At 34.4% G+C, this 60,948-nt stretch overlaps 1 protein-coding gene and 2 non-coding genes across 3 annotated transcripts; 2 read left to right on the top strand and 1 right to left on the bottom strand.

Annotated features, from left to right (window-relative positions):
• Nucleotides 1-5,166: 5,166 nt before the first annotated feature.
• LOC120070416 (small nucleolar RNA R71) lies at nucleotides 5,167-5,273 on the top strand. The gene has a single exon (XR_005479908.1). It is a non-coding gene; the product is annotated as a small nucleolar RNA R71 (small nucleolar RNA).
• Nucleotides 5,274-10,131: 4,858 nt separating this feature from the next.
• Nucleotides 10,132-10,216, bottom strand: TRNAM-CAU (transfer RNA methionine (anticodon CAU)). Its single transcript is given in 2 exon segments — nucleotides 10,132-10,167; nucleotides 10,179-10,216. It is a non-coding gene; the product is annotated as a tRNA-Met (tRNA).
• A 21,221-nt stretch (nucleotides 10,217-31,437) lies between these two features.
• On the top strand, nucleotides 31,438-35,927 carry LOC120091197 (putative F-box protein PP2-B12). The gene is made up of 3 exons (XM_039049108.2): nucleotides 31,438-31,893; nucleotides 33,377-33,495; nucleotides 35,347-35,927. Exons 1-3 carry the CDS (start codon nucleotides 31,621-31,623, stop codon nucleotides 35,477-35,479), a joined length of 525 nt encoding a protein of 174 aa, XP_038905036.2. The 5' UTR covers nucleotides 31,438-31,620; the 3' UTR covers nucleotides 35,480-35,927.
• Nucleotides 35,928-60,948: the final 25,021 nt, after the last annotated feature.

Raw genomic sequence — 60,948 nt, 5'->3', positions numbered from 1 at the left:
ATCAAACTTTGACCTAAAAGTCAACATTTTGACTTTTTATGATTTTTTTTTGTGTTGACTAATTTTGACCTCCCGAGCATGAATCCGCAGTCATTTTCTCGAAATTCAAATCACATTTGAATATAAGGTCGGTCAAAGTTTGACTTTTCAAAGTCAAAAGTCAACTCTTTGACTTTTTACATCTTTGACCATTTCCATTAATTCCGAGCTTCCGAGTATGAACGTATTCATATTCTTGATATTTAAATCATATTTAAATATTAAAGCTGTATCTCTAAATTGAAAAACAACTACTATATCACATATACTTGTTGGTTTCTTTCTCTTCACTTAATTCAAACAATTCGAATTATTAACTACTACATCACCTATAGATCATGGGCTCCAACGATCCGAGATTAGTTGGCTAAAACTCTTTTAGACGGAGCTAATCAACATTCGTTAACTAACGAGTCATTCCACTATAGTCCAGTAGTTGCACTCCCCTCACTATAGATATATTTGTGTCCATTTCATATAACCATGATTAGTAAGCTAATCCTTCACAGGTTGTTCGTAATCTCGGTTGGGTCATAAAAACCGTTTTACCCCCAAGACTACATCTTGTTCCTTAAGTTCCACTGATTCTCTAATTAGCAATTGGTTTAAGATCCAACCTATAAACCGAACCTCTCTCGGGCCAAGGAGAGGGTGGGGCCCCTTGTTCAAGACCTGGATTAAGTACTAAAGGAAACAACCTATCTACTATCCCTATAACGGGTAGGAGCGAATTCCGTCTTGCACCCAAAGTTCCCAGCTATCCATCTGTTCTTACCCCTGAAATGGGAGGCTTATTGGGCCAACAATAATGAGCTGCCCTCACCTATGCAGATCTAAGGATAATTTCGAGTGAATAGGAGTTCATAGTTAGTGAAATTATCCAACAAAAGTTTGGATTTTCCCACTAACTTTAGTCAAAGGACAAAATAGTCATTTTGTCAAAATCAAACTTTGACCTAAAAGTCAACATTTTGACTTTTTATGATTTTTTTTTTGTGTTGACTAATTTTGACCTCCCGAGCATGAATCCGCAGTCATTTTCTCGAAATTCAAATCACATTTGAATATAAGGTCGGTCAAAGTTTGACTTTTCAAAGTCAAAAGTCAACTCTTTGACTTTTTACATCTTTGACCATTTCCATTAATTCCGAGCTTCCGAGTATGAACGTATTCATATTCTTGATATTTAAATCATATTTAAATATTAAAGCTGTATCTCTAAATTGAAAAACAACTACTATATCACATATACTTGTTGGTTTCTTTCTCTTCACTTAATTCAAACAATTCGAATTATTAACTACTACATCACCTATAGATCATGGGCTCCAACGATCCGAGATTAGTTGGCTAAAACTCTTTTAGACGGAGCTAATCAACATTCGTTAACTAACGAGTCATTCCACTATAGTCCAGTAGTTGCACTCCCCTCACTATAGATATATTTGTGTCCATTTCATATAACCATGATTAGTAAGCTAATCCTTCACAGGTTGTTCGTAATCTCGGTTGGGTCATAAAAACCGTTTTACCCCCAAGACTACATCTTGTTCCTTAAGTTCCACTGATTCTCTAATTAGCAATTGGTTTAAGATCCAACCTATAAACCGAACCTCTCTCGGGCCAAGGAGAGGGTGGGGCCCCTTGTTCAAGACCTGGATTAAGTACTAAAGGAAACAACCTATCTACTATCCCTATAACGGGTAGGAGCGAATTCCGTCTTGCACCCAAAGTTCCCAGCTATCCATCTGTTCTTACCCCTGAAATGGGAGGCTTATTGGGCCAACAATAATGAGCTGCCCTCACCTATGCAGATCTAAGGATAATTTCGAGTGAATAGGAGTTCATAGTTAGCTCAGGATTAAGATTAAGTTACCTAGGTTATCAATTAACGAAATAGTCAGTTTTATATATAAAACGACATTTAGAACATAAAAAGTGACTATTTCATGGTTCAGTCTTATGCAAACTCATTGCATAGGATGCCCTCACTCACATATCTCTATATGAACGATTCAGGATCACATCGTTTGTACTACTACAAAGTGGCTGCATCCATAGTGTCCCCAGAATAAGGCGCCCAATCTTATCCCTATACTATAGACCATTTTGGTTATATATTTGAATTTAAACCACATTTATGTCACTACATAAAGTTCAAACTACATTAAATAGCCTTAGGACCTTAGTTTATTGGATTCAAGGTTATAGTTTCAATAACAATTTTATCAAAAAATAAAACAGAATATTTTTATTAATTTACAAACTACACGTTTTAGGACGTAAAATCCAACAACATGCGCATGCTATCAAGTAATTTCTTCATGCAATATTATAACTCTTATAATACATGATGCATGAATAATTGCACAACCTAAGGTGGTTTTCAAACGATATGTCAAACACTTTGCCATATAAACCACATACATCACATGTATAATAAACAAATGTTGATGAACTGGGTAAAATTGGCTCAAATCCTCAAAAGTACAAGCTAACTATTACAAAACAAGGAGTCTACGCGACCGGGCAACCAACGCTACGTTTAGATGCCGATCGCAGGGAGTTTGGTACATGATCGTTTGCTCAATTGTTTAGCTATATAGATAGCTAAGCGTAGCTTTGATTGTGTACCAGAGCAAAACAATCATTTGGCACATGATCGTTTGCTCAATCGTTTAACTACGTAGGTAGCTAAGCGTAGCTCTAATCGTTTAACTACACAATCGTTTAGCTACGTGATTGTGTATCAAACTGATTGTGTGCCAGAGGAAAGCAATGCGTCTCCATGATCGTGTGATTGAATAAGCCTTATAAGAACAACCAATGTTGCTCAATCGTTTACCTACGCTTCCAGAGCTAAACGACCGTTTAGCAACGATCGGGTACCTTTTACTATGCGATAAAGCATGAGGTACGTGATCGTATAGTGCGTTACGCACTATACAAGCCTTATACGATCGTCTGACAATGATGCGGTGAAACACGATCGTCTAAAAGATTGCTGAGCAAGCGCCTTCGTATTGTATACCGCGTGATCATGTAGGTAGTAACTATGCATGAGCATGCTAACTACATGATCGTCTAGCGTGCACCTTCTTCTAAACAGTGAGTATTAAATGCTCCTACTACGATAGTCTACCTCCAGCGTCTATACGATCAAGCAACCAACACTACGCGATAGAGTAAATGATTTGCCCCATTTTTTTATCATTAGCTAAATGATCGTTTAGTAAATACTACACGATCGTATAGAAAAAACTACACAATCGTTTAGTCAAATTCCAACGATCGTTTATCTGAGGTTACACGACACGATCAACTCTTGATCTTCTTCCTCGCTGAGAACCGTATGTCCATGCTTCTAAACTTCATCACGAACAACTTGACTAACTCAAACTCTTTGAATTACAGACTTGATTGCATGTTAATTATGAAGGAACTCTTGAACAAGAGCATCCATGAACGCGTTCGGATATTTCCTATTTCATTGTGACTGAATTATCACACACACACTCTAACAAATAGGTATGCATTTTAACACTAATTAACGACATGCCTTAACAATTAAATAACAATAGATTGAGTAAACATACCAGTTGAAAACTATCTTCAATCAGACTCAATCCAGCGGAAGCAACCCTCTACAATCTTTATCGCCCAACAAACAGTCGGCTACTAGCAGCACGATCGTCTACATGAACGGTAGCACACGAACAAGTAGGATCGGGGACGACATCACCACTTAGAGCCCTTGGTATTCTCGGAGTGAGAATTCAAAGAGTGGTCTTTGATGGAATTGGTAGAGAAAGGAGGAAAGGGCGTGTAGAACGACAAGCAAGTGGGAGAGAGCTATCGCATAGCGGGTGCTTGTCGCTTAGAGAAAGGTACATGATCGTGTAGGTTTTACTAAGCGATCGTTAGTAATTAGTAAGCGATCGTTTAGAAAAGATGAACGATTGTTTAGAGAACACGTATGATCGTTTAGTACGCGAGGTGTGCGATTGTTTAGGCAATAAGGCGCTATCGTATAGGCTCTCAGTTAAGCGATTGTTACATTTCCACACCTTGAGCGATTTTTTCGAACTCTTTGCAAAAATGAAAACAATTTTCATTTTATTCTTCAGTTACAATAACCGAAATTAATCTTCCCACTAACGCACGATTTAGGAGAAATATCCGGCCAATTATCACATAACCAACTAATTAATTAATGAATGAATATAACCATATTATATTCTTAACCTATAGTTTAATATCATATATCGACTATAGTAATTTCTCCTCCACTTGATATAAATCATATTTATATCTAATTTTCTCCAAAATAATGTATCTCATACATTTAGTCAATTATATCATATATAACTAACCAGTTCAATTATATCATATATAATCGAACTCCTTTTTGCCAATTTAAACATTTCAATTTAACCCAAAAATTGATTCTCAACTTTATCCAAGCTACCTAGGGGACCTGTGGCTTAAAGCTCCAACGGTATGTAAATAACTGACTAAACTCTTTAGCCATGAGATCCACCATCCGTTAACTATCAAGCATTCCACTAAGGATCAACAGCTTAACTCTTCTTACCACAGATATATTTATGTGTCCATCGGATATAACCAATCATGAGTACGATGACCCTTAACAGATGCTCGTAAGTACAATTGGGCCAATTTACTGTTTTGCCCCTATAGTTACATCTCACTCCTTAAGTACAACTGATTCCTTTAATGAACAATACAACATAATTCAACTATGTCTGAACACCTCTCGGGCCAAGAGAAAGTATGTGGCGCCACATCGTTCAAGCCCTGGAATCAGCCCTTAAGGGAGTTATCTAATCCAACTATGTGTAGCAGTTTTGTCATTGTGGCCACTTGCGTTTGCAATGTTGCGATAGTGTCAGTATCTAATTTCGAAGTATTTCCTCTCCCTGAACTTGACCACGTTCCAAATTTTTTATCTTCTCAATTTTCATGATTTTGAGAGATTCAATCTAGTATAGCTTTAATTTCAGTATATGTTTTCTGCAATAGGCCAACTTCTGCTGTCGAATCGGCCGCAGTTTGTGATGCCTCTATGATGCCATCATAAACATCTCCATTTGCATGCAGTCAGGCAAACCATTATGCGGCCAATTTTTGACCAGCTTCTTAAACCTCTTCCAAGCTTCGCTCAACGTTTCTCGATCTTTCTATTGAAAATTTGTGATTTCTTGCCTCCTCTTGTAATTCTCGGTTGGCGGGAAAAAATTCTTCATAAACTTAGCTACCATTTGTTCCCACGAAGTGACTTTCTCCTGGTTCCAATTCGTATGCTTGTTTTTTAGACTTATCTTTTAATGAGAATGGAAACAAAAATAGTCTGATTTCTTTGACAGTAACGTTTGGAATCACAAATGTATTGTAAATTCTAAGGAAGCTTTTTAGGTGTGCATGTGAATCTTCTCCAAGTATTCCTCCAAACTGCCCTGCTGTTTGGATCATATGAAGAATCATCGATTTCAAACCTGGCTCCTTCAGCTAACGATCACAAAATTCCTGGTGAGAAATCTTTTATATAAGATGATGCATAGTCTCGAATAGGTCTGTTGCGATCGTTTGCTAAAAGTATGGAATTTGCCATTGCTAATGCATTGTTGGCCGTACTCGGTGCTGCTAGGTTGCTGAGTATATTAGGAACTAAGGGGTTAGGATGCTCATCCATTGCTCGAGCCTTGTTTCTTTGACGCCTTTTTTCTGTTGTTTCTTATTCGACGATGGAATGTTTGCTCAATTTTAGGGTTGCATAACAGCTCAGACTTGTGCCTTTGCTCATACGATATGTTGCACTACTTGGACACGAATTCTAATACACCCGAAATCAAGTTGCTGTGAAAATCAAAAGTAAAAAAAAAAAAAAAACACAATTCAAGTTGCTAATGTCCCCGACAATGACGTCAAAAGCTTGTTGCCTTTCTCTAGATTGATGCGATGAAATGTCTTATGTCATGCTTCTTCAATATGAATATCTCTTAATCTAGACGCAATGTTTTCTCTAGTTAAATTCAAGTATAAATCTAGTTTAAGCAAAACTCAGTGTGATTCGAATGTCGACTCAATGACATGCGATTAAAATGTATGGTAAAGTTTTGCTCAATCTTGATGCGGTGTTTTGATTATAAAGTAAGTGATGGAAATGTGTATATCTAACTACTCTATTTAATTTAAGCAATGGGACAGATGAAATGGATGCGATGAAAATTGCAACACAATATTAAGCAGTGTACGATGAAAACGGATAAAAGATGAATAAATGAATAGGGTTGAAAAAGATTCATCGACATTCTCCTAAGCAGTGCATAAGTCAAACGTTCATGCTAGAAACTCATAATTAATGAACTTCACCTTTCGGTTCTGATGCCACACTACCCGATCTCTAGGATGCATGCGATGAGTTTTTATTGCAAAAGATTATCCTTATCTCTAAAGCTACCTCTTTCCTTGTCCAACAGGTTCCACAATTGTTTCCTTTCTCAAGGTGTTAATTGTTTTGTACTTAGATCCATCTCTCGATTAATCTTAGCAATTCAATAAGAATATGTTAGAATAAGACGAACGTCTACTTATGCACGACTTAGTAAAAAAAATGTTAACTACTCCCCCTCAACCCGTGGACAATTTAGCTCATGCTTATGAAGGAGAAAAAAAATGTGTGAATTATGGAATGAATTACATTCATATTAGAAATAGTATTCTTCAAACCTACACTTAATACAAATGTAAAGGAACAGGGAATGCAAGAAATAATTGAAAAATGAAGAAATCAGGTTGTAATTGACAATCTCTTGCTCTTTAAGGCTCTTGGTGATGACTGCTTATTACCGACTGCAATAATTTTGAGGAACTCCTTCTTCCTTCTCGAACATTTGTCAAGTTCTCACTCAAAATTCTCACAAGAGAAGCTTGGAGGAACGATGGTTATGGACGATTAGGACGGAATTTTTTACAGAACTTCCCCTCTCTCGATGGATGAAACTTTCAACTTTTTGGGTGGGCTATTATAGGCGTCACAAGGTAAAGATCATTGTCTCTTTATAATGATGATCTGACACCTCCCATTAAATTCCATGTCCTGCTATGCGTCAGAGGTCCATTAATGGTGCAATGAACCTATCACATCGGCCACCAATTGACATGACTTCCACCGCTAACGCATTTGTCATTTTATTTTTGTCGTGTTGTCTTCATGGCTTGGTGTTATGCGTTACAGAGTTAGTGTCCATACTGATGCAGTTTTGGCCACCCTGCTTTCTTTTGCATTCATCCTACGTTAAAAAATGACATATTTCATACTTTTTTTCAAGGATTGTTGGTTTTGTAATCTCATGATCGTAGAGTATATTTATTCGTGTTGATTCTTTATCAAGTTGACACATTTTCCTATGACTTTTCTTAATTGTTCTCAAGAAAAGAGTACAATAACTTATCTTTCTACAAATTATCATTAACTTTATCATTTCAAAGTAATAGTTTTGTTTATAATATTGTAAATAGTAACTAGAACGATCACTTCTTAGAAAGTCTATGGAATCAAAACAAATATTTGATACCATGGAAACTAAAATAAAGATGAGTTGAAATGGTTAGATTCCTTTAGAGTTGATCTAGTAGGTAGCTATCAACTTTCCCAATCTTAACTAAAGGTGCTATTACAATTAGTGGTCATAAAGTTTTATTTTATTTATTTTAATAATACGACTCGATTCTACCTCAAATTAATGTTCAACACAGCGACCCAACTGATTACCCCAAATAAAAAGTAGGGATATTTGGGGGTGGGGTGGGGCCGAGGATGATTTTCCCATCCCGTCGCCTCTCCATTTCATTCTCTATTCCCTGTGAAATTCTCCATTTAATTTCACAGATTTACAAGTTTCCTCCGGATAATTTGTCTCATTTTGTTTTCTTTTATTTTTAAAAAATAAACTAAACAAAAGTCCACACTCTTGAAAAGATTTAATTAAATAGTTAAATCTCTCACTAATTTTTATATGATTGATTTCATAATGACAATTAGAATTTAAAGAGAAATTACTCAAATTTTCTAGTAGAAAAAAATAATTATCTATCAAATTATCCATGTATAAAATATAAATTTAAATGATCAATTCGAACATATTCATTATCTTGACTATTAAACAATACAACTTGAAATTTAAATATAATAATAAGAACAACAATAATAATAACAACAACATCATAACAATCATTATTATAATAGATTAAAAAAGATGCAAAGTGATCCCTATTTAGCTTAGGAAGATTTTTTTCCGTCCCACTCTATTTTCTAGGGGAAAATGAATTTTTTTGTTATAGGTTAAAATATGAAAAATTTTCACAGATAGAAAAAATGTCAAACTATTTTAAAAAATAGCAAAAAAAAAAAAAAACATTGATAGACGCTGATAACAGTTTACATCACTGATAGATATTGATAGACTTCAATTAGTTTCTATCAAAGAAGATTAAAATTTTGCTATTTTGTGTAAATGTGTTTCTTACTTTTCTATTTTTGAAAATCACCTTTAAAATATCATTTTGGTTCTTATACTTTGGAAATATGTTTAATTTTAGTTTTTGTACTCTTAAACAATATCCCATCTTAGTCCATATACTTTTAATAAATCTAAGATTATTTCTTACGGCTAGTTTTTTTTTTTTTTTTTAAATATATTTTAGTCTATGTACTTTCAATAAGTCTTAATTTAGATCATACAGTTAGTTTATTGATGATTTTCTTATTATATAGGGTAAAAATCTCTTTTGGTTCCTAAACTTTCATTAAAGTAACAATTTAGTCCCTAAATTTTAATTTGTAATGATTTAGTCTCTATCATGAGCTAAGAATTAATGAAATTTTTTACACATATATAGATTGACATATTGATTGAGGACCAAATTTATTTATAAATTATAATCAAAATTGATAATTGATTAAATTAAATTTGGTGAGATTTTGCACGTCAGGAACTACGCTGTAAAAAAAATTAAAAGTATGGAAACCAAGGTATATTTAGAAGATGATTCTAAAATAGTTAAAATCATTATTGTCATTTTGAAAATTGACTATGAAATAAGTTTTTAATATTTTTGAACTAATTTTGATAATATAAAAATTGCATTTAGAAGTATAAAATTTAACATTAAATAAATTTGAATGATTCAAACCATGCTTTATAGCGATTTTAACAATGATAAAAATAGTTTTGACAATTTTAAAATCACTCATAGACATGCACTAAATTGTGGCGGGTAACAACGTAACTTGATTGGAATATTTATAGTACTTTTTGCACATTTGAAAATAATATAAATTCTCGAAAATCTAAGCTTATAATTATAAACCATAGGTTTCCTCAAGGGACTGAGTTAAAATTTGTATGCTTGCTTGAAATCAAAGAGAAGATAGAAGCTAGAAATTTAAGTCCCAAAATCAAGTACGTAGCTTACTATGTGTTCAAGCTTTTGGAAACCACTACTGGAGTCGTGGATTTCAGATGAGACTCGTTTCCTTAGAATTTCATTTTGAAGGGGCAGAGAATAGAGTAATCTTAGACCCTCCGTAAGGATCTCTCTTGTAGTTTATGAAGAAAAATCCGATGGGTGGATGGAGGTTGAAATGGGTGAAACCTTCAATGAATTAGAAGATGATGGTTCAATTGTTTTCTATTTGAAGGAGATTGATAACTTTATAAGCAAAAGTGGGTTAATTTCGGTAGGAATTGAGATTAAACCATAAATTTAGATACTAGGAAGGGAGAGATCTAGATATGCTTTGTATTTGCTTTGTTAAATTACACATTTAATCTATGAAATTGCAAAGTTTACGTTTATTTATTAATTTCATACTTTCATGTTAGTGATATTTGAAAATGTCTAATAAACTTATGAGCTAACAATTTTGTGTCAAATCAAGTATTCTTTTTAAAAAAAATTATAAAAAAAACTTTAAAACTTTTTTTTAAGGATTGGGGAAATGTCGCAACGGGCCTTGAGGTACGTGGCCCATAGGAGCATATGGAAAATGCAATACCAAAAATGAAATGGGGTGAGAGAGGCTCGAACTCTCGACCTCAGGATCACTCTTTCGCTATGAGACCTACGCGCTAGCCAACTGCGCCACCACCCCAAGTTGACTTTAAGGGCATTTTACCTAAACTAAATTGAACATTTTATTTTATGTTCCTTAAGTTTTACCTCCCTTTCTCTCTTTATTAAATTTGTATTCTAACAAATTTATGAAGTCAAGAATTCAATAACTCATTGAAGTCAATAACACGAATTTATGTCAATTGAGCTACGTTTGTTTTGATTTTTTAAAAAGAAAATACAATCACAACCTATAACTATAAGTTATCTTTAATCAAAATAACAAGAACAAAATGTAATTTTTTAAAAAAATTGCTAATTAAATGACACATTTACAAGCATCTTTCTTCAAATCATATTCTGATTTTTTTGGTGTATGATTTTATAAATCATACCTGCATGGGGATTTAGTAACATGTCAGTATTATATCTAGAAAATAAAAGTTTATTCAATCATTAAACACATATTATTGACATCTATCTAAGTTACGCTGCTTTTTCCATTAGCATTTAACTATCAACGCATTAGCCTATTTGATTGATAAGTCCCCAAATGATTCACAATAAATTCTGTTTTGTAATAAAATATAATTCAATAGAGATTACAATTTATCGTATAATTTTTATTTTTGTATGATATAAATAACATCAAACTTCAGCAAACTTCTCAATGTTTTGCAACATTGTAAAACTTACGATAATATACTATAAAAATACATTATAATTAATGATGTCGTGATTACAATTCAAACTTTTGAATTTTCTAGATAAGAATTAGCTTTAGCTAATTGAATTACAATTAGAGTGGTCATATATGACATTGTAGTAACAACATGATGCCCAACAACAAATTACCAATCTCATCCTTATATGTATTTTTTTTAAAAAAAAACGGAATAGTGGGAGATAAATAATTAAAATGAAATTAAGAAAATAATTGCTGAGAGGTTCAAACGGTTGAGCTCACTATCATTGACTAATAAGTTTAAGTTTTGGTTGTACTTATTTGACTAAAAACCTACAATATTTTAAATATTCATAATAATTAGGTAATAACTTAGTCCCTATATTTTTAAATTTATAAGAATTTAGTACCTATTAAGATAAGTTTCTTCAAAATTAAGTATTTAATTTTTATTCTGCAATGACTTATCATTTATAGTTAAAAACACGATTCTCAATTAATTAATTTTAGATCTACCTAACTAAGAAGTTTCATTAAATCTTAATAATATCTTTTATAATAAGGACTAAAGTGTTATAAATTCATGTATTAAATTCACGAAATTTGTAGAGGAAGAAGAAATCATTGAGAAGGGGTGTAAAATATAAATATTTTTACAAAAGTCAGATGATGCGTGAACCTACAATCAAGTTAGGCTTATATAATCAAGTGTTTATATATAGAGAGAGATTAAATAACGTTTAGTCTTGAAATTGAAGTTTTTTTCTAAGAAATTTTTTAATTTTAAATTTCATCCATAATATTTTCCAGAATTTAGAAAGTGCTTAGTCGAGTTTGTTCATAAACTAAATTTTCGACTTTCATGAACTTTTAATTTTGTGTAAAACTTATTATAAAATTTGTTGGAGATTTTTTTAATTGATTTTATATTTTTCTAAGGCAATGGTTTCTGTAGGTGCTTCAAATGAAATTTTAACATCTGTATGTAGCATCAAAATATCTTCTTGCATAATTTTTCCTTATCTGAAAATATCCGGGTATAATATTTTGTCTGGTATTTTTATTTATTGAGGCTCGTCTTATCTTTTCCAAATGGAGATTTGTTTCCTTTCTTAGATTCGATTATTTAAAGAGAATTATGCATACTATTTAGGGTTGCCACATTTGTTTAATTGAGCAAGATGTTTTCTGTACTTTGGCCAAACTATTCTACATCGTGTTCTTAGTTTTTTCTCACTACATTCCACTGTGCAAGTTCTCCATCTATTATGAGCAACATCATTGTGTGAATCGTTCAAAAACGTAAAGATTATTTGTCTTAGGGGGAGTCTAAGGCACAGTTGAAGAGAAGGAATTCTCGGTTTTAGGGGGTGCCTAAGATCAGCTTCAGAGAAGGAGTTCTCTAACATAGGGGGATCGTAAGATTTATCAGTGAAGGGAGTTCGCTGACTTGAGAGGAAGATAACAACGTTGAGAGGAGTCTCACATACGGTTAGAAGTCGAAGTGTTCAACACTAATATTACCAAACTTAGGGGGTGTTGGGTTGTATGTCCTAAAACTCATAGTTTTGTAAACATTAAACATATATGAAGTTTATTTAGACAAGTGTTGTTGATTATTTAATAACTTTAAATTCAATAAACTACGAACTCTTGGCTATTGTCGTGAATACTTGGACTTGTGGAGACATAAACTTGATTAAGTTCGAGTAAAATAGCCTAAACCATCTATAGTACCTAGATTAGGTTGGGTACCTATTTATGTAGATACTATTGAATACGACTCGCTTTATGATTGTTGAAAATGTTCTAAAGTGTCATAAACGATGTGCTTAGTTCGTTCATGTAGATACATGTGAGCAGGGATGTTCTACATGATGAGATTGTGTAAGACAAACCACGAAATAATCACTATTACGTATTAACACCGTTTACTGTTAACATTGATTAATTTCACTTTCTTGATAACCTAGATAACTTGATCTAAATCCTAAGCTTTCTATGAACTCCTGTTTATTTGCAAGTGTCCCTTGATCTACATAGGTGAGGGTAAGCCCTGAAGGATCTCTCAACAAAGAGCATCCCATGAGCGCGTTCAGATCTTTCCAATTTCACCGTGACCGAAATACACCATATACATTCGAACATACAGTTATGCAAATATATTGTGATTAACGACATGCTTTAAACACTAAAATGTAAGGGAACGAGTTCTCATACCATTTGAAGACGATCTTTAAGCTTTGGAACTCAACCCAGCACGAACAACCACAAACAAATGAACGTAGCGTGGACGACACCATCAGAAATGAGCCCTTGGTATTCTTGGAGTGAAAACCTAAAGTGTGGTCTTTGATGAGTTTGGTAGAGGTAGGGGGAAGAACTGATCGTGTAGACGATAAGCAAGTGGGAGAGAATAGGAAGCTATCGCTTAGCTAGATGCATATCGTTTAGAAGAAACTACACGATCGTGAAGGTTTTACTAAACGATCGTTTAGGAAAAGGTAGACGATCGTTTAGAAAACACGACACATTATACGATCGTTTAGGAAAGCTATCTGATCGTTTAGGAATTAGCGTGCGATCATTTAGGCGCTGAGCAGCTATTGTATAGGCTCTCGACTTATGCGATCGTTTATGTTTCCACACCAACGCAAAACTTACCGAACTTTTTTTGAACTTTTCAAAATGAAACAAAATTTCATTTTTATTCTTAGATTACATAATCGACATGGTTTTTCCCACTAACACGTGTCCGAGAGAGTTTTTAGGTTAATTATCATATAATTAACCCAATTAAATTATTAATAAATATAATGATATTATATTTTTACCCTATAGTTTGATATCACATATCTACTATAGTAATTTCTCCTCTACTTGATATAAATCATATTTATATCTAATTTCCTCCAAAATAATGTATCTCGTACATTTAGTCAATTATATCGTATATAATTAACCAGTCCAAGTATATCATATATAATCGAACTCTCTCTTGTCAATTTGAACATTTCAAATTAACCCAAACACTGATTCTCGACTTTATCCAAGCTACACAGGGGACCTAATGAACCTGTGGCTCGAAGCTCCAACGGTTCGTGAATAATTAGCTAAATCTTTAGCCACGAGATCCATCATCCGTTAACTGTCAGATATTTCATTAAAGACCAACAGTTGAACTCTTCTTACCACATATATATTTTTGTGTCCATCGGATATAACCAATCATGAGTACGATGACCCTTCACAGATGCTCATAAGTATAGCTGGGCCAAATTACCATTTTACCCCTGTAGTTATATCTCACTCCTTAAGTACCATTGATTCCTCTAATGAACAATACAACATAGTTCAAATATGTGTGAACATCTCTCGGGCCAAGAGAATGTGTTTAGCGCCACATCGTTTAAGTCTCGGAATCAACCCTTAAGGGAGTTATCTATCTACTTACCCCTGCCTCAGGGAAGGAGTGAATTCCATTTTATGTAGCTGAGTTCCCAACTCCCAAATCAAATGAATCCCAAAAATAGTAGGTTTGAATCAGTGACCTGACCATTCACACCTATACAAATCAAAGGACCGCCCTCAATGGAAGGAGTTCCCAACTCACTCAGGATTAAGGTCATGTTACCTATGGTCATCCTAGTGAAGTGAAGCCTCTGTCATGAACGGTATTATATAACGAGATGTTAACACTTCGTGGTTAGGTCTTATACAAACTCTATGTATAGGATGCCTTCGCTCGTATGTCCCCAACACAAATGATTAGGATAAGATCATCTGTGACAAGTCACAACACTTGTGACCATTCCACAAAGCGAGCCGCATCTATAGCGTTACTAGGATAAGGTTTCCCTCCTATATCTATATACTACAAACCATTTTGGTTATCACCCAAGACATGATCTACTTGTATGTCATCACATACATGTTTGAGTTACATATAGATAGTCAGGGATTTTAAGTTTATTGGTTTGTGGTAAAGCAAATAAAACGTGCAATTGAGCAAAATACAAGATGTGAAGTAAAAGATCATATATTATACAACACATGCGTTTGTACAGACTGTTTACAAACTACAGGGCACGAGACTTTAGGGCATCAACCCCAACAAGCCCAGCGTCGCTGCTCAATATGTCTCCTATTGCATGGATAAGTTCGGGTAGATAACTAGGGACATAGAATTTGCAAGATGGAATTCACTCATACTCATTTTAGGGATAGTAGAAAGGTTGTTCCCTTAAGGGCTGATCTCGGGTCTTGAACAAGGGGCCTCATCCTCTCGTTGGCCAGAGAGGGAATGGATTTAGTTATTATGTTCCTAAATCAATTGTTCATTAGAGGGACAGTGGTACTTAAGGAGAAAAGATGTAACTCAGGGGTATTTCGGTATTTGACCTAGCTGAGGTTACGAACAACCTGTGAAGGATTAACTAGGTTAAAGAGTTTGACCGGTTAGTCTCGGATCGTTAAAGCCCATGTTCTGTAGGCCTATCGGATCTCCTTGCTAGCTCAATACAGTCAAAATTGAAAAACTAGGTGAAATAAGAATTTGAAATGTTCAAATTCGGGTTTCAGGGAAAATTGTATTTTATATGAGATATAATTTACAATTAATTAATTAATTAATTTTGAGAGCATACTTGATCATTAGTATGAAAGTGTTTTTTAAATTTGATTAATGTGATTAATCAAAGCTAGGTGTCATAAACAATTTAATATGTGATATTAAATTTTTTTATTTTATTTAATTGAAATTGTTTTGATTAAATATTTTTCTAAAATGTGTAAATTGTTCATTTTTTTATTAAAAAATAGTCAGTGGTTGGATTTTTCCAATAACTAAGTGGACTTTGAAGTGACATTTCCCAAGCTTGACACCTAGAGATTACATGCTAGTGGAGTTTGAGATGGAAGACATGCAAAATGAGATTTTGCATGTATTTTCTCTACAAAAGGCTTTCTTTTTTAAATTTACAAAACTAATGCTTCCTTTACTTTTGACTTTTTTCTTCCACCACAAGTTTTCTTTACTCTCATTCTTTCTATAGTGAAATTCCCTTAATTTCACTAACATAACGGTCTCACAGTTGTGTTCTTCAACCGGAGAATATCGGGATTTACCGTTGGTGGTGTCGATCGAGCTCGAGAGAGGAAGATTGTGGTGGAGTCTTCAAATGTTGTATTTTCAATCCTTTTTGCATGCTTATTATTGTTTTTATTACAATTAGAATGGTATCGATTTCATCGCTTCTGCTGTGAATGCATTTTTTAGGTTCCATGGGGGGGAGCCTAAGTACATTTGAGAGAGTGTCTCACATCTAAGGGAGTCTAGGTGATTAATGAGTTGAGCTCTATGTGAGTTGCTGTAGTAGTCGTGTATTGCAGATAAGTACTGCTTTGTAAATTGCTTAACTTCTTAATATTAGTGAATTATCTTTCCCGAGCACATTATCCTCTAGACGTAGGTGGATCTCACCGAACTGTGTTATCAACTTCTTGGTCTCTTTAACTACTTACTTGCTATTGGTATTTTGTTATTACATTTATTGTCAGTGCTTTCCTTTTAACATCTGCATTTATGTGACAAATCACCTCAACGCTTTTTCAATTGGTATCAGAGCGGGTCATCTTTAGCTCAGCTGCTTCAATCATGAACGTAATCAAAGAAGGTGGCTCCACCACTCAACCTCCTATTCTAGATGGAACAAACTACTCGTATTGATCATAAAACTTGGAAAGCAATGGTAACTGGATGGACTTCTCCTCAGATTGAACTCTCGTTCCCTCAGTGCTATCTTTAACGGTCTGGGCAGATATATCTTTCGTCTGATTAATATATGTGTCTCTTCCAATGAAGTTCGAGACATTTTGGCTGTTGCCCATGAGGGAAGATCAAGAGTCGAGATGTCTAGACTTCAATTGTTGATCACTAACTTTAAAACCTTGAAAAGGCATGAAGATGAAACAATTGCTGAATTTAATGTTTGCTTACTTGACATTGGTAATGAATCTTTTGCCTTAGGTGAGAAGATCTCAGAAGAAACTGGTTAGAAAAGTTCTCAGATCTATGCCTAAGAGATTTGCTATGAAAGTAACTGCTATAGAAGAAGCTCAAGATATTGCCAATATGAAACTTGAGGAAATCATGGGATCACTACTTACTTTTGAGATGAATTTTGATAGAAAACTGTTAGGTTTTATGTCCTAAAACTCGCAGTTTGTAAAAGTTAAACATATTCTATTATTAATAAAACATGTCATTTAATAATTCTTCAATAAAGGTATTGAATCTATTAATTGCATTCATAGAGTCAAATCCAATAAACTAAGATCCATGACTATTATACGAATACTTGACCTTTATGTAGAGACATAAAGATGGATCAAATTCGATTAAATAGTCAAAACGGCCTATAGTATATCATTAAGATTTGGTACCTTATTCTGGTAACACTATTGGATGCGACCTACTCTGTAGCTGTTACAAATTGTTGTAAAAATACTACAAACGAAGTGATCCATATTCGTCCATATATTGACATAAGGAGTGGGGGCATCCTATGCAATGAGTTTGCATAAGATCGGACTAAGAAATAAGTCACTCTTACTTTATAACTTTGTTTACTGTTTAAGACTGACTATTTCGCTTACATAATTTAAGTAACTCGATCTTAATCCTGAGCTAACTATGGACTCATGTTTATTCAGGATTACCCTTAGATTTTCATAAGTGAGGGTTGGCTCAACAACGCCGGCTCAATAAGCCACCAATTCCAGAGGTAAGACCGGGTAGATAGCTGGGGACATAGGATGCAAGATAGAATTCATATCTACCCGATTTAGGGATCAGAGAAAGGTTGTTTTCTTAAGTACTGAATCCAGGTCTTGAACAAGAGATCCCACCCTCTCACTGGCTCGAGAGGGATCCAGTTTAGTGATTGGATCATAAACCAATTGTTCATTAGAGGATCAATTGGAACTTAAGGAATAAGACATAATATCGAGGGTAAAACAACACATTGACCCAGTCGATATTATGGACAACCCGTGAAGGGTCGACTTACTAGTTATGGTTTTATCATTTTGACACGAATAATAGTGAGGAGAGTGCAACTATCGAGCTATAATGGTGTGACCCAATAGTTAACGAATACTGATTAATTTGGTCTAAAGAGTTTAGCTAATTAATCTTAATCGTTTGAGCTCATGATCTGTAGGTCCATAAGGTCCCTTTACTAGCTTGTAAAACATGAACACCTTGAATCATTAAATTGAATGAATTTGGAATGATATCAATTTGAATTGTTCAAATTGAATTTCAATTTGAAAATGTTCAAATTTGAAATTAGGTTTTCTGAATTTGAATCAGTTCAAAATCAAATTAGGGTTTGTTTTGATTATATTCGATATAAATAACGTTTAATTTGATGAAATTAAACAAAATTGGAGAGTATATAATATTTAAATGTTGATTTAAATATTAATTACATGAATAAGATTCATGTTTAAAATTAGATGTCTGATTAATTTAATATTGATATTAAATTAAATTAAATTAATTAAATATGTTTAATTAATTAAAATATCAAATTAGTTCCAATTAATTCAATTTGAGATATTTAATTTTGATTTAATCAAATTATGAATCGATTAAATTAGGTTTTAATTAATTCAGAATTAATTAAAATAAATTGGAATTTTGAAATTAAAAGTGGAAAATTAGAGAAAGTGGGTTTATCCCATTTTCTTCTCTAGCATGAGTAGTCTTCATGTTTGATGACAATCCCACTAAATTTAGATAGCAGCGAAAGGCATTGTTGATGTTGCTTGCATGCTGCTGAAGTATAAAACACCTTCAATTTGCTGGGAGGAGGTGAATGGATTGAGAATTAAAGGCAGGAAAAAGGTTTCTGGTTCAGCTTATTCTTCCTCTTCAAACCCACAAAATCACTTATCAAATTCACTAAAATCTAAGTTTCACCACTCAAATTCAAGGCTGAGAATAGTATAGAAGGGGCACGGTTGATTTGGAGCCGAATTGGAGTGAAGAACAACTTGAAATTTGAAGAATTCATCAAAAGGTATTTATCTTGAAACCCATTTATAAAATTGTGTTTTGCATGCTTTAGAACTCAAATTAAATGTAATTAGGGTGTTTACTGATTCTGTTTACTTCTGTTGCATGCTTGTGTATTCCATAAAAAATATGTCAAGAGAAACCAAAGTATTGCCCTCCAATCATCTATAAATGATCAGTTTGAAGGTAAAATTATAGAATCAAAGGAATCTCTTGCATACTTGATATCTTTGCTATATGAACAACTTAACAAGGTTATAAATCACTTTGAAAATAAATCTGAAAATTATATGCCTCGAACATGCTAAAGAAAGAGGACATAAATATTGAAATCCATACAGATCTTAGAATCAGAAGAAGGATTTTGATAACTCAATCAATATTGATCAGAATAAAAGAAAATCCTTCCGCAACAAGGAATGTGAAGGTTATGGTCATTATCAGTTTAAATGTCCAAATTACCTCAAACGGCAAAATAAGAGTTCTGTGTTAATTTTGTCTGATGAAGACTCTAAAGATACAAGTGAATCTGAAGAAGATGTCAGAGCCCTTGTTAGTAACATTTTCGAGGACATTCATAGGGGCAGAAATAAAGAAATGTTATGTAAGGATAGTAGTAATGAAGAAGATGAAGATTCCCAAGTGGGAGCCTTCATCACTTATTATGGCACGTGGAGTACCAAAACGCATGAAAATATTTTTCTTCAGGAATTTGGAGACTATTGCCGCATCACTTGCGGCGCATGCTATTGCTTCTACCTGTTTGGACACATAGTTGACGGCTAACATACTATAACTGTGACCATTCGAAGGTGGGAATGGTCCCATGAAATCAATGCCCCAAACGTCGAACAACTCTAGTTCTAGAATGATGTTCATGGGCATCGCAAGTTTCCATGAAATGTTACTCGTGCGTTGGCATTGGTCACATTTCATTGCGTAGTCTCTGGCATCCTTAAATAATGTTGGCCAATAGTACCCACTTTGTAAGACATTTTTTACAATGTGTTGCCCTCCAAAGTGTCCACTATATGGTGAATCATGACATTGCGATAATATGCGTTGATGAGCAACATCCGATACACATAGTCGCATAATCTGGTCTGACCCCCTCTAATACAGATTCGGCTCATCCCAATAATAATATTTGCATTCATGTTTGAGCCTCTTCTTTTCATGGTCGGTGTACTCTTCAGAAAATTGCTTGCAAACGAGATAATTGACTATGTCAGCGTACCATGGCAATTCTTCAATATGAAACAGCTGCTCATCTGGAAACACCCGCTCACCTTTGACTCATTGTGGTCAATCTCAGGATTTTCCAATCTGGATAAATGATCCGCAACTTGGTTCTCCATCCCCTTGCGGTCAATTATTTCCATATCGAATTCTTGAAGGAGGAGAACCCATCTGTCCACCTCGGCTTCGCGTCCTTCTTTGTCATTAGATATTTTATCACCGAGTGATCAATATGGATGAGTACTTTTGTTCCCAGCAGATATGCTCTAAACTTTTCTAACGCAAATATTACCACAAATAGCTCTTTTTCTGTGGTGGTGTAGTTAGTTTGAGAAGGGTTTAATGTCTTACTTGTATATGTGATGGGATGCAGTATTGTTTTTCTCTTCTGTGCTAGTACTACTCCCATCGCATACCCGCTCGCATCGCACATTATTTCAAAAGGAAGTTCCAATCTGACACGATGAAAACGGGCGCAGTCGTCAGTGTATTCTTTAAAATCATGAATGCGTTGCGGCAATTATCATCAAAGTCAAATTTCCTATCGGCTTCCAACAACGCACTCAGCGGTTGTGCTATTTTTGAGAAATCCTTGACAAAACGTCTGTAAAATCCGACATGCCTCAAGAAACTCGTTATAACCTTTACACTTGTTGGGGGTGGGAGCTTTTCAATTGCTTCTATTTTTTCCTTGTCCACCTCCAACTCGTCTTGAGATACCTTGTGCCCCAGCACAATACCCTCCTTCACCATAAAATGGCATTTTCCTCAATTAAGTACGAGATTCGTCTCATCGCATCTTTTCAATATCTTCTCCAGGTTAGCAAGACAGATTTCATATGTGTGCCCATAGATAGAGAAGTTATCCATGAATATTTCAACAGAGTCCTCAAGATATTCTGAAAATATGGCTATCATGCACCTTTGGAACGTGCTCGGTGCATGACAGAGGCCAAACGACATGCGGCAAAAAGCGGAATTTCCATATGGGTAGGTGAATGTGGTCTTTTACTGATCTTCAAGAGCAATCATAATCTAATTATAACTGGCATACCCATTCAAAAAGCAGTAGAAGTCATTTCTGGCTAGACGATCCAGCATTTGGTCAATGAAAGATAAAGGGAAATGATCTTTCTTCGTTGCCGCATTTAGCTTGCGATAGTCCATGCAAATACGCCATCCGGTGACGATCCTTTGCGGTATCAGCTCATTATTTGCGTTGGTGACTACCGTCATCCCACCTTTTTTGGCACGCATTACACGGGGGTGGCCCACGTGCTGTCTGCTATCGGATAAATGATGCCCGCATCTAACCACTTGATTATTTCCTTCTTAACGACCTCTTTCATCGCAGGGTTGAGTCTGTATTGATGTTCGATCGATCCTTTGTGGCTTTCTTCGAGACGAATTCGATGCATACAATATACGGGGCTAATTCTTCGAATGTCTGCGAGCATCCAGCCAATCGCTCGCCCATACTTTCTCAGAATGCTCAGCAATGCATTCTTCTGGTCTTCATTAAGTTCAGAGGAAATAATTACTGGCAGTTTCTCATTCTGCCCCAAAAAATGCATACTTTAAGTGATTCGGCAGGGTCTTCAACTCTATTATTGGTGGTTCTTTTATGGACGGTTGGGTTGTTTTTCTTTCTTCATTTTTTGTTGGCTCATCTTCTTGGGTTGCGATCATCTCATCTTTGTTGTTTGTTTTTTCTATGATAGCATTACATGCAACAATGGATGTGCTTGCATCCTCATCTTCATTTTCATCGTCAGGCTTCTCTTCTTCATTCAAACTCTAGTCGTCGTCAGATTCATTCAGGTCTTCTTCGTCATAAAACTTCATGGCACGGATGATGTTGAACTTGAGCTTCTGTCCATTCACGCTCAAGGTGATCTCTCCTTTGTGCACATCAATTTGGGCACGACCTGTTGATAAAAATGGTCGTCCGAGTATGATGGGCACATCTTTATCGACTTCGTAATCTAAGATGATGAAGTTGGCTGGTAATATAAATTTGTCGATTGTAACCAGCACGTGCTTCACCTTCCCTTCTGGATGCACCAGAGATCTATCTGCTAGTTGGAGAGTCACGATTGTGAGTGCAAGTTGCCCCACATTCAGCTGCTTAAAAATTGACAGAGGCATCAAGTTGATGCTGGCTCCAAGGTCACACAATGCTTGCCCGATGTACAATCCTCCAATGGAGCAAGGTATAGTAAAGCTCCCAGGATTGCTCATCTTTAGTGGGATTATAGATTTCGAGCTCTACGTCAAAGCCACCATGGAAAACTTAACAGTGCTTCTCTTCTTGGTTACCATATCCTTCAGAAACTTCGCATATGTGATAACGGGCAGAAATGCATGTTATCATAGTGCTAAGTTCTTAAACAATACTGGCTTGCATTGATAAAATATGTTAGATTGCGTCCAAAAAGCATCAAATTCATAATATTGCGGTCGCATGCATTCATCACAAACAGTTGATTTTTGTATTTTTATGCAGAATATGCATTGACGCAAGGCGAAAAGAGCGATTATAAGAAATCAACACACGAGCACAACATTACCGCAAGGCTTTACGGTGATTTGTGTTCGCAAACATATGCTCAAGAAGGATTGTCACAAAGAGCTGATGCAACTTGGTGGGCGCATCTGGGTGAAAGACATAATTAATCACGATGGGACAGAAAACTGATGACAGTCGAATCTGAATTAAGTTGACAGCCGCTAACGATAACAAGTACATTCAGCTTTTCGGTGACAAATATTCGGCGTATCAATCAGGAAATTAAAGTCATCTCATCTGTGCAATAATAAGAGAGAAGCCGCCTTTCACCCGAAGCTCTATAAATACCAAAGGCATCCTTCAGAAAAAGGGTTCGAAAGTTCGGAGAGTTAGATAATTTTTCCTTAGACAGTTTAGTCTTGTTCTTAGATTTTCTTGTATTTTAAAGCAGACGCAAGAGAAGGAGGTTGTGCCGATAGATCGTTCCAGTAAGCTTGAGAGAGCACCGAAAACTTCAAGATCAGAGAGAGGGCCAACTTCTGTGGAAGCAGGAATATCTTTTGAACCGAATAGAGTTGCAGTGTAAAAGCCTTGGACCGCAAGGGATTGCTACCAAGCTCTCTATCTTTATCTTCCATTGTTATTGTGTATTCAAACTCTTTTAAGAAATGGAATTTACTTATCTATATCTGTTCACTCTCTGTTTATTACGCATGAGTAGCTAAATCTGTTAAATGGGTTGAGAAGCATTTAGCTAGCATAATTGGGGATCTTCATTCTATGTTCATCTTGTATTATATATGCTTCATTCGTCTATTAGAGATAATCGGGAGGGTAGTCTAAGGACAGGATCTAGGCTTGGGAAAGTCAGGTTAGAATCTAGGCTCGGAAGAGTCAGATTAGAAAGCATAATCAAGAGATAGAAGCTTAGGAATAAGCACTGTTTGCTATTAACGCATCACATGCATCATAGAGATAGGATATGATTTTGTGCGGTCACCTTGCCCTTGTGGATCTTGCATCTTCGCATAGGGAAAAAGTAGAGACTTAGAAATAAACTCTATAGACACTTTTGCATTCAACACATGCGTCCTAGACTTAGGAGCACCGCATTCGCATTGGAAAATGGCTTGCTGTGCATGGGTGTAGCATGACCGCATAGTCTGATGCATTCCCAAGTAATGCTAGCTAAAGACCTTTTCAACCTGTTCATCTGCATACTCAGTGCATCTATGACACAATTAGACTTTTCTCAAATCCGCCGCATTTGTTTATTTTTCATTATCACATCAACCAAACAAAACAACTATTTGAGTTACCGGTTACCGCAAAGTTTTCTAAAATTACCACCGCAACCTATTTTTCCAAGTCCCTGAGTTCGACCCTGGACTTACCAGGAACTCAGTGGGGTTTACACTTGGATTCCACTGAGAAAACTTAAGTGCTCAATGCATTTTCATCATCGCATTTAATTCACAATTCCACATCACAAAATAACGCATCAAGTTTTTGGCGCCATTGCCAGGGACTTCGGCAAAATAGTGTGCTAACGGTAATTTTTTTGATTTCTTTGCAAACTCTCAAACTCTGGCGAATTATGACCTGGAGATTGAGAGGACGTTCAGAAGGAGATTAAGAGACCGACAACAATAGTCAGATAAAGAAGATATGGCGGAGTAGCCTGGAAACGGAGCACCAAACGAAAACAACGTCATGGCGAATCCAATCCTTCTGGCTAATGATCGCAATAGAACTATTAGAGACAATGCATCACCAAACCTCTATGATTTCTCTCCAGAAATCATGAGGCCTGCCTTTGATGGAAGCAGATTCGAAATGAAACCGGTGATGCTACAGATGATCCAGACTGCAGGACAATTCGAAGGCCAGCGTGGCGAGGACCCATACGCTCACCTTCGTAGCTTTATAGAAATCTGCAACACTTTTGTATTCCCGAACATCTCTGTCGAAGAAGTTTTACTAACCTTGTTTCCATTTTCTCTCTGTGATTAGGCAAGAAAATGGGTGTATTCCTTCGAGCCGGGAGAGATCACTTCATGGGAACAGGTTGTAGAGAAATTTATGAAGAAATATTTTTCACCTACTGAGAATGCTAGACGAAGGAAACTCATCACGAATTTTGAACAAGACATGGACGAATCGCTCAGCGATGCCTGGGCGAGGTTTAAGAGGTTGATCTGGGACTGTCCACACAATGGATTGCCAGACTGCCTTCAAATGGAAATCTTTTATCATGGTTTAAATCCCGCTTTGCAGACTGCTACCAATGTGGTAGTCGCTGGTGGTTTGCTTGACAAAACGTATGATGAGGCTAAGAACATTTTTGATCACATCTCCAAAAATCACGAGGATTGGAGAGATAGTGATCAGAGACTGAAAATCAAGGATAACGACGCAAGTAATGGTGCTATTGCTTCACTATATAATCAGATGACCGCAATGATGAACTTAATTCAGGGAATTGCGATCAACAGCCCAACACCGCAAAATGAGCAAGTAAACGCAATTAGTCAAAACATCGTAAGGTGTGAGACTTGCGATGATGGGCACGCAATGGAAGAATGCCCGCAGAATACACAATCTATTTACTTTGTGAACAATAATCCATTTTCGAATACCTACAACCCCAGGTGGAGAAACCACCTCAATTTAGCATGGAAGAATCAGCAGCAGAATTTCCAATCTGTGGCGCAGAAAGAAGGGCCACCTGGATTCTTCCCGCGCAATAACGGTCAAAGAAGCAATCAAGCAGTAGCTCGCAACCGCTGTAATCCTCTTCCTTAGAGAGCCTGTGGAAGCAGTATATAGAGAAAAACGAAACTGTGCTTCAAAGTCAGGCTATGTCCATCCGCAATCTAGAATTACAGATGGGCCAAATTGCAAGTGAGCTAAAGAATAGACCGCAAGGGGCTCTGCCGAGTTCAACAGAATTTCCACACAACCCGGGGGGATTAGGTAAAGAGCAATGTCAGGTTGTGACATTGCGAAGTGAAAAAAATATGGAGGGAGAAAGAAAAGAGCCTAGCCGGATTACTCCTATTGTGGCAGAACCCGAAATTGCGGTGACCCAAAAAGAAGAAGGAGAAAAAGAAGCAATAGAGCCAGAAGTTGCGTCGAACTCAAAGCCAATAGAGATGGGGACCGTGAGAGTTCAGTTACCACCTTTCCCACAGAGAATTAGAAAGAAAAATAATGAAGAGGTACAGTACCAATGTTTCCTGTCTATGTTAAAACAATTACATATCAATATTCCATTCAGTGAAGCGATTGAGGAGATGCTTGCATACGCCAAGTTTCTGAAGGATATGGTAACCAAGAAGAGAAGCACTGGTAAGTTTGCCATGGTGGCTTTAACACAAAGTTTGAAATCAATAATTCCACTGAAGATGAGCGATCCTGGGAGCTTTACTATACCTTGCTCCATAGAGGACTGTACATCGGACAGACATTGTGTGACCTTGGAGCCAGCATCAATTTGATGCCTCTGTCGATCTTTAAGTAGCTGAATGTAGGCAACTTGCGCCCACAACCGTCACTCTCTAACTGGACGATAAATCTCTGGTGCATCTAGAGGGGAAGGTGAAGGACGTGCTGATCACCATCGACAAATTTATTCTACCAACCGACTTCATCATCTTGGATTACGAGGCCGACAAAGTGCTCATCATCATGGGGCGACCATTTTTATCAATAGGTCGTGCCCAGATCGATGTGCATAAAGGGGAGATCACTTTGAGCATAAACAGACAGAAGCTCAAGTTCAACATCATCTGTGCCATGAAGTTTCCTGACGAAAAAGACCTGCATGACTCAGACGACGACTAGAATTTGATTGAAGAAGAAAAGTTTGATGAAGAAAATGAAGAAGATGATGCAAACGCATCCATTGCTGTATGTAATGCGATCATAACAAAAACAAACAAGGAAGAAGAGATGATCGCAAACCAAGAAGAAGAGCCAACAGAAAAAGAAGAAAGAAAAGCAACGCAACTATCCTTAATAGAACCACCAAAAATGGAATTAAAGACCCTGCCGAATCATTAAAGTATGCATTTTTGGGGCAGAATGAGAAGCTGCCAGTAATAATTTCCTCCGAACTTAACGAAGACTAGGAGAATGCGTTGATGAGCATTCTGAGGAAACATGTGCGAGCAATTGGCTGGACGCTCGCTGACATTCGAAGAATTAGCCCAGCAAACTGTATGCACCGAATTCGTCTCGAAGAAGACCACAAAGCATCGATCGAACATCAATGCAGACTCAACCCTGCGATGAAAGAGGACGTTAAAAAGGAGATCATTAAATGGTTAGATGCGGGCATTATTCATCCTATAGCAGATTGCACGTGGGTCAGCCCCGTGCAATGTGTGCTGAAAAAGGTGGCATGATGGTAGTCTTGAACGAAAATAATGAACTAATACCGCAAAGGACCGTCACCGGGTGGCACATTTGTATGGACTACCACAAGCTAAATGTGGCCACAAAGAAAGATCATTTCCCTCTGCCGTTCATTGACTAAATGTTAGACCGTCTAGCTGGAAATGACTTCTACTGCTTTCTAAATGGCTATGTCGGGTACAACAAGATTATGATTGCTCCAAAAGACCAGGACAAGACAACATTCACCTACCCGTATGGGACTTTTGCTTTTCGTCGCATGTCGTTTGGCCTATGCAATGCGCCAAGCACGTTCCAACGGTGCATGATGGCCATCTTTTCAGACTATCTTGAGGACTCTGTTGAAATCTTCATGGACGACTTTTTTGTCTATGGACACACCTATGAAGTCTGTCTAGCCAACCTGGAGAAGATACTGAAGAGATGCGAAGAGACGAATTTGGTTCTTAACTGGGAAAAATGTTATTTTATGATAAAGGAGGGCATCGTGTTGTGGCATAAGATTTCCTGGGACGAGTTGGAGGTGGATAAAACAAAAATAGAAGCAATTGAAAAACTCCCACCTCCAACAAGCGTGAAGGTTGTACGAAGTTTCTTGGGGAATACTGGATTTTACAGACGTTTTGTTATAGACTATTCGAAAATAGCACGACCACTAAGTGCGTTGTTGGAGGCTGATAGAAAATTTGATTTTGACGACAATTGCCTCAACGCATTTAGAGTTTTGAAGAATGCACTGATTACCGTGCCTGTGTTAATTGCACCTGATTGGACACTTCCTTTTGAATTAATGTGCGATGCAAGCGGGTATGCGATGGGAGCAGATTTGGCACAAAAGAGAAAAACAATCTTACATCCCATTGCATATGTGAGTAAGACATTAAATCCTGCTCAGACCAATTACACCACCACAGCGAAAGAGCTTCTGGCGGTAATTTTTGCATTGGAAAAATTTAGAGCATACCTGCTGGGAACAAAGGTACTCATCCATACTGATCATTCGACAATAAAATATTTAATGATAAAAAAGGATGTAAATCCGAGGTTGATCAGATGGGTTCTCCTCCTTCAAGAATTTGACATAGAAATAATTGATCGAAAGGGGGCGGAGAATAAGTTGCGGATCACTTGTCCAGACTTAAAAACCCCAAGGTTGTTCGCAACGAGTTTATTGCGAAATCGAAAATTAAAGAACACAAAAAAAGGAACATAGAGTATGAAAGATCGACACATAGATATACGTGGTTCATTAACAGCGTGTTAGCTACATCCACGGGTAGAGGGAGAACAATATTATTTGAGAGAATGTTTTCGGAATTACATAAAAAACGATGGCTCTAGGTTAGAGAGTTTATATATCACACTGCTCTAAACCCTCGTACTAGGTTGTTCGAAGCGCCAACAAATAGATTCAAGGCATTTCAACAGAGTCAGAAGTGAGCGCAGTATTCCTAGATGAGCCTTATTCCAGATTGAAGAATTACCGTGGTACGCTGACATAGTCAACTATCTGGTTTGCGAGCAATTTCCTGAAGATTATATCTACCACCAACAGAGGAAGCTCAAACATGAATGCAGATATTATTATTGAGAAGCCGAATCTGTATAAAAAAGGGGCAGACCAGATTCTGCGACTATGCGTACGAAATGCTACTCAACAACGCATATTATCGCAATGTCATGACTCGCCACATGTTGGGCACTTTGGAGGACAGCGCACCGCAGCCAAGGTTTTATAGAGTGGATTCTTTTGGCCAACATTGTTTAAGGACGCAACTGACTACGTGATGAAGTGTGATCGGTGCCAACGCACTGTTAACATTTCATGGAAACATGCAATGCCGATAAACATCATCTATGAGTTGTTCGACGTATGGGGTATTGACTTCATGGACCATTCCCTCCATCGAATGGTAAAAATTATATTTTGTTAGCCGTCGACTATGTATCCAAGTGAGTAGAAGCAGTGGCATGCGCCGCAAGTGATGCGGCGATAGTCTCTTAATTCCTGAAGAAAAATATTTTCACTCGTTTTGGCACTCCACGTGCCATAATAAGTGATGAAAAGTCTCACTTTGTCAATCATACTGTCAAGAAGTTGCTATGCAAATACAACATTCTCCACGAAGTGGCCACCACATACCATTCGCAGACGAATGGTCAAGCCGAGGTGTCCAATCGAGAAATCAAGTTGATACTTGAGAAGGTAATAAGGCCTTCGCGGAAGGATTAGGCAACAAAGCTCGATGATGCGTCGTGGGCATACCAGATTGCATTTAAAACACCCATAGGTATGTCCTCATATAAGTTGGTATTTGGTAAGGCATGTCATTTGCCTCTGGAGCTAGAATACAAACCAATGTGGGCGGTGAAGAAGCTAAACTTTGACTTGGAGAAAGCAGGAGAAGCACGAAAACTTCAACTGGTCGAGTTGGAGGAATGGAGAATGAGCGTATATGAAAATGCAAAGATCTACAAGGAGCGCGCAAAGCGTTGGCACAACAAACACATATGTGGTAAAAATCTCCATGTGGGACAAAATGTCTTGCTCTTCAATTCACGGTTACAACTCTTTCCTGGCAAGTTAAAATCGTGCTGGTCCGGACCCTTCATCATTAAAGAATTATTCCAACATGATGCAGTGGAGTTGATTACTGAAGACGGGAGTTGTACGTTTAAGGTTAATGGGCAGCGAGTTAAGGCATATTGCGGGGGTGATTTTTAGCAAGAAAAGACACTGGAAATTAGACAGAACAACCATCTAACATTGTTATCTTCTCTAAGTTCCAAATTCTTCTTCAATTTGATCCAACGCATGCAAAAATCTGAATGTTACCACAATTACCTACATTGCCTACCTTATCAACTACTAATTGTTGAAATTCAACAAAGGTCATTTGATGATGAAAATTTATTTCAACTTCTTTGTAATTAATGTAATTGTCTCTCTCGTTGAAATGACCGTCATATAAAATTGGAATAATAAGAGTACCTACAAAATGCAGCATATAATAAATCATTTATGCATAATAATTTTTAAAATAACTCATATATCATATATATCTTAATATACAAACAAATATAACAACAAAATCAATATATACCACAGTATATAAAATTGAAACAGTAAGAGTTCCTATAAAATGCAGTACATAAAAAATCATATATGTAGAGCGATTTTTAAAATAACTCATATATCATATATATCTCAACATATAAACAGATATAACAACAAAATCAATATATAACTTAGTATACAGTAAAAAATAATAGAATACACAAACGGTACAAGATGTATATAAACAACTAGTACTTTGTGTCAAAGATAAAAATGAAAAAAATGAAAAAAAAATGCTATATAAACAACTAGTTCTTTGTGTCACACATTGTACTTAAATAGAATATTGCATCTAAAAATAACAATATATACACAACATTTAAACTTTTGCAACTAACCTATTTCAATATTGGGGAAGAACGACCAAAAAATCTATTGAATGTACAAAAGAAACCGAAAAAATAAATGAAAACCAAAGAAAACTAAAAAAATGAAATGCAAACTTAAAAAAAAGAAAAAAAAGAAGAAAGAAATCGCATGAAGAAAATAAAGAAGGATAAGGGGATGAAGAAGATAATGCATGAAGGAAACCAAATGCATGAAGAAAATGGAATTGAAAGCATGAAAAATTAGGGGAAAAAATTGCAAACGCAAAATAACGTGATAACATGAAAAAAATGAAAAAAAAATGAAAAAAAAATGAAAAACATGAAAAATGAAGATGAAGAGCAAGGGGAGGAATAATGCATGAAGAAAACAAAAAAAAAAAAAAAATGCATGAAGAAATCAGGTAATGGAAGGAAAAAAACACAAATCTTTCTATTGCCAAGAAGAGAGGTGAAAAAGAGCAAGAAGTAGAACGGATAAAAAGAGTTTTGTACAAAAAAAAAACAATTAAAAATGTATTTGACGATGAAACATCAATCTATTATTAAGTCAATCTAAAACACGTTAAACAACATAAAAAGTACGAGAAAATGGGATTCACTAATAAAAAATCATAATTACATACCAAACAATGATAAAAAAGATGAAAATGCAAAAAAATAAAATAAAAAAGGTAGTCCAAAAATAACACTAAAAACTTTTATTGAAAACTTTAAAATTAAAGACATTTTTGAAAAATATAGTGGAAAGAAGATTTTTTATGTAAAAATCTTTTGAAATAAAAAAAATGTAATATATTAAAATTTAGATGTAGGGTAGTCCCAAAACATGGAGACTAAATTTGTATGTATATATATATATATATATATATTCAATAAAAAGGAAAGAAAATAAGAAAGAGAGTGGAAATAGAGTAAAACGGACAGCTACCGTCCTCGACTATGGTGGATGGATATTTAAATATTTTTGCGTTTATTCCAACTATTCTTTGGTCAGTTGACTTTGTAAGATAAAAAGCAAAAGAAAAGGGGAGGAAAAAATTAAAAAAGAAAAACAAATCGGAGATGGACATCAACCAGCTACCGGTGGAGTGCATTTCTTCCATTCTGGCGTTCACCTCGCCGAAGGACGCCTGCAGATCCGCCGCCGTGTCGCCGGCTTTCAGATCCGCCGTCGATTCCGACGCTCTGTGGACCAATTTTCTGCCGTCCGATTACCAGCAGATTATTTCTCAGGCTTCGTCTTCATCTTCGTCTTTGTTTCTGAATTCCTTGTCCAAGAAGGCTCTTTACTTCCATCTCTGCGATCATTTGCTTTTCATCGGCTCTGGAAATTCGGTAATTCAATTGTTTCACTTATCCTAAACTAAATTTTGATTTGTTAAATCTCTATTTAATTACTCTACCAAATTCTAATTTCCTTTTTTATTCGAGAAGACTCTGAATATTATTCAATTTTGCATGTCACCAATTTAACATTTTTATAAATCTGTGGGATCTTGTGCTAGAAATAAAATTCAATTACATGAATAATAGACTTCTTAATCTTAACAACGACTTATTAGATGATCTATGTAAAATTTGATAATTTAAAGAATTATGGTACATTTTAAAGTTTAGAAAATAAATTATTGTCCTAATTAAATTTTGATGGACCAGTAATTTAAGCGTGTTTGATTATCATTTTTTGTATTTGGGTTTTAAAAAAATTAATCTACCCTTTTCTTTTCAAAATTCAAGTTTAGTATTAAAAAAATTGATTTTGTTTTTGAAAATTTCTAACAATAATTCAAATGTTACAGAGAAGTTACGAAAATACAAAAATAATTTTTTGGGAAAAATAATTTTTTGGTCCCTAAGTTTTGGGTTTTCTATTTAGTCATCAAGTTTTAAAATAGGAAAATTATTTTAGATAAAAAAATTGCTAAAAATATTTACAAATAATAGCAAAATATCATAGTTTATTTACAAAAGACCACGATAAACTACTATATGTGTCTATCATGACACATATAGACAGCGTGGTTTATCACAAATAGATGGTGATATTTTACTATGATTTTGTGAATATTTTTGTTCATTTTTCTATATTTGAAAATAGCCCTTCAAAATATTACATATTTAGTCCTTAATTTTTGAGTTTGGTTTCAATTTAATATATGGGTTTCAAAATGCTACAATTTTTCCCTTACATTTGAGTTTTGCTTCAATTCGATCCCTATGTTTTGAGATTTATATTTTTAACTTTGATTTTTATCACTAAATACTCATTTTTTGTCTTTAGAGTTAATTTATGTTACTAAATTAAAAATCATTACAAAAATTATAATTAATTAAGTTTCACAATTTTCATCACTTTTAAAATTTTACTTAATAATTATTTTTAATTAATTAATAGAAATTAACATCAGTAATTGAAAGTTAGTATTCAATGAAAATTTGAGGTTAAAAAGAAAAACTCTTAAAACCCAATGATCAAATTGAAACAAAACTTAAAATTTAAAAACTAAATGTATAACATTTTAAAATCTAGGGCTTCAATAAAAATTAAAGCGGAAATCTAGGAAAAAAGTAATATTTCCTAAATTTTTTTTTTCAGAACTAGAAAGCAAAAAATGGAAAAACATTGTTTTTCTTGATTTTGTGTCTTTCCATCAAAATAATAGATTTAGAAGTATAGTATGAAATTAACATAAAATATAATTAGAGCTTTTTGAGATTGATCAAAATATAAATAATTACAACTATTGTGCTATTTTGGATTTATGAAATATTTATTTGAAATTAAATCTGATTGAAAATGGGAATTAATTTGAATCAGAGTTTTGCATTGGAGAAAGAGAGCGGCAAGAAATGTTATATGATAGGAGCAAGAGATTTAGACATTATTTGGGGGAATTCACCCGAATATTGGACATGGAAATCCATCCCTTCATCAAGGTACCCATCTAATTAATTTTCTCTGTTCAATATTTTATACGGTCTCATTCGATATTTTATTTACGTCTCTAAAAATTATGCTTCTTTCTTCCACCATTTTCTTACAGTAATTTTTATTCTTAATAAACATTTGACTGCTTAATATAATTTTAAAAACAATCACACTTTTTTTTTAGCTTTCAAACCGTTTGATTTGAATTTTGAAAATAGTCCCAAAAATTAAACAAGAAAACAAAGACATCGAACGATAGTTAGAAGTGATATTTGTGAGCTTAATTTAAAAAAAAAAAAAACCAAATAACTGCCAAATGAGTTAAAAAAATTTATTTATTTTGATTTATATATTTTTTAATTTTTGTCTATTTTAATTTATGTACTTTAAAAAATGTCGAATTTGGTCTCTTTGTTGTCTTTGTTATCCTTATCTTTTTCAATAACAATTTTAGCACACTTTGGAATATGTTTAATTTTAGTATTTGTATTCTCAAATAGTGTCCAATTTTAATATTTATATTTTCAATAAATCTTAAAAATAGTTCATATTGCTAGGTTATTGTTGGTTTTTTCCAAAAACTTTTTATTATTTAGGTCAAATTTCGCTTTTGGTTTCTTAACTTTTGTCAAAGCAACAATTTAGTCTACAAGTTTTATTTTGTAATGATTTAGTTTATGTCGTGAAAAATACTGTTAAGATTTAACAAAAAAAAATTTACACACTTAGATTGATAAATTAATTAGGGTTAAGTTTGTTTATAAATCGTAAAGATTAAATAATTACATGATAAAAATTGACAATTAAGTTTAACAAAGTTTTTGACGATGAGACTAAAATTGTCACAATTTTTTATAATATAGGGACTAAAGTGTCACAAGCAAAATTTTAAGAACTAAATTATTACAAATTTAAAAATGCATCGACTAAATCATTACAAATCAAAGTTCATGAATTAAATAGTTACTCTATGATAGAAGGAATTTCTCACCTATTATTTATTAACTTTTTAACAACTAATTTTGTAAACATATTCACGTAAAAGTATTTTCTAATATGAAAATTATTGATATTAATTATTTAATTAATTTAAACCTAGGGTCCCACACTTGAGAGATTATTCAAATCGCCTGCCACATTATAGCAAACAGTCTTACGCTATTAAATGTATATGATCGAGAAATAAAGGAAAAATGCCTCAAATCTATATCTATTATCTAACTATTACAAGACATCAGAGCTACTTTGAACTTGATTTCAACTTTTTAACCACTCTCGATTAAAAAAAATTTAACTTTTTCTTTTTTAATATTAACTTTCTAAACATATATTATATTTCCTAACATGAAAATTGTTATTATTATTTAATTAATTTCAATAAAAATTAACTTATATGGGCTACAATTAAAACAAACTTCAAATTATAATTAAGACCAAAATAATATTTTTATCTAGTATAAAATTTTGGTCCAAATACTATTCTGGTCTCTAGACTTTCAAGTTTGTTCATTTTTAGTTTTTACACTTTCAGTTGTCAAATTTTAGTTCTTATACTTTTAATAAATCTCAAATACTAGTTTATTGTTGATATTTTAAATTTTTTTTTTGTTATGTATTAGTTTTTTTTTACTATGAATCTTGAAAAAATATTCACATATTATATTTATTTATATGAAAATTATTATTATTAATTAACTAGTTTTGGTAGAAATTAATTATGAGAGATTAATTTAAAGATTTATTGACAATATATGGACTAAAATTGAATATTGAAAATACAGAGATTAAAATTAAACAAACTTCGAACTATAAAGACTAAAAGGTAGTTCCAACCTAAAATTTTTGCTTTTAAACCACAGGTTTCCTCAAGTGGCTGAGTTAGAAATCGTGTGGTGGCTTGAAATCAAAGGAAAGATAGAAGCTAGAAATTTAAGTTCCAAAACCAAGTACGCAGCTTACTTTGTATTCAATCTTGTGGAAAACCCTTATTGACGTCATGGATTTCAGATAAGACCTGTTTCTTTAGAAGTTCATTTCGAAGGGGCAGAGGTTGAAGAGGAAGGGAAGAAAAGGGTAATTTTGGACCCTCCCCAAGGATCTCTTTTAGTTTATGAAGAAAGATCAGATGGGTGGATGGAAATTGAAATGGGTGAAATCTTCAATGAATTAGGAGATGATGGCTCAATTGTTTTCCATTTGAAAGAGATTGATAACTTCATAAGTAAAGGTGGGTTAATTGTTGAAGGAATTGAGATTAGACCTAAAAATGATTAAGAATTCAATATTGCATGAAAAATTACTTGATGTGATTGCCCTTATTATTGTAATTGAGATACTAGAAAGAGAGAGATCCAAGGACATACTTTGTTTATTTTTTTTTCTTGTATATTTGATGTGCTGAATTACAAGTTTAGTTTATGAAATTTTAAGGTTACGTTTATTTATTGTTATTATACTTTTATATCCCCGATATTTAAAAATGTATAATAAATTTATGAACTATCAATTTTGTCTCAAATATGGATCCATTTTTTTTAATATATTTTTAGATTTACTGAATTTAACAAACATGTCTTTATTAAGTAGTCTGGATTATGTTTTTGAAAATTGTTTCTAAATTATGTGGTCCAACCAATACAAATTCTAAAAGGAACAATGTTATTTTTTCAATATATTCAGATTTTCAATTTGAAATTTTAAAATACATAATTATATTTTAAAAAAAGACATTAATAGTCATCTCATATTCTATAAAATATATATTATATCATATATATAAATTATATGATATTACAAAATAATAATTATACAAAAATTTTAACATATACCAAATTCAGAAATTTATAATTATTAATTAGTTTAATGGCTTATAAATATATTATCACACACAATTTGGTGGCTTAAATTAGAATTTACTATCAAATAGATGTTTGAAAACATAAAATACAATCATATTTTCATTGAAAATCCTTTATTTTCAAATTTATATTTTTTTAATTACCTACCAACTAGACTCTTAATTTTAAAGTTTATAAAAATTGACTAATCTATTAGATATATATCTTTTATATCTAATAGGATCATAAAAGCTTTTAGTTTTGTATCCAGTAGGTCCGGTTTGTCAAAAATCCTAAATAAGTCGAGGATCTATTAGACACAAGTTTGAAAAATTCAAAAATCTATTAGACAAAGAATTGAAAGTTTAAGGATCTATCAGACACTTTATAAAGCTTGATCTACTCGACAAACATTTTTAAGGGTCTATTAGACACTTTATAATGTTTAAAAGGACACAAGAACAAAAAAATTGAAAAAGTTAAAAAATCAATTAGGCATTTTGTTTAAATTCATAGACTAAATATACACAAATTTAAAAGTTAAGAGTCTTAGACTTACAATTTAACATATTTAATACTAGTAGGCTAATAGAATGTTTGAATAATTTTTCATCAAGATGTAAATTATATAGATAAATTTGAAGTTTTAGGGATTGTTTCATTTAAAGTTTTAGCTGCTGAGAATGAATGTTTGGAAATCAAGGATAACTGTATTTGATTGTGCATGTAAAATATTATCAAAATTTTATAAAAAAATTATTATATTTAATTTATGAAATTAAGCACGATAGTCTTATATAATTATGATAGATTAATTAATTGAAAAATAAATATCATTCGTGCTACTATGGGTTTTTGAAATTTTAATTAAAAGTAAGTTTTATGACATAAAATTTGACCTATTCGAAGTTGTTCCACCTAACAATTGCCATAGGATTAGAGAAAATTTGACCTATTCAAGGTTGACTCACATTCAATTAGTGGAAATTATTAAAATATTTTGTAGTTTCAAAACATAATTGTTAAAATATTGGAAATGATTAACCAGTTAAAGAAAGTTAGTTCACAATATTTTAACAATTATGTTTTGAAACTACAAAATATTTTAATAATTTCCACTAATTGAATGTGTGAGTCAACATTGAATAGGTCAAAACTTTTCCAAATTTTTTCCAAAACTTCAATATTTTGGGGTTTTGTTTTAAGAGAAAAATATTTTTTCAAAACTTGAAGCAATTTCAATATTTTTAACCTCTTACAACTCAATACATTTTGGAGTATTTATAATAGTGCAAGTGGAAGATGAAAGAACATTTCTTTTCATCTTCCAAATAATAATGAAAGAATCTATTAAAAAAAATGAAAGATTTATAAGTTATTGAAAGAAAATGAAAGGTTTATGTAATTAAAATATATAATTAAATAAAATTAATTTTTATTTAATTAATATGTACTTTAATTAACAGTCTGTTTTATGTAATTAAAAAATATACATGTAATTAAATAAAATAAAATTTTATTTAATTTATATACTTTAATTTAATATTATAAAAACATTTTTTAAAGGTAAAATATAAATGATTTATTAATAATAATAACATATGCATGTGGGGAAATAGTTTACTTCTACCACCAACACACTTTGGAAAAGAATTATAAATGAAATTCTCAATTATTTAATATGTTATTTAATATGAATCAAATTCATATTAAGTTTGATATTTTCTCTCAAATTATACCTCATATATTTATATATAAATAATTTCCTTTATTGATGTGAACAATTCAAATTAATGCGAATTAATTCAATTCTCATTTTTATCCCAATTGAGCTAACGAGAGGACCTTATGGACTTGTAGTTTGAAACTCCATTGGTACTCAATTAATTAATCAAACTCTTTGATTAAATTAATCAACTTTTATTAACTTTCAATCACCCCACTAAAGACTAACAACTACAGTCTATTGGATATAACCAATCAACGACGCATTGACCTTTTATAAATTGCTCGTAAGTACAGCTGCACCAAAATTACCATTTTACCACTATAGTTGCATCTAACTACTTAAGTACCACAGATCCCTCTAATGAACAATAAGTCATAGGCCAACTATGACCAAACCCCTCAGGCGAGAGTGTGGCGTCATATTGTTCAAGCCCCATAATCAGTTCTTAAAGAAGAAATCTATCTACATTCTCTAGCTTTAGAGAATGAGCAAATTCCTTCTACTGTAGTTGTGTTCTTAGCTCCCTAATCAGATGAATCCCCAAAATGGTAGGCATATTAAGTCGGCAAAACTAACCATTCTCACCCATACAAATCAAAGGACCACCTTAATAGGCAAGAGTTCACAATTCACTTAGGATTCAGGTCAATTCACCTATGGTCGCCCATCCTGATGAAATGCAAGTCTGATCTATCAACGGTGTTATATAGAGAGACTATACATTTCGTGGTCCGATCTTATACAAACTCTTTGTATAGAACACTCCTACTCACATGTCTAGACATGAATGATCAGGATCATATCATTTGTAGTACTTTACAACAATTGTAACAACTATAAAATCGACCGTATTTGTGGTGTTATCTACCTTATCCATCTACTAAAAACCGTTTAGGTTATCACTTAAACATGATCCGCCTGTATGTCCCTACATACATGCTTAAGTTGGATTAGTTTATTGGTTTTTTAGGATAAATATAACTAAATTATAAATAAAATATCTCTTTATTTTATTAGATAAATAAATTATTTATACAACACAATTACAACTACAAGATCCACGAGATTTATAATATTATTGTGACCAACACGACCATTTTGAGCGACTTTTCTCCTCCCCAATTGATAATATTCTTTGTTATTTTTTGTTCGAGTTTTTCCTGCTCGATGATTGAAAACTGGAGGTAGTATATTCATGAAAATCCCTATAGACTTCTAGTTAGCATGGTTCCCAATTGCTTATTATCATTCCAAATTACGGCAAAAAAAAAAAAAAATACAAATTACAGTTATCACTTTACTGTTACACTCATAACATTAATAGAAGACGACATCTATTAGTAATAGACTAGGATATGAGTCTATCAATGACGGATTAATATTACTAGAGTGATATTAGTCTATCAGTGATTATTGTACTGGATTTTCAAGTTGAGGTGTCAAAGATTCATCACTGTCTTCAAAATTCACAGGTACTGTTTGTTGCTCTAGAGTATCTTCTGTCCAATTCCAAGTGTTTAGTTCATCAAATATAACATCTCGGCTAATTACAATTTTACTTGTGATTTGATTGAACAGTTTGTAAGCCTTTGATTGCTCACTAATTCCAAGAAAGATACATTTTTTACCTTTGTCATCTAGCTTCATTTTCTTCTCGTCAAGAATGTGTGCATATGCAATGCACCCAAACACTTTAAAGTGATCAACTGATGGTTTACGCACATCCCAAGCTTCTTGAGGAGTCATATTTTTCATCGAAAAAGTTGGACTTTGATTCAAAACATGAACACCCCAATTTACTGCTTCTGGCTAGAATTTCTTTGGAACTCTCCCATTTGTAATCATACTTCGAACCATGTTGAGGATAGTACGATTTTTCTTTCAGCAACACCATTTTGTTGAGGTGTGTAAGCTACTGTCAACTGGTGCCGAATTCCATGTTGAGCACAAAAGCTTACAAATTCTTGTGACATGTATTCTCCTCCACGATCCGTTCGAAGGGTTTTGATTTTTCTCCCAATTTCATTTTCAACTACTGCTTTAAAGCTCTTGAAATTGAGAATGCTTCAGACTTTTCCTGCAAGAAGTAAACCCAATTTTTTCTGGAAAAATCGTCAATGAAAGAAATAAAATATTTTTTCTTCCCATTTGATACTAGGTTTAATGGGCCACATATGTTCAGAATGAATCAACTCCAGGGATTTACGTGCTCTCCATGAGATCTATCCTTGGCCCACATATGTTTAATGGGCCACAGATTGTCTAGGTTAATGAATCCCTAGGTAGAACATTCAGTGGGAGGTACTTGGGGCATGAGATGCTTCACTTAAACCTTTCACTATTCTCCTTAAGTCCACACTGTGAGATCTATCTTCGGCGTCGCGGCACCTTTGGCGTATCCACCCAACGGATGGTGTTTGGGTAGGTCAATATCAAGGTGGATGGAGAGAATGTTCATAGTAAATGGGAGCGAAAGTGCGACAGCATATCCCTCGATCTCCCTCATTAGGTTGAATAAAGTTACTGTGCATCGCCTCAAGGCACCTTGGGAGTGTCTCCCTAAAGGATGACAATTTTACGTGTTTCTTTATTTGATCTCCTGTAAGAGGATAAGGTAACTTAGTCTCTTGTCCTAATCTATCTTTTCCCTACAGTAAGCACATTAGGGCGGGACTCTAGCACCGAAAACGAGGGGTTACACTTACACAAAATAGTTAAATGTTAACGATTCTGGACCAAAAAATGATGGCAGTTAGGTTCAGTTCCAAGAGTTGGTTCTGCTTAATGGTTGAGAATGTCTCATCCTAGTGAAGGGGCAATTGATCACCCCACCGATGGCGTTTGTCCTTACTCACTAGGGCATCATTGCAAAATAGAAGTCTATTACTTAGGGTACTTGAAACTGTTTTGCAAAAACAAATTGGTTTAAAAGTGGTTTAGCAAAACTAATCAAGATTTGTTCTTATTTTCAGCAACTTTTTCAAATGGAAACAGCCACATTATCGTTGTTAAGCGCCAAAAAATTGAATGGCGATAATTTTTTAACATGGAAACATATGATCACGACGATCCTAATCATCGAGGATCTCATGTTTTCTCTCACGAAGGCTTGTCCTCCTATTCCAACTCTAAATGCCGCTCGAAATGTTCGGAAGGCATACGAGCGATGGACAAGGGTGAATGAGAAAGCCCGAGCCTATATCTTGACAAGTCTTTCTGACGTCTTAGCCAAGAAGCATGAGCCTATGGTCTCAGCTCGTGAGATCATGGAGTCCCTGTAGGGAATGTTTGGACAACCGTCTGAACAGCTTACGTATGAGGCTCTAAGATATATATTCAACTCTAAAATGCAAGAAGGCACCTCTGTTCATGAACATGTGCTAAACATGATGGTCCACTTCAATGTGGCGGAGTTGAATGGGTCTACCATCGATGAGGGCAGCCAGGTTAGCATAATCCTGCATTCTTTGCCGGAGAGCTTCCTGCACTTTGTTAGCAATGTGATTCTTAACAAAGTGAAATATAACCTTAAAACTCCCCTTAACGAGTTGCAGACATACCAATCTTTACTGAAAAGTAAGGAGAGGCAGAAGGGTGAGGCAAATGTTGCTTTATCCTCTAGGAAGTTCCATAGAGGTTCGACCTCAGGAACAAAGTCTGCACCTTTCTCTTCTAACTATGCAAAGGGGAAGAAGGAGAAAGATGGTAAGGGAAAACGGAAGGCACCTGCTAACCCACCACCTGTCGCCCCGAGAAGGCGTCCATCAATTGCTAACGGAAAGTGTTTCCATTGCAATGAAGATGGACATTGGAAGAGGAATTGTCCTCGGTATCTGAAGGAGAAGAAAACAGCCAAGGTTAAGGCCAAGGCAGATAAAGGTAAATATGATTTACTTGTACTCGAAACTTGCTTAGTGGAGAATGATGATTCTTCCTGGATAATTGATTCAGACGCCACTAACCATGTCTGTTCTTCTTTTCAGGGGATTAGATCCTAGCGACAGCTAGAGACTGATGAGATGATGATGCGAGTAGGCACCGGGCACGTCGTCTCAGCTGTGGCAGTGGGAAGGATCCAGTTGACTTTACAGAATAGGTTTCTAAATTTGACTGATGTATATATTGTTCCTGAATTAAAAAGGAACCTTATTTTTGTAAAGTGCCTACTGCAATATAAATACACTATTTCTTTCGAATTGAGTAAAGCGTTTATTCATAAAGATGGTGTCTTTATTTGCACAGCTAATCTGGAATCAAATTTATATGTGCTAAGAACGTTAGCCATTAATTCTCTTCATAATACTGAAATGTTCAGAATTTTCGTAACTCAATTAAAACGTCAACAAATTTCTCCAAAATAAAATGCCTAACTTTGGCATCAACGTTTAGGGCACATCAATCTTAATAGGATTGAGAGATTGGTGAAGAATGGACTTCTAAGTGAGTTAGAAGAAAATTCTTTACTTGTGTGTGAATCTGGCCTTGAAGGTAAGATGACTAAACGACCTTTTACTAGAAAAGGTTTTAAAGCCAAAGAGCCTCATGAGTTAGTACATTCTGACCTTTGTGATCCTATGAATGTGCGAGCCCGGGGTGGCTATGAGTATTTTATCAGTTTTACTGATGATTACTCCAGGTACGGGTATGTTTATCTTTTGCAACGGAAGTCTGAATCTTTTGAAAAGTTCAAAGAGTTCAAGGCTGAAGTTGAAAACGCATTGGATAGACTGATCAAAACACTTTGATCAGATCGAGGTGGAGAGTTTTTGGACTCTGCATTCCAGGACTATTTGATAGAACATGGAAACGTTTCCTAATTCTCAGCGTCGAATACACCTCAGCCGAATGGTATAGCGGAGAGGAGAAATAGGATCTTGTTAGACATGGTTCGTTCGATGATGAGTTATACTTCCTTACCGGACTCATTTTGAGGTTTTGTAGTGGAGACTACGGTATATATACTCAACTGTGTTCCCTTTAAGAGTGTTGCAAGGACACCTCTGGAGTTGTGGAATGGGCGTAAAGCTAGTTTACGTCATTTCCACATTTAGGGTTGCCCTGCATATGTGCTTGAGGCTAATCTCAAGAAGTTGGAACCACGGTCAAGGTTATGCCTCTTTGTAGGCTACCCCAAAGGTACACGAAGGGGTTATTTTTATGTTCCAACAGAAAATAGGGTGTTTGTTTCAACAAACGCTACTTTTCTAGAGGAGGATCATATAAAGAAGCACAGTCCACAAAGCAAAGTCGTGTTATGTGAGCTTTCCAATGAAACTATTGAAACTTCAACAAGAGTTGTTGAAGAGCCTGCTACATCAACAAGGGTTGTTGATGGTAGTTCATCCAGTAGGTCAGTTCCACCTCAAGAGTTGAGGGAACCTCGACATAGTGAGAGGGTTGCGAACTCACTTGTTTGCTATCTGGGTTTCACGAAAATCCTTGCTGTGGTAGCAAATGTCGATGTTGAGGATCCGTTGTCTTATAAGAAGGAAATGGAGGATGTTAACCGGGATGAATGGGTCAAGGCCATGGATCTCGAGATGGAATCGATGTACTTCAACTCAGTATGGGATCTTGTAGATCAGCCTGATGGGGTTCGCCTTATAGGTTGTAAATGGATCTACAAGCGTAAACGGGGTGCTGATGGAAAGGTACAGACCTTCAAGGCTCGACTTGTGGTAAAGGGTTATATCCAGGTAGAGAGAGTCGACTATGAGGAGACTTTCTCACCTGTTGCCATGTTAATTATGAGATCTGGTGTACTTTCTCACCTGATGTACATTGCAGCTTATTATAATTATTATAATTATGAGATCTGGTAAATGGATGTCAAGACGACCTTTCTGAATGGCAATCTGGAGGAGACCATTTATATGGTGCAGCTTGAGGGATTTATAGCCCAAAGTCAAGAGTAAAAGATTTGCAAACTGAATCGGTCCATTTATAGACTGAAACAAGTGTCTCGATCTTGGAACATACGATTTGATGCTGCAATCAAGTCGTATGGCTTTGACCAAAATGTTGATAAACCTTGTGTGTATAAAAAGATCATCAACGCTTCAGTAGTCTTCTTAGTGTTATATGTAGACGATATCCTACTTATTAGGAATGATGTAGATCTAATGACTGTAGTTAAGAACTGGTTAGCGACCCAATTCCAAATGAAAGATTTGGGAAAGGCTCAGTTTGTTCTAAGGATCTAGATTTTTCAGGATCGAAAGAACAAAGTCCTAGCACTGTCTCAGGCATCGTACATTGACAAGATGTTACTCAAGTACTCGATGCAGGACTCCAAAAGAGGCCTACTACCATTGAGGCATGAAGTCACTTTATTTAAGGAAATGTGTCCTAAGACGCCTTAAGAGGTTGAGAAAATGAGACGGGTCCCATATGCGTCTGCCGCTGGCTGTTTGATGTACGCGATGCTCTGTACTCGTCCAGACATCTGCTATGCTGTAGGCATAGTCAGTAGGTATCAGTCTAACCCAGGCCAGGGTCACTGTACCGTAGTGAAGAACATCCTCAAGTATCTTCAGAGAACGAAGAACTACATGCTCGTGTATGGTTCTAGGGATATGATCCTTGCAGGATACACTGATTCTGACTTTCAGACTGATAAGAACTCTCGCAAGTCCACATCAAGGTCAGTCTTCACTCTTAACGGAGAAGCTGTAGTATGGCAAAGCACTAAGTAGGGGTGCATCGCCGACTCCACTATGGAGGCGGATTACATAGCGGCTTGCGAAGCTGCTAAAGAGGCCGTCTGGCTCAGGAAGTTCTTGACGGACCTGGAAGTTGTTCCATATATGTCTAGATCCATTACCTTCTATTGTGATAATAGTGGAGCAGTGGCGAACTCCAAGGAATCAAGGAGTCATCGGTGCGGTAAACACATAGAGCGAAAGTATCATCTGATCTGCGAGATAGTGCATCGAGGGGACGTGATTGTCACGCAGATCGCTTCAGAGCACAATGTTGTTGACCTGTTTACGAAGGCTCTCACGGCTACAGTATTTGAGGGTCACCTACGGAGCATGGGTTTACAGGATTGCCTGCTGCTAGACTAGGGCAAGTGGGAGATTTTCTTGTACTAGGCTTTTAATGCCCTAGTTTATTATTTTGTACTATTTCTTTTGTACACACCACTTCGCTTTAGGACAAGTGGGAGATTGTTGGGGTTGATGCCCTAAAGTCTTGTGTCCTGTAGTTTGTAAACAGTACATACGAATACCTGTGATTGTTAATATATGATATTTACTTCACATCTTGTTGTTTTGCTCATTTACTTGTTTTAATTGTTTTACCACAAACCAATAAACATAAAATCCTTGGTTGTCTATATGTGACTCAAGCATGTATGTGATGACATACAAGTGGATCATGCCTTGAGTGATAACCAAAATGGTTTGTAGTATATGGATATAGGAGGGAAACCTTATCCTGGTAACGGTACGGACGCAACCCGCTTTGTGGAATGGTCACAAGTGTTGTGGCTTGCCACAGATGATTTAATCCTGATCATTCGTGTTGAGGACATGCGAGCGGGGGCGTCCTATACAAAGAGTTTGTATAAGACCTAACCACGAAGTGTTAATGTCTCGTTATATAACACCGTTCATGACAGAGACTTCACTTCACTAGGATGACCATAGGTAACATGACCTCAATCCTTAGTGAGTTGGGAACTCCTGTCATTGAGGGCGGTTCTTTGATTTGTATGGGTGCAAGTGGCCAAGTCGTTGATTCAAACCTACCATTTTAGGGATACTTCTGATTTGAGAGCTGAGAACTCAGCTACACAAAAAGGAATTCACTCCTTTCCCGATGCAGGGGTAAGTAGATAGATAGCTCCCTTAAGGGATAATTCCGGAGTTTGAACGATGTGGCGCCACACACTTTCTCTTGGCCCAAGAGTGTTCACACATAGTTGGACTACGTTGTATTTTTCATTAGATGAATCAGTGGTACTTAAGGAGTGAGATGTAACTATAGGGAAAAAATGGTAAATTGGCCCAGCTGTACTTACGAGCATCTGCAAAGGGTCATCGTACTCATGATTGGTTATATCTAATGGACACAGAAATATATCTGTGGTAAGAAGAGTTTAATTGTTGGTCTTTAGTGGAATCACTGATAGTTAACGGATGGTGAATCTCGTGGCTAAAGAGTTTAGTCAGCTATTCACGTACCGTTGGAGCTTCGAGCCACATGTCCATTAGGTCACTTCGGTAGCTTGGATAAAGTCGAGAATCAGTGTTTGGCTTAATTTGAAATGTTCAAGTTGACAAGAGGAAGTACAATTATATATGATATAATTAGAATGGCTAATTATATATGATATAATTGGCTAAATGTATGAGATACATTATTTTGGAGGAAATTAGATATAAATATGATTTATATCAAATATAGGAAAAATACTATAGTAGATATATGATATTAAACTATAGGATATAAATATAATATGATTATATTTATTAAATAAATTAATTGATTAATTATTTTTAATTAACCAATTTTCATGTTTAGGAAATGGGATAGTGGGCACCGAAGGTTTTGTAACCGGCGGGATACAAGTTAAAAATGGTTTTCAATTTGTGTGAGAATTGAGTCATGCAAAAAGAATCCCGAGCCCAAAAAGAAAACTTGAAAGACTGATCGTTGAGAGCCTATACGATAGATTCTCAATCGTCTAACTCACGCGTCCCTTAAACGATCGTACATCAGTTTCCTAAACGATCATCCAGTTTTTCCTAAACGATCGTGTAGTTTTACTATATGATAAGCATCCCCGCTATATGATAGCGAAGTTCTTCTCTTGCACGCTTTTCGTCTACACGATTTCTTTTCCTCCGTCTTTTACCAAACTCACTAGAGCCTACTCTCTGGGTTTTTGATGCCGAAGATACTTGGGTCTGCCTATTGGTGGTGTTGTCCCCATCTTCTTGGTCGTGTACATTCGGATCGTGCAGTATCAGACAAGAGATTCGTCGGGGTGCTGGTAGATCGGTGGAATTCTTCCACTGCCATGGGTTCATACATTTGAAAATCGTCTTCCTCTAGTAATGAACCTCTTCTCTATGCTTTATTGTATACTGAGCATGCTGTTGTTGAATTTTATTATGCATAACTATTATTTAGAACGTATATCGTTTATATTCTGGTCACTATGAAAATCGGAGCGATCTAAACCCGCTTATGGAATTATCGGTTTTGAGTTCCTTCAGTTTCAACATTGCCTTTTTTGGTCTTAATTTGAATATTTCCTATACCCACCATATTTACTTTAGAATTATCAACAAATGTCATAGTAGAATGATAACTTTCATCCAAATGAGAAAAGGGAGACTTGTTACCACACATATGATTGCTGCAACCAGTGTCTATATACCATATATTAGTTCCAAGCTCCTCGTTATGGTGGCACGTCATCAATAGAGTTTCTTGCTCCTTTTCCTCTATAAAATTGGATTGCTCTCCTTTTTCATGGTTGAAGTTGGTTGTGCATTTAGACTTGTAATGACCAAACTTATGGCAACGATAACATTGAATGTTGGACTTATCAAGTCTCGAGTTGTTGTTGGATGTTTGCTTGTGTGGATCATGTCCACCACCTCATCCTCTTCCTTGCCACCTTCCACGACCTCGACCACGTCCTTTATTTGATCTTCCCCCTGCAGAGTTTTAACCATGAGTTTAAGGTTTCAGTGTTTGTTCTTCGGTTGGACATGTATTTGATGTCATTCTCTGCTCATGCACAAGTAAAGAACTTTGTAATTCATCAATTGATAATGTATCAATATCTTTTGATTCCTCAATTGAACAAACCACATATGCAAATTTAGAATCCATCGACCGAAGAATCTTCTCAACCATAGCTACATCTTCAATCTCCTATCCATGGATACGCATCTTGTTTGCTATAGCCAAGGTCCGTGAGAAATACCCATCCACGGACTCACCTTGCTTCATTTTAAGAATCTCGAACTCTTTTCACCCTCGTTGTGCTTTGATACTTTTTCTTCATGGAGTCCCAAATTTACTTGCATGTATCCTTTTGCAAAATGGTCTCCAAGATGGCATGATTAATGACTTGAAATAAATAATTCTTTGCTTTGAGATCCTTCAATTTTTGTTCCTCTAGCTTCTTTTGGTCAGCTTCTGACAAGACAACTTCAGCAGTTGGTTCATACACTCCTGCTTCAATAATGGTCAAATACTCTTTAGACCGTAAGAAGTTCTCCATCAACATGCTCCAATGATCATAATGACCATCAAAGCGGGGAATTGTTGGTTGCACATAGTTGTTTGAGGCCATTGTCTATGCTTGCTAGCTATTGTAGAAGATAAAGGAATGAGAGCTGGTTTAATGACTAAGAAAAAAAGATGCCACAACCGGGCTCTGATACCACTGATAGAAAAAAATGGAGAGAACTAGTAAAAGAGAGGAAGTGATATAAAACTCCAGTAGATGAATTTCATTCCAATTAGGCCTTATATAGGTTCAAAGTACACCATAAATAACAAATTAACCACTCAAAACAAATAGCACAAGACTAGCACAAAGAATAGCAATCCTAAAGACCAGTAACAAGGAACTAAATATAATCAATTCTATTTTTAACGACAACAATAATCAATACCCTCTAATTAAATGGCAATGAAGCCTACAAAAGCACAAATTAAATTCAGTTAAAAAATTAGATGAAGCTAAATGGAAAAATTAAGGAAGAATCGTCCAAGATGAAATATGAGAACAAATCCAAAAACTTAACAATATGCACGGGCAAGGAGCCTAAACAAAGATGAATCATGGCTATAAAAGCATAAATTGAAAGGATGAAAAAAAGCGGAAAACAAATCCAAAAACTTAACAATATGCACGGGCAAGGAGCCTAAACAAAGATGAATCATGGCTATAAAAGCATAAATTGAAAGGATGAAAAAAAGCGGAAAACAAATCCAAAAACTTAACAATATGCACGGGCAAGGAGCCTAAACAAAGATGAATCATGGCTATAAAAGCATAAATTGAAAGGATGAAAAAAAGCGGAAAACAAATCCAAAAACTTAACAATATGCACGGGCAAGGAGCCTAAACAAAGATGAATCATGGCTATAAAAGCATAAATTGAAAGGATGAAAAAAAGCGGAAAACAAATCCAAAAACTTAACAATATGCACGGGCAAGGAGCCTAAACAAAGATGAATCATGGCTATAAAAGCATAAATTGAAAGGATGAAAAAAAGCGGAAAACAAATCCAAAAACTTAGATTAAATTTGATTATACAAGAAAATCCAAGAAGAAGTTTGATCGCATAAGGAGCTCGTCAGAAATTGATCGCATGAACTATTGAATGCAAGGAAACTATCAAACACAAGACAATGGGAAGAGAATTGCAAAATCGAAGAGAAAATAATCTCCCGTCGAATAGAAAAGAGATGAGAATCAATCCAACGCAAAATTGAATGCAAAATCGATTTTGTTTTTGGCAGATTCTCCAGAAATTATCGAGAAGAAAATTAAAATCGAGAGAATGGAGAAGAGAAAATCACCCAAGTTATGGAGAAGATTGCACGAATGAGTGTTCTGCTGCTGAGAGAATGGAGAAGATTAAAAATACTAAAAAAATGTGGGACTCGCAAAGGAGTCCAGAGAAAGTTGAATACTAAAAAAACAAGTTGGGGTGAGAGAGGCTCGAACTCTCGACCTCAGGATTACTCTAAAGCTATGAGACCTACGCCCTAGCCAACTGCGCCACCACCCCTTGATGGAAATAAATGCGAGTTTTAAATTATAATTCATTGTTTTTTAAAAATTCTTTTATTTTGATAGTGCATAGAGGGGAGAATTGAACTTTTGATTGAAGTCGAACTATATTCCTTTTGACTTTCCAAAAAGTATATGCAATCATATATCTATAACTATAAATTAGCTCTATTAAATGTAATTTTCTTTAAAAAAAATGGGTAGAATGACACATTTATAAACATCTTTCACTTTTATAACACTCAACTTTTGTGATTAGTCCTAAGTAGCATTCAAAATTAGTATCAAATAAATTTGCTTCACTCAGTTTAGCATTATTTCACAATGGTTCAATTCATATCATGACTTCTTTAGTAGATGATTTTGTAAATCACTTACATGGAGATTTGGTAACATTTCAATATTTATCTAGAAAACAAATAAAAGTATTTATAATCATTAAGCACCCGTCATTGGTCTCTCTAAATTGTTTTTTCCACGGTTTGATTTGTAAATCCCCAAATGATTCACACCAAATTTTGTTTTCTACATGATTTAAGTTTATTCATGTCATAACTTCTACTCTACATTTTGTAACGATTTAGTTTTTACTATGAAAAATATTGTTAAGATTTTTAATAAAATTTCTCTTTATAAACTATAAATACTAAATCATTATATAATGAAAGTTGACACTTTAATTTTGTAGAAACTTGTCATGAAAGAGATTAAAATGTTATAAATTTAAAAACATAAGGACTAAATTGTTACTTATTAAAGATTTTAAATTAAATTATTACAAATTTAAAAGTATAGAAACTAAATCTTGAATTGGACCAAAAAATGTTTTTTTAACCTAATTATTTTTTCAAAAGAAAGAGTTAAAAGCAACTAAATAAATATTTTCAAAGGGAATGATTTTTTTTCCCTTTTTATCGAAACTATCAAATTCATTTTATAATGGCATTTATCTTAAAATTTCAAACAAATAAATAAAACAGTACATATATAAATTAAAATCTTTATCAAAATGGGAAAAAAATAGTGTGCGAAAGGCTTAAACTTTCGACCTCAAAATAACTCTATAGGAATGAGACCTACATGCTAGTCATGAAACAATTTAGTGTTTGTATTTTTTTTTTATTCATTAGGCCCTCAAGTCTCTAAAATTTAACATGATAAAAATTTCAAACCTATTTGATAGTTTGTCGTTACTAGTTTACATAAGAAAAAAATAGACTCAAGTTTGTGAATTAAAGTATCTATTGTGTAGATACTAGAATAATAATAAAGAGTAACATTGTTACTTCTTCGATATGTTTAGTGGTTAAAAAGAGATATTTTAGAAATTGAAGAACTAATAATCCAAGTACCTACCTAGAATTTAATATTTTTGAAATTTATTTAATAAAAAATATAGCGGGGTTAACTTTTTTTTCCTAAAAAGAGATGAAATCATGTTTCTTAGATTTTAGATTCCTTTTAAATTTTGGATTTAACTTAATATTTATATTAGTTGAACTTATGTTGTTTTAAAATTTAAATGAGCTAATCTTAATTATTTGAGATTTGAACTACCTATTTATAATTTAATATTTTAGTCCTATAATAAATATAATTTAATATTAAAATATCAAGCATAACAAATAAGGAAAATTGCACAAACTACTTTTGATGCGTAATATATCTAAACATTTAACCGTGAAATCTCTAAATTTCAGCCACTAATATAGAGAGAGAATAAAAAGAAGGAAAAAAAAAGAGGAGAGAATTAAGAGTAATAGCTTGAAAAGGACAAGGACGCACAATCTAAGGAGGTGAATGGAAACTCTTCATTTTATTTATTTGTTTTTGTTTTTGTTTTTGTTTTTTTAAAATTTGATATATAAAAGGATTATTAGTAATTGAGCTCTAACTTTTATGAAAAAATTAGCTAACAAAATTCAAATTGAATCTTGTAAGAAACAAAAAGTACAAAAAGTATATATAGGACGGATAAGAGAAATAAGAAATTTTAAAATTCATTTTGAAAAATGACAACCAAAAAAAAAGTTTCAAAATTATAAAAATAGTAAAACGAATTTATTTAATAGAAAATACTAATTAGTAAATAAAAAAACCTACCCTAAAACAACAAAATTAAGTATAAACGAGAAGGCAAAAATACACTGCTTCAAAAACAACACGAATACTACTAATATACTCAATCCAGTTTTAAGGTTGAAAGCTAACTTTAAACACTATAGACATGAGATTGAGAAAGAGAAAAAAAGATTTTGGGCTAAGTAAAGAAGATGAAGAAGATGAGATTTAGGGTTTTTTGTTATCTTATTTTAATGATGATTATGATGATAATAATAATATACTGAACATATATATATGCGCACATGTTTCGAACATTTAAAGTTTAATTCTTATTTAAAGTTTTGTTGGCAAGTGAATATTTGAAGGAATTGCAACTTCAGAAAGATGTGATTATTGGAAGTATGATTGCGTTTGACATCGATCCAGTTGTAGAGAGTTTCATCGTTTCATTCCATGTGAAAATTTTGCTAATGGGATCTTGAAAGCCAACTTTAGACACTATAAATCACAGAACGTCATTGTTGAAAAAAATGTTCAAAATAGAAACAAAAACAGGAAACATGTTTGCGAGCGAAAAAGGTCGGCGGCCTGGCGAGGGTGGTTTTCAAAAGCTGCCAAGATGATGGAATTCAAGGAAGGGTTGCGGAACCAGCTATTGCAAACATGAGATTGAGAAAGAGAAAAAGAGATTTTGGGGAATGACTAAGTAAGGAAGATGAAGAAGATGAGATTTAGGATTTTTTGTTTTCTTATTTTGATAATGATGATATACTGGACAATATATATATATACATGTTTCGAGATTTATATGTTTCTTTTTAAGTACAACAAACCATTTTTAAGTGTTTCTATATGAAAAATTGAAAACATAAAAAATATGAAGAAAAAAAGATCAAATTAATTTGATAACAATATGCATAAAATAATGAAAAAAATTGAATTTGTAACAAATATTTTTAAAAAATCAAGAGTTAGTTGGATAAAATCAAATTTGATAATAAAATATAAATTGGAGAGAAAAATGAGCAAGTTTGTGTTTATTGTGATAGTTAGATAAAATCTAATTTGATAATAAAATATAATTCGAGGGAGAAAAATCAGGAAGAGAGTTCGTTTATTTATAATTATGCTGTAATCATTAATTTCATTTTCATTTAAGCTTTAACAATTATTCTGTATTTATAACTCCATCAACTACAAAACCTAGGAAGGGAAGTCTAACTTAGAGGCATATAAAAAACATTGCAAAAGTGAATACTTATTTGTTTGTCAAAAAGACAAATTAATGGTATAATAATATAATAAGATGATAATGAATAAAAAGTGATTAAAAAATATTAAAAAATATTAAAAATGATAAAAATTTTAAATGAAATATATAGTTTGTTAAATGATAATATGTATAAAATATTAAGTAAAATCCTAATCAGGATAAAAAAATTTTAATCCAAATTTAACATAATAAAAAACAAATAAAATAATGTAAAATCTAAAGATATATTATAAATTAAAATCAAAATGGTGATAAACAAATTAAAGATTGATTAATTCTGAATATTTTCAAAAAGTGATTAAATCAAATTAGCTAATTTGAATTAGTTAGAGGGAGAAAAATAAGAAAGAGATTGATTTGTTTTAAATCAATTCATAAAGTAGTTATCAAAATCTAATTTGAATATTAAAAATAAATTCAAATTCCAAAAGATAACGAAAATTATGAAATGACGTTCATTTTCACTTTTGAAATTGGATACGTTAGATTATAATATGATTAATTTGGTTATTAATCAAACTCTCTCCAATTACATTGTATTTATATCCCAATTATTAATCAAGCAGTATTTATTTATTGGTTATTAATAAAACTCTACAATTACACTGTATTTAATATTTCGAGCATATGAACCAACTAAGGACAAGTAAGGTATTATCAAAATGTTAGCTAAAATAGTGACTAAATATGAAATATGTACAATTGAATCTAATAACATATGCAAAACAATTTAAACCTTAAAAAATATGGAAAAATATCCAGTTAATTTATTAGGACGACTTTGATTAAATATAACGTTTATATTAATCTAAGTAATGTCATGCTCAATTAAAGTTCATTTTTCATCTAATTATGACGCTTATAATTTAAGTTACACATCGAAGTTTGTAGTTAAAGTGCACACACGTGTTGAAAAATGGAAACATGTTTTGCTAACATGAGTGTAGCTCAACTGGCATGTACTCGTATTATCAACTTCGAGGTTAGAAGTTTGATTCTCTCACACCACACTTTAGTTACAATACCTTTGCAAAAAAAAAAAAAAAAAAAAAAACATTCGCAACTTTTTGCCATGAATGAAAAAACGAGTATGTGTGCTAAATACCGAAAACATATATTAAGCTAAACCTAATACATTTTCAAAAATAACCCGCATCATGAACTGAATTTTGCTTCAAAAAATATAAAATCAAAATGCAAGAAAACATTGGCTCTTATACCAATTAAAGGGATCGAATCCCTGCAGAAGTGTATGAACGCCTTGCATTTAGATAATCGATTTTTAAAGAAACAAAAAACATAAAACAAATCATGCATTTGTAGGATAAACATTCAAAGAAAATATAGACATGCTTGAAAAAAGAAGAATAGGAGAAATCAAAATTTACCATTCTTCTAGTTTTCTTCTTCCACCGTTGCCAATAATCTCGAACTTCTCCAATGTGGAAGGAACGAGATTACTTTGTTATTCTCTAGGATTTTAAAGAATTTGGAAGTGTGGTCCCCAAGAACTTTGAAGAGAAAAATGGTAGAGAATTCTAGAGAGAAGGTGGAGACTAGGTTTTTGTGTGATATTAAAACCTTACCAAAAATGGTATAAGGATGTATTTATATGGAGAAGGCTTAACCTCAATTTCCTCTTATGCCCTTACTAATTAATTAGATAACCCTTATTTAATTAATTAACACATTAATTAAATAACCATATACTAAATCCTATTTAATTAATTATCATAAATATCATATATTTATACTAACCTCCAATCTCCATTATTTCTTAATCAATCAATCATTAATTAATTAATTAATTAATTAACTATATTAAATCATATTTAATATGAAGTTAATTAACATATAAATATCACATATTTATATGTATACATATTATTTATGGATCTAATTCATATGTATCTAATATTTGAATCTTATTCAAATATCTCTCTTACATGATTTGGATTATAGATCACATCTATAATTAATAATTATATATTAATATCATTAATATAAAATTTCCTTGTTTGATTTGAACAATTTAAATCATTCCTCATTACTATCCTTTAGTGAGTTGACAAGGGGACATTATGGACCTATCGATTAGAAGCTCCAATGATATGAGATTAATTAATTAAACTCTTTTAATCCAATTAATCAATATTCATTAACTACCGATCACTCTATTGAAGATCGATAGTTGCACTCTTTGCACTCTTTGCACTGTAGATATATTTTCGTATCCATGGATATAACCAATCAACAGTCAGTCGACCTTTCACAAATCACTCATAACTATAGCCGAGTCAAATTATCATTTTACCCTCGTTGTTATATCTAACTCCTTAAGTGTCACTGATTTCTCTAATGAACAAATATTTTATAGTTCAACTATAAACTAACATCTCTGAGGCCAGTGAGAGAATGAGTCCTTATTATTCAAGACTCGAAATCAGCTGTTAAGGGGGCAATTTATCTACTTTCCCAAGGAATGAGAAAGAGTGAATTCCATCTTGTGTAGTCGTGTTCCCAGTTCCCTAATCAGACAAATCCTCAAAATGGTAGGCTTATTGAGTCGGCTATCATGACCATCCTCATCATACAGATCAAAGGATTGTCGTCATAAACAAAAGTTCACAACTCACTCAAGATTAAGGTCAAGTCTCATATGGTAATCCTAGTGAAATATTAGTAAGTAACGGTGTTATAAAGAGAAACTAATTATTTCGTGGTCTGGTTTATGTGTAATCTTTTTTACACAAGATACCCCCACTCACATTCTTTACATAAACAATATGGTTCATATTGTTTGTAACACTTACATCGCAATGTAACAATTACAAAGTGGGTCATATCTGTAGTGTTACCAGGATAAGACACCCAACCTTCATCTATTTACGACAGACCTTTTAAGTTATTACTTGAACATGAACCACTTGTATTTCAACTACATACTGTTCAAGTGACATCATATAAACTTGGATTTAGTTTATTGGATTGAATTAGTGTTGTCTACATGTCAAATAAAAAACCTCTTATTCTATTAGAGAAATAATTTATGTTAACAAAACTACAAACCACGAGATATATTAGATCTAGGACATCAATCCCAACAAGAACGATACTCAATATGGCTCGAAGCATGTTGAAAAGTAAGACGATGCCAAAAGAATTTTGGGCACAAGCTGTTGAATGTGCTATATGCTTGTCCAATCGTTCTCCTACTAGAAGCTTGTGGAACAAAAGGCTTTAACAAGCATGGATAGGAAAAACATCATCCATTGCTCATTTGAGAGTATTTGGAAGTAATACTTATGCTCATATTGTTGAAGTTGATGCCTTAAATCTCGTAGGGTTCTGAGTTTGTAAACACTTGTATGAACAAACATTTCAGTGTTTATAATATTTGATATTTGATTCACTCTATCTATAAAATATATGATATTTTAGTTGCATTAACCACAAACCAATAAACTAACATCCATTGTTATTGTTGTAACTTAAACTGTCACACCCCGCCCCGAGCTTGCCTCCTAAGCCCGAGGAGAGGTGTGAAGGACCGCAGATACCACCATTTTGTGATACCTATTGCCTAACTGAAATCTCTTTACTCTCAGTAAACTTAAAGTCAAGGAAATAAACAACAACTGATTGGTTAATCCCATTTTGTTACAATAGTGTAATGTTTATATAACTCCAAGACTTAACTACAAAGTTCACAACAACAACTCTAAAACCCCGGAAGTGTGACTATGGCTATGGCAGACCTTGACCTTAGCAGCACCTTGGAACTTCTCACCTTTCGCTATCTGGGAAGAAAAACATGAAAGAAAAGAATGAACTTCATAAAGCTCAGTGAGTGGTAAGCAACTTCTAGAGTCTATTTCAACTCATAAACTACAAGCATATCATAAATATGAGGTTAGTACTCAAACCTCAGCCTTGAATGAGCCTGATATCAAACTTTACCGATATTTATTCCTCCAAATATACAAGAATGCATTATACCAATTATATCATATATAATTGAACTATATAATTAAATTCCCTCTTATTAATTTGAACATTTCAAATTAACCCAAAAATTGATTCTCAACTTAAATCGATTGAGCTACCAAGGGGACCTTATGGACCTGTAGCTTGAAGCTCCAACGATACGTGAATAACTGATTAAACTCTTTAATCACATTATCTACCATCCGTTAACTGTCGAGCACTCCACTAAAGACCGACAGCTGCACTTTCGCACTACAGATATATTTCTGTGTTCATTGGACATAATCAATCAACAATACGATCACAAATTGCTCGTAAGTATAGCTGGGCCAAATTTTCATCTTTCCCCTATAGTTACATCTAACTCCTTAAGTACCACTGATCCCTTCGATGAACAATAGATCATAGTCCCATTATGACTAAACTCCTCTTGGGCCAAGAGAGGGTGTGGAGCCACATTGTTCAAGACCCAGAATCAATCATTAAGGTAGCAATTTATCTACTTACCCCTGCTTCAAGGAAAGAGTGACTTCCATATTGTGTAGCTGAGTTCCCAACTCCCTAATCAGAAGAAACCCCAAAATGGTAGGCTTGTTGAGTTGACGATCTGATCACTCACATTCATGCAAATCAAAGGACCGCCCTCATAGACAGGAGTTCACAACTCACCCAAGATTAAGGTAATGTTACCTATGATCATCCTAGTGAAATGAAAGTCTCAATTATGAATGACGTTATATAACGAGACTAAACATTTCGTGGTCCATTTTTATACAAACTCCTTTGTATAGAATATCCCCGCTCGCATGTCTAATACATGAACGATCAGGATTAGATCATTTGGTGCACTTTACAAAATTTGTAACACCTATAAAGCGGGTCATACTCGTAGTGTCACTAGGATAAGGTACCTAGTCTTATCCATATACTACAAACCATTTAGGTTATCACTTAAACACGATCCACCTGTATGTCTCCACATACATGTTTATGTGAAACTCGGATTTCAATTTCCCTACTTAAGCAGGTAACTAAGGGAATTAACTAAGTATAAGTTAATCCTATGTTGAAGAAAAGGAAAATTCCTAAGTGTTTGAATAAATTTTCCTTGAGTAGCTTTGAGATAAGCCTTAACTGATGAAAATTTGTCTAAGTATAAAGTCAAAAGGAATTATGTGTTTGGTGTTAATGCATGAGCTGAGGCTGAGTAGAGGTTGGAAAGGATTAAGCATTGAAGTAGAGGGCAATCATGCGTTTGTGAGGTTGGACGCATGTTGGCCAAAGCGTTGGCAGAGACATTTCCAAGAGTTGCTCATGCATTGAGGCTGTGTGAGCGAGAGCGGAGAGAGCGAGATAATGAGAGTAAGGCGCTGGGTGGAAGATTGTATAGCTATGTGCAGGTGTTGAGCGATGCGCTAGACGATCATGTAACTGCATGCAGTGCTAAACGATGTGAAACGATGCGCTACACGATAGAGCTACATGATAGGCAAAGGCACTACACGATCAGTGTAAGTGCTAGATGATAAGTGTAGAAGCTAGACGATAGTGCTAAATGATAACATTAGATGATAGCGTTAAACGATGAGCTGACACTACACGATGAGCGTAAATGCTAGACAATGCATTAGGCGTGAGCGCTGGGCGATACAAGCAAGCGCTACACAATAGGCCAAACACTAGACGATAGGAGTTGCGCGATAGACGCAGACGCTGGACGATGGCGTTATACAATAGGCAGACATGTTAGACGATGGGCGTTATGCTTTAGATGATAGGCGTTAGTGCTACATGATGAAGCTGAACGATAAGTGCAGTAGCTATGCGATAGGCTATGCGCTATGCGTTGAGTGTCAACGAGATCGTTATCAGGCAGAGATACGCGATAGCGAGATATCACTAGACGATTGAGCTACACGATAGGGCATAAGTGCTATGCAATGGGACGCAGGCACTAGACGATTGGAAATAGCGAGAGGGCTGAATGTTAAGCGACAATGAGAGATTCATTAGACGATGATGTTGTACGTTGAAGTGCAAGAGCTGCATGATAGATTAAACAATGGAGCAGTGCTGAGGCTTGCATTACGCAAGGTTGATGAGCTCACTCGGACAAATGGTTATACCGAGAGATGGTTGAAGCTTGAGTTAGTAGGAGCTGGACGAATAGAGTTTTATACAAAAAAGATTTGTACATGAGGAAGACAACTCAAGCAGGTGTGTGGCATGAGAGTAGGTGAATAGCAAGGAAGTAGGTGGTGGCAAAGCATGGTGCAAACACTCCAAAGTAGGAGGTGTCTTGCGTTGAGGCTTAGTAAAGATAAGAAGGATCAATTCCTTTGGCCTATAAATATGACCACAGAAAGTCTCTTCAATTCATAACCCAAATTCTCTTCAAAGAATATGAGGAAGAGTGTTAAAGGAAGATTTGAAGGAAACTATATGTTGAGCATGAAGACCATGCGTTGGTCAAGAAGTTCCAAGAGGAAGAGATGTTGTCAGACAGTGAAGTTTGGAAGTAGTATCAACTTGGGATGAGGAGTTCTCCCAGAATACTTGTGCGTTTTAAGTGATTCTAAAGCCACCTAAAAGATTTGAGAGTCTAGTTTTCAAAGTTGGGCTACCGGAGAAGAAACTCCAAGGAATCAGGCTGAAAGGTGAAGAAAAAACAGAAGGGTCGAGCTGTCGGATAAGCTTGGGCCAGTTTTGATGTTTTGAAGATTCCGGCCAAACCACGAGAAGTTCTGAACTAAGATTTTAAGGTAAGCTTCTTGAGACATTTTAGAGCATGTTTTTAGAACGAATTATCTCGAAATAAGACTTGAAATGATGAGTAATCTGAGCTTAAAATTGAATATGGAATTTAGGGTTTAAAAAGGAGCCCGAGGAAATCAAGGAACTTCTAGAGAGGAAGATTCCTACCAAGGTGAGTGGTATTTCCTTTAAGTCTTAAAGCATATATTTTAGAGTATGTGTATATGTTTATGTTATGAATGGGTAATTAGCATGAGAATGAGATTATATGATCGGGATGTTCAGGGGGTCAATAGATCTAGTTCCTAAGCCTTGAATGGAACCTCACGAGATGGTCAGGGGACCGAGAGGTCTAGTTCCTGAGCCTGTGAGAGGAACCTCGTATAGGATGGTCAGAGGGCTGGCAAGCCTAGCTTTTAAGCCCATAAACGGGGATCTATGTGCACATAGAGGACATAGAAGACATAGGAAACAAAGGGAACGCAAGAAAGTAATAGAGAAAAAGAACTATGGTTTATATATTATATATGATGCAATATTAAAACTATAGGTTATAAATATAATATGATAAGTTAGTTATCATATTTATTTATAATTTATTAATTATTTGATAATTAACCATTTTTCTCTCTAACCACCCCTTAATGGGGAGTTATTTGGTTTTATGGCAAAAGTGGGGTAAATGAAAATCGTTTTTTTTAATTATTCCAAGAGATCAGAATTCATAATCGAGTAAAAGAGAGTTAACTACACGATTGATTCTTGAGAGCCTATGTGATAGACTCGCTTCTCTAAACGATTAAGAGTTATTGCTATATGATAGCTTTGCTTCCTTGATTGTCTTCTTCCTCCAAACTCCAAACTTCTCCTCTGATCAAAATTAGACAGAGCCCACCACACCTGGATTCTCATACCGAGAATACCAAGGTAACCAAGTGGTAGTGTCCCTTTTGGTTTGAGATTACTTGTTGCTGTTTGCTGCTGTTCGAGGAGAGTTCGTGACTTGTTCAACGCGTTCGTGAACGAGTACGATCGAGGGATTAACT

This window comes from Benincasa hispida, chromosome 1 (genome assembly GCF_027475165.1).
Source record: "Benincasa hispida cultivar pf3 chromosome 1, pf3_genome.v1.1, whole genome shotgun sequence".
Taxonomy (NCBI): Eukaryota; Viridiplantae; Streptophyta; class Magnoliopsida; order Cucurbitales; family Cucurbitaceae; genus Benincasa; species Benincasa hispida.
Note: the sequence above shows the minus strand (reverse complement) of the source record. Positions and strands in the feature narration are given on the sequence as shown.

Excerpts from the sequence above, each read along its gene's own strand:
- LOC120091197 (XM_039049108.2), top strand. The coding sequence starts at position 31,621 with ATGGACATCAACCAGCTACCGGTGGAGTGCATTTCTTCCATTCTGGCG. Across the intron at positions 31,894-33,376 it reads TCATCGGCTCTGGAAATTCG|AGTTTTGCATTGGAGAAAGA; the intron begins GTAATTCAATTG and ends AATTTGAATCAG. Across the intron at positions 33,496-35,346 it reads AAATCCATCCCTTCATCAAG|GTTTCCTCAAGTGGCTGAGT; the intron begins GTACCCATCTAA and ends TTTAAACCACAG.